This window comes from Panicum virgatum, chromosome 9N, assembly GCF_016808335.1.
Source record: "Panicum virgatum strain AP13 chromosome 9N, P.virgatum_v5, whole genome shotgun sequence".
Classification (NCBI taxonomy): Eukaryota; Viridiplantae; Streptophyta; class Magnoliopsida; order Poales; family Poaceae; genus Panicum; species Panicum virgatum.
Window position 1 is genome coordinate 61,534,662 of NC_053153.1, and position 71,718 is coordinate 61,606,379.

The window sequence follows — 71,718 nt, forward strand, 5'->3', positions numbered from 1 at the left end:
CGAGTAGTTACACCTTTAGTTATGCTTCCAAGGATGTTGTCCACCGGATGATCCTATTGGAAACTATGATGTACTCTTAGATGAGGGATTTGCGTTTGTTGTTGAACTTGTTGAGCCTCTTCTTCAACTTGAGGTTGATCTTGATGATCGAATGGTGATTCTTGACCCATATCCCGGACACTCCGATCCTCTTTCCGGTTGGACCGGATTTGAGACCCAGAGTCTCCGGCTTGATTTCCGGAGTTTCCGGAATGCGCGGCGGAATGTGTTCTTGATGCACTTGGAATCACCATCTCATCCTCATCTTGATCTTCTTGTTCTGGAGACTTTATCTCTCCAATGGCTAGCTTCTTGATTGCCTTACTTGATGATTCCTCCAATCCTACAACATCATCAACTTGCTCTTCTTGAGAGCCATTAGATTCATCAAATGTCACGTGACACGCAATCTCAACGCAATTGGAGGCTTTGTTAAAGACGCGATAGCCGTGAGCATTTGAGGCATAACCAAGAAGAAAACCTTCGTCTACTTTAGGAGCAAACTTAGAGCTTTTGTTTTTCTTATTTAGAATGAAACACTTACTCCCGAAGACCCTAAAGTAGGATACGTTGGGCTTTTTACCAAGAAGAAGTTCATACGCCATCTTGTTCAAGATCTTGTGGAGGTAGAGGCGGTTGATTGCATGACACGCCGTATTGATTGCTTCCGCCCAAAATTGATCCGAGATCTTGTATTCATCAAGCATTGTTCTTGCGGCTTCTATGAGAGTTCTATTCTTCCTCTCAATAATTCCATTTTGTTGAGGTGTGTATGGTACCGAGAACTCATGACCAATTCCTTCTGCATCAAGATACTCTTCTAGGTTGGTGTTCTTGAATTCGGTGCCATTGTCATTTCTTACTTTTTTGATCTTGGTTTCAAACTCGTTTTGGGCTCTTTTTGCAAATTTCTTGAATGTTTTTTGTACTACACTTTTGTCATACAAAAAGAATACCCAAGTGAAATGAGAATAATCATCAACAATGACAAAACCGTATTTGTTACCACCAATGCTTATATAAGCCACCGGCCCGAAGAGATCCATATGGAGGAGTTCAAATGGCTTGAGGGTGGCGACGATACTCTTTGATGGATGTGGAACACCAACTTGTTTTTCCGCTTGGCAAGCACTACACACACGATCTTTCTTAAAGGAAACATTTGTTAGTCCTAGGATGTGATCCCCCTTTAGAAGCTTGTTGAGATTTCTCATCCCAATGTGAGCTAGTCGGCGATGCCATAACCAACTCAAGCTAGACTTTGCCACCAAACATGTGTCAAGTTGAGTTTTCTCTTGTGAAAAGTCCACAAGGTATAGCTTTCCCTTGAGCACACCCTTGAAAGCAACGGAGTCATCACTTCTTCTAATGACGGACACACCCTCATTAGTAAAAAGACAATTGAAGCCCGAGTCACAAAGTTGTGAAATGGACAACAAATTGTACCCAAGTGTGTCGACTAAAAGCACCCTTGAGAGATTGAATTATAAGTTTAGAGTAATGTTACCGGTTCCAAGCACTTTTCCTCTTTCATTACCGGCAAATGTGATGTAGTGATCACCACTTGATTTTGTCAAAAATTCAAACATACTCTTTTCTCCGGTCATATGATTTGTACATCCACTATCGATCACCCAAGTTGATCCACCGGAGGAGTATCCCTACAAAATAAAGTTACTCTTTTCTTTTAGGTACCCAACAATACTTGGGTCCTTGAATGTTAGTCACAAGCACCTTGGGCACCCACACACAAATCTTTACTTTAGTGTTAAAAGTGCGGTGACCAACAAACTTAGCAACCACTTTACCACAGTGGTTTCTAGTCAACACAAAATCCGCATAAAAGGATACATGTGATGTCGGTTCTTGTGTTTGTGACTTGCTTGAATTCTTGAACTTGTCTTGCTTTGATGAGGATGCAACAATCTTGGCACCTTCATCACATGTAGTTCCTCTCTTGATGAACTTGACATAACTTGATGATTGATTCTTCTTTTCTCCCTTGCGAATGGGAGTAGTCATGTTCACAAGACCTCCATTGGCCCCCAATGCGGCAGTCTTGTTGTTCTTGACATATAGAATGGATTATGGAATGCCTTGCTCATTCTTCCCAAGGCCTTTGCCTTTCTCAAATCCAAACTTGCTCATGTATCTTGAGCCAAATCCCTTGGTATGCTTCTCAAACTCACCTACCCTTGAGTCGGGATTTGCTTTGGATGATTGCTCACTTGGATCTTGTAGCAATTTGGTAAGCCTACTAATTTCTTTCTTCATGGCATTAATCTCAACATGGTTAATAGCACAAGTTTGAATATCAACATTATAACAACGTGCACAACAATTGCTAGTTGATGGAGTGAATGAACTAGATTTCTCACTAGCTTTTGAGAAGATCTCAAGAGTAGTGTTGTGCTCAACCTCAAGTGCCTTGTGAATGGCTTGTAAGCTTGTAAAGCTTTCTTGAAGTTTTACATTTTCACTTCTCAAGTTAACATTGGTGTCCTCTACCAAGGAGTATTTCTTGGTTAAGTAATTCACTTTTTCTTTTTCATTAGTGAGCAACTCTCTTACCTCAAGAAGAATGTTATCATTGGTCTTGAGAGAGTCCTTAATTCTCTTGTTCTCCTTCCTTTCATAGGCAAGGTCCTTGTCAAGAGTCTTAGTGGTTTCTCTCTCAAGCCTAAGCAACTCCTCTTGAGATTCAAGAGTTTTTCTAACTCATCCACTTTCATCATTAGTTTCATTATTTTAGTTGCACCCTTTTTACCATATTGGCTAATTAAACTAGCAACTTCATCTTCCTCATCTAATTCATCATCCAATGAGTTGGGAGAATTTACCTTCACATTCTTGGCCATAAGACATATGATTGGATCTTGATCCTCATCATCGGTGAGATCTTCAAATATTGTTGTGGAATAATGAGGAGAGGCCTTGAATGCCATAGTAGCAACATCTTCATTCTCGGATTCACTTTCTTCTTGAGAATCCCATTCTTGACCAAGGTGAGCTTCACCGGCTTGTTTCTTGTATCTTGGTCTTTTTTTTCTTGGAAGAGCCTTCTTTGTCATCTTTGTCCTTTTTCTTCTCTTCCGGACAATCTGCAATGAAATGTCCAAGTTTCTTGCATCCAAAACAAGGCTCATACTTGCCCTTGTTCTTGCCATAGTTGCGGAAGTTGCCCTTTGTAAGAATCACCGGGGTGTCCGACCCTAGAGGGGGAGGGGGTGAATAGGGTCGCTAATCGCTTTTTAACCTAGGGCTCAAACTACTTGCATAAGATAAACCTAACACGTCCTATACATGCTAGTTATGACTAAGGTTTATCTTTGTGACTCTCTACTTACCCAAAATTCGATTCATGCCACCACAACTCCATGAATTTGGGTTTCATGTTCAAAATCATGCCACTCAATGGCATGGATTTCAACATGAAATCCAATTTCAAGAAGTTGTAGTGGCATGGATCCAACTGACCCAAATACTTGCAACCTATAGCCAATCTTAAACAAACTAACTAGGAAAGTAAAGGCACGTAAGATAAAGTAAATGCGGAAACGTAGTATGGTAAGTAAAGAGGTAAGTGCAAGAGGGATGCAAACTCCCGAGTAGATACGGTCATGTAATGTGGGTCGGCACAAACGCCTACGTCCACGGGACACCGAGGCTCTTCCGATCACCGTCTTGCACTATGCCACCAAGGCGATGCCGGCAAGTAAAGGCAAGTGCCCACAAGACACTGAGTCTCGTGCACCGCCACCGTCTCTCTCGGTCACTCAGCCGAAATCCACTACGGAGCTTCTCCACCAAGGAGGGTGTCGGTGTCCCGACCCAGGGGCCTGGATCCCAACTAGTAAATGTTGCGTGTTTCCTCGTCCCAGATGATGTTGCAAGAGGCAACACAGTAACACACGGTTTATCCTGGTTCCGACCGTGGGGCCGTACGTCCAGCAAAGGGGGTGTGCGAGGGCACTGTATTATATTGCACCCAAAGGGCTTGTAGTAGGGGATACAAGCAATGCGAGAGAGGGAGGGAAGCTCCCAGGTCTCTGCTAGATGGGGAGTCGGGTATGGCGATGATCGTGAATGTAGGTGACCATAGTAGCTGAGGCCTAGAAGCGTCTGAGCGTCCTCAGAGAGCCAGAGAGAGAGAGAGAGAGAGAGCCCCCCTAAAGGAAGTCCGCCTCCTCCTTTTATAGTCACAAGGAGGGGCGGCGCACATGAGTGGGGGCATGGAAGTCGTCGTTTCCCCCCGAATCGCGGGGTACAGTGACCGAATACTGTAGGAAGTTCACTGCGGGGCATGGCGTCAGGCATGGCAGTCATCCTGGATATCGTCCTTGGTCCTGTGTAGATCGCGCCAGCGTCCTGTCAGCCCCTGCATGCGAGGCATGTGGTGGTCCCGGACCCCTCTGGACAAAGTACCGGTGTGCGCCCTAAGGAGGTCCGGGGGTTGCGTGGAGGTTCCGGACCTCTCGAGGGGGGAGGTCCGGGACTTCAGCTGCATGTGCTGAGCATTCTTCGAGGGGTACGTGGCATCGCCGGGCCCTTTCCCAAGCAGGAGGCGGGTCCGGGGCCATGCGTATGATGAGGTGGAGTCCGTTCAACCGGAGTTGGCAGAACAGTAATGGGGACTATGCTGAGCGCGTTTTGTCCCGCATCACAAGTTCCACAGTGCTGCCACAGCGTCCGGGATGGCGGCGCAGTGACCGAAGTCGGCGGATGGGACTCCGGTCGCAGCCATCATGAGGAATGGCAGTCTGACACCGTCTGTCCTGGGCGCCGTGGAGGAGTGGTCGGCTTTTAATTCCCCCGTACGGCGAGCGGTTGAGCGGCGGGGCCATTTGTCCTTTATGCCGAGGGGTGGCCTCGAGCGAGGCGGTGATGAGTCGCATGCTCGAGGGTAGGTTCGCTACCCTCGAGCGAGGCGGAGATGCGTTGCTTGCTCGAGGGTAGTTCCGCTACCCTCGAGCGAGGCGGAGATGTGGGTCGCAGTCGAGAGGTCTCGACGGGAGCCCTCGAACGAGGCGGAAACCACCCCTCGGTCCGAGGGGAGCGTGGATGGGCCGCACCGTGTCGGTGGGCCATGCGTTTGGGCTTCTTTAAGTCCTTTCCTTTATTTTGGATTGGAAGGAGGCCGTGGGCCTTCGTGGGCCCAGTTGCCTTAACATGTGTTTGCGTTTTAAAGCGATATTAGTACCCCAATTAGGGCGTTCCTAATCGTGGTACCCGACAGTAGCCCCCGAGGCTTTGGTCGAGTCAAAGGATTCGGCCAAAGGGTGATTCGGCGATTTCCCCCTTGACGTGATGAGTCAAATGCCGCGCACCCGTCAGACGCGCCTAAGCGCCAGTCCGGCGGATGTGACAACACGCCGGTCGGGGTAGTGAGCCCGCGGGGGGAGTACTTCGAGGCGCGCGCCTCTTTGTTTGTTTGTTTCAAGGACAAGACGTGTCCGCGCGCTGAGGGGGGCTAGGGCGACAATGGCGCCCGTTGCTTGGCAGCTGGCACTTTCGTCGCACTGTCCCACACTCAGGGCCTTGGCCCTGCCTTCCCTGGTTGCCTAGCGGCGCGCCGTTCGAGGGCAGTCGGCCTGAGCCGATGCTGCACCGCTTAGCGTCCAGGGGCTCAGCCCCGCTTTATTTCGTTCGGTTGCGTCTGCGATCCAGCTCGTGGAGTGCCGCGCCGTCACGGGCGATCCAAGCCTCCGCTCTTCGACACGCTTGAAGCTTGGTGCCTGACGCAGCTATAAATAGGGGTCGTGGGGTTCCCTTTCCTCTCCAACCTCCCAGCTCTGTCTTCTAGCATTGCCCAAGTCTCAATGTTTTCCTTTGCCTTTTGTGGCCGGCCCCCAGATGGGGTGGCCTGGCTTTTTTAGGCTTTGGTGCTAGAAGAATGCTTGCGAGCGGTGGGGGAAGACCGGAGTGGGCGTGCGCACCATCCCTCAGCTTAAGTGGGATTCGTAGGAGTGCATTGGGCCCGTGGGGTCCTGCTCCTGCGATGTCCCCTAGCCTGAAGGGGGATGGAGACGCCTAACCATGGCGTTAGTGCCAGGTTGGGTGGCTGTTCTTCGCATCGTCCCCCCGGCAACAAGGTTGCTCTCGGGAAGACGGTGCGGAGGGCGCTGTCCGCCAACTCGACCCCCCGCGTGGTCTTTGGTGGAGGAGACGCTAGAAGAAAGCTTGCGAGGAGAGCATCCCGCTGGACCCGTGCGGCCTGGGGGCTGCTCCTCGCATCCCTAGCAGCCTGGCCGTTGCTTCAGCCAGGGGCTCGGTGCCTTTCTTCGTCACTCGCTCCCCCCAAGACAGGGAAAATTGCCACGTAGGTGGCAATGTGTTTGTATCTTGCGACGGGTTCGCGCCGGTAACCCTTTGTAATCTTTATTTGCATTGAGCAATAAAGTCTCTTTTCCCCTCCACGGGGAGGATGACCGAGGGTATAGGGATGTACAGAGAGTTACGACCCTCGAATATGTGTGAAGTTTCCTTCGCGGGGGCGCGTCAGCGCACCCGCGGGTGTAGCCCCCGAGGCCTTGGAGGAGTGTTTGTACTCGTCCATGGGCTATAAACGTTGCACCGCTGGGTTGCCTCACTGGGGTGGCCATCCAGCATCTTTTTTCAGCTGGTAACGGCACTCTTTCAGCCGCCTTCGGCATTCTCCATGCTGGTACAACAACCCGGCGTTCAACTTAATCATCAGGGGAGCGTACGTTAACAGCGAGGGATTTGGTTATGCACGTGGAGCTTCACAATTGACGGTCGTCGAATTGTTTGAGGGTGCGGTCTGAACCGTGGTGTGTGATGAGCCCCCGAGCCTAGGCCCTTGTGAAGGCGTTCAGGGGAACCCTCGACTTTGATTACGATCCTCGTCGCCCTTGCGCAGGGAGGAGGGGTGAAGCGCACCACGCTACCCATGCCCGGGCCGCGAGCTATGGCTGCTTCGGTGAGCTGTTAGCAGGTTGTTCAAGTGGACGTCCGTGCCCTGTTCGATAAGGGTCGGCTCGTGGTCCATAGACACGTCACATAAAGCACTTGCGAAAGTTCGCTAGGCGGGGCTCGGACACATTCGATAGGGTCCAAGGGCTCGATGCTCTCCCTCGATGGGAACCCACTTCTAGGCACCCTCGACTGGCCTTGAACACTACGTAGGATGTCTCGAACTCTGCGTTCGAGGGTAGCTTGTATGGCACATCCATGCAGTCCCTGACTCTAGCGATCTGGCGCGCCTGTCGAACCCCCCGACTGGCCAGGCTTCGAACCCCTGATCAGTAAGGCCTCGGAATGCGATTCCTTCGAGGGTAGAGAGACCTGGGAGGGAATATTCCATCATGATTCGAGAATGACGCGGAGTCACGAGTCATGCGCGCGGGTCTTCCACTGGTGGTGGACGACGTGACCCGATTCGTGCGGTACGGTGCGGGCGCGCCTTTTCAGGCGGCAGCCTCGGGCAGACAAAGTGGCGTGGGCGGCGGCTGACGGATGGGATAGCGCAACAGTCACGCTCGCCCGCCGGTTACCGTGCCGCAGTTATTGCTGCGTGCGTGCGTGGGAGACTCCGCGATCGTGGGGCCCAGCCGTCAGCGACAGCGAAATCTACCGCATTCAATGTAGTAGATTCGGGCTGTGGCTGCGGCTCCGCCCATCACGGTGAATAAAAACGAAGAGAAAGGGGGTGTTTGGGCTCACCTGGCCATTTGCCGTCATCCTACTTCGCCTTCTCCGCCTCCCCTGCATCCTGAGCCTTAGCCATTTCGGAGCCTCCACTCCCGCATTCCCCCTCGACTCGCAGAGATGTCAGACATCCAGGAGCCTCTGCCGTGGGGGAAGTCCTCCGCCACCGTGGCGGTTCTGGAGCAGCTGGTCGCCAACCGGCTGCTACCGCGGATCTCCGACTCGGGGGGCGCCGGCGTGGATTTCCCCGCACCCGGACGAGACCGAGCCGAAGCCCCCGGAAGGCTACATCGTGAGCTTCGTACGCCTCCATGAGCAAGGCTTCGGCATCCCCGTCAGCAGGTTTATGTGGGCGTTGTGCGACTACTATGGAGCGGCGCTGCACAACTTCAGCCCCAATTCCATCTCGCAGGTGGCGGTCTTCGTCGCTGTCTGCGAGGGGTACCTCGGGATAGAGGTACACTGGGATCTCTGGATCCACCTGTTCCGCGGCGAAATCTTCGTCGAGAGCGTGCGGGGCCAACCGAGGCGATTTGCCCGAGCTGGTGGCCTGACGTTCCACGTGCGCCACTCCCGGAAGAACCTCTACATCCCGAGCAGGATGACGACGAACAACGCCGGGTGGAGCCGAGGGTGGTTCTACCTTCGGAACTACCGTGGCGCGCTCCCGGCGTTCACCAACAGAGTTTTCCAGGAGCGACCGCCGAAGTGGGACTGGGGGGTGTCGCCCCCAGCGCAACAAGACAAGCTCGAAGTCCTCACTGACGCGCTGGCGCATCTGGCGAGGAAGGGGTTGACGGCAGCGGCCGTCATCGCAAACTTCCACCGGCAGAGGGTGATCCCTCTCGTGGAAAGGGCCCTGCCGATCTTCGAGCTCACCCCCGAGAGCCAGGTTGAGGGCTCGAGGACGTCGTACAAGCTGCTTTCCCGCACCACCGCTGCCCGGAGAGCAAAGTATGCGGTGGCGGAGTTCCCCCGCGATCTCGAGGATCTTTGGAGAATCAAGATGCGCCCCGAGACGGGATACATTTCGCTGGTAAGTTTTGATTTCGAATCCTGCTGTGTCTTGTGTAGCCCCTTTTCCTGACTCGAACTCGGGCATGCTTTGCAGGGGTTGAGGTGTGGCACCTCGAAGCCCCCGATCTTGGAAGAACGCCAAATCAACCGCCTCCACGCAGAGAAGATGAAAAGGCGAAAGGATGCGGCGGAGGCAAAGGTCGAGAGGAAGAGGAAGAGGAAAGCGAAGCATGACAAGGCGTGCAAGCTTGCTCGCGTGGAGGGGAAGCCGCGGCCCGCCGCGCCTGAGTCCTCGGAGGAGGACGTGGAGGAGGCCTCGGGTGCTAAGGACCACGCTATGGGGAGCGACGGGGCAGCAGCGGGCGCGAGCCCCCCGCCGACCTACCAGTGGGAGGATGACGAGGTCGAGCCGGTGCCACCGGAAGAAACAAGGGCCGTGGCAGAGCCATCGGTGCGTCCGTCCCTCGAGGGTGTGGAGCGGGAGTCGTCCCCTCCGGCAGCCGGTGAGGAGACGCCCGCGCCCCAGGTGCTGATCCGTGGCGACGAGGCTGCGGCGGGCGCGGAGTCGTCCATGCTGGCAGCCTCGAGTCACCAGGCCGACACGAGGGGGGAGCCCTCGGGGCAGTCTTCGAGGGGCGGCACGGTGCCGTGGGCCCGAAGAAGCGCCACGAGGAAGCGGAGCATGAGTGCTCGATCCGGGTAAGTAAACTTTGGATTTTGTTTCTGTTGCGACTTTAGTCGATTTTTTGATCCCGTTGTTCTCAACCTCTGTTCCTCGATTTCCAGCCCCGGGGCCGTCGCCAAGGATGCGGTGCAGCTTGCCCCAGCTAAGGCCCTCAAGACCGGGGTGCGCAGCACACCGCACATGGCGGTGCAGCCCCTGCCTGCCGTTGACCTCGAGGCAGCGGCCGCGAAGCTACGGGAGGCCATGGCTCAAGGGGCCCAGGCGGCCCAGCAAGCTTGGGCACAGGAGGAGGAGGGCGACGCCGGCCAGAGCGGTGCTGAAGCAGCCGCTCAGGCTGACGACGCCGAGGAGGCCGGCCGGGGCGGTGCAGATGGCGCCGCCCGGGCGGACGTCGAAGTTGAGGCTGGTCAGGGCGGCGCGGCCAGCGCCGGCCGACCGGATACAGGAGGAGAAACTAGCAAGAGGGCACAGGAGCGCCCCGCCGACCATGTGGAGGAGGAGACCCTCGTCCTCGAGCCCGTGAGGGTTGAGGTCGAGGGCGTCGCAGAGGAGGAGACGGCGCAAGGGGCGCCGGGGGTGGAAGAAGCCACCGTCTCGGAGCCTACCGAGGCCCGGGACGAGGGTACCGTCGCGGCGGTGCCTCCGCCAATGGCGCAAGGGAGCGTGGTGGCAGTGGTGGAGCTGTCGGACAGCAGCGAGGAGTACGGGGACTCGGTGGATATCGATCCCGCTGCTGCGGCAAGTGCCACCGCACACATCGCCGAGTTCGCATCGGCCGGCGCAGATGTGCTCGAGGCAGGGACGTCTGAGGGGCCTCATCACGGGGCAATCATCCCGTCCGGGCTCCCCTCAGAGTTTCTCCGCAAGGAACAAGAGGAGGAGGAGGTCTGGAACGCGCAGGTCAACGTCGGTCGCGAGATCTTGCAAGCCCTCGACCGCGCCTTCCAGCTCCATCAGAATATGGATTACCAGGTCAGCCAGGTAAATACTTCCCCCTGAAAATTGTTTGGATTCGGTTTGACTTTAACGTGTCTTCACCCACGCCCTCCCACTTGCAGCGGCTGAGGGAAATCTCGCGCGAAAAGAGCGCCGAGATGACCCGGCTGTACTCCCAGATGAGCCAGCTCGGGTAGCACAACGCCGAGCTGGTGCTCAAGAACATCGAAGCCAACACGAGAATGGCGGATCTGGGAGCGCGTTAGCAGGCACTGGAGGAGGATCTGGCGCGGGTTACCGGTGAGTGGGATGTCCAGAGGGCCGCGGCAGAGCAGAAGGCTCGGGAGGCCGAGGCGCAAGCTGCCGAGCTGCAACACCTCCGGACGGCGCTCGAGGAGAAGGCTCGGGAAGCCGAGGCGCAGAGTGCCGAGCTACAGCGCCTCAGGACATCACTCGAGCGGCAAAAGACCGAGCTCCTCCACAAGGAGGTGGCCATGGTCGCGCTCACCAGGACCCTCCGGGAAATGGGCGGGGCCCTCGAGGAGAAGGAGGTGGCCCTCCAGAACGTGGGGACCGCCCTTAAGGAGAAGGAAGACTCCTTGTCCTCGCTCGAAGAGGCCGCCCGAACCCAGAGAAGGAGGTGCAGAGGAGCATCATGGGTAAGTACCTTCGAGTTTTTGCTGATTTGTTTCTTTTTGTAGCTTACGCTGATTTCCTTTGCTCAGAGCTGAAGCAGAAGGTGGCGGATGAGTCCGCGGCGAAGGAAGCAGTCCACACCGCGCTCACGGCGGCACAGGCGGAATTTGCTGAGCTGGAGCAAACCGCCATGAGCGTGTGTCAAGGGCTCGAGGGAGAGGGTGGCGTCTCGGGCAGTTCGGTGATCAGCCGCCTGCGCGCTCTAGGCGGTTGGATTGCCGAACATGCCAAGAGCACCTTCCGCCTCGGGGTCCTGCGGGCCCTCGCCGTGGCCTCGACACACTACCTCATGGATCTCCAGAGGGTGTCGTCGGGGTACGTCATTCCCGATGATGCTGATGCGGACGCCTCGTCGGCCATCATGGACGAAGCTGACGCAGCCGCGGAGGAGTTCGCCACAGTCCTCGCCGAGAAGCTCGAAGCCGACATCCCTCCCATTGCTGAATTCGACGCCACTGAAGACCCGCAAGGGGGGGATGGTAGCCTGTAGGGAAACTGGGCTTCGAAGCCCATGTAATAGATTAGTGTTTATCATAGTCACACTTTGTAAATCGTATCTTATGGATATAAGAAATTCGTTTTTGTTAAATCGACTGTGTGGCCCATCGAGGCCTTGTGCGTTCGAGCCTATGTTTCTTTACTTTATTTCCGTGTTCTTGTATGCGACTTAGATAAACGTCTGCAAGGAATTTTGCATTCATAAGCAACGTAGGCGTAGGGTGGTGAGGGGGGTTCCGTATCCCGGAGGCGTAGGTGGCCCCACGACTCGGCCGGCCCCATACCGTAGTTGCTTACGCCTTGCGTCCGTTTTTTCCAAGGATACGAGAAGCTTAGAGGCGAGACGGAAATATTTCGAAAAACATTGGCGATTTTTTGGGGACGTTCGGGGGTTCCCCCCTAGTAGCCCCCGAGGGAGGCTCGACTTTGCCGAGGGTAAAGCCGAGCGTACCTCAGTGTTAGTGCGCATCCGAGCCCTCGAGGGTCCGGAAGGTTCCCAAAAAATAAACAAGTAAAGCGTACTTCTTTATTATTTCGGGAAATTGAAAATGCGAGTACAAATGATGTACAAATAGCTTGGAATGCTAAGGATAGAAGCGACGTAGCTGTTGTATGTTCCAAGCGTTGGTGAGGACTTCACCTTTGTCGTTTGCCAGCTTGTACGTGCCGGGTTTGAGCACCTCGGCGATTATGTGCGGTCCTTCCCATGGCGGTGAGAACTTGTGGCGGCCCCTGTTGTCCTGTCGAAGCCTGAGCACCAAGTCCCCTTTGCTGAGGTCTCGGCGCCAGACCCTCTGCGCTTGATACCTTCGTAGGGACTGCTGGTAGCGCGCAGAGTGTAGGAGTGCCACGTCTCTAGCCTCGTCCACTTAATCCAGCAAGTCTTCGCGAGCTCACTGGCTCTGCTGCTCTTGGTATGCCATGAGCCTCGGCGAGCCGTATTCCAGGTCCGTGGGGAGTATGGGCTCGGCGTCATAGACGAGAAATAACGGGGTGAAGCCCGTGGCTCTGCTTGGGGTCGTCCTCAGGCTCCAAATGACCGAGGGTAGCTCCGTGAGCCATCTTCGGCCAAATTTGTTCAGCTTGTTGAAGATTCTTGGCTTCAGTCCTTGGAGGATCATGCCGTTGGCACGCTCCACTTGCCCGTTCGTCTATGGGTGCGCCACAGCCGACCAGTCCACACGTATGTGGAAACTGTCGCAGAATGCCAAGAACTTCTTGCCTGTGAACTGGGTGCCGTTGTCGGTGATGATCGAGTTCGGGACCCCGAACTTGAAGACAATGTCGGTGAAAAATAGAACTGCTTGCTCGGACTTGATCTTGCCGATGGGTCGAGCCTCAATCCACTTGGAGAATTTGTCAACCACTACCAGCAAGTGGGTGAAGCCCCCGGGCGTCTTTTGCAGTGGACCGACGAGGTCCAGTCCCCACACGGCAAACGGCCATGTGATGGGGATGGTCTACAGAGCATGGGCCCGGAGGTGTATCTTTCGAGCGTAGAACTGGCAACCCTCGCAGGTCCGCACGACATCGGTGGCGTTGGCGACCGCAGTGGGCCAATAGAAACCTTGCCGAAACGCGTTACCCACGAGGGTGCGCGGTGCGGTGTGATGGCCGCAGATGCCGGCATGGATGTAGCGGATCAGCTCCTTGCCCTCGGGGACGGCGATGCATCGCTGCATAACGCCCGAGGGACTGCGCTTGTACAGCACGTTGTCGATTAGGGTGAAGGACTTGGCCCGCCTGGCGAGGCGCCGCGCCTGAGCACGGTTCGAGGGTAGGACCACTCGAATCATCCAGTCAAGGTACTAGACGCGCCAATCTTGCGAAGTGGGGGCCTCGTCGACTTCCATTGCTTCGGCCTCGTCCGCGGAGGTGGTCCCGAAGTCAATGTCCATGGGTTCGGCCTCATCCGCCGAGGGGTTCCCGCCGGTGGTCCCGGCGGACGAGGGGCCTGGCTCCGCCGGATCCATGAATTCGACGGAGGGTTTGGCGATGTCGCGAGCGAAGATATTCGGGGGGACGGTGGTCCGCCCCGAAGCGATTTTGGCCAGTTCGTCTGCATCCTCATTGTACTTGTGCGGGACATGGTTGAGTTCTAGGCCATCGAACTTGTCTTCGAGGCGGCGCACTGCTTTGCAGTATGCCTCCATCTTCGGGTCATGGTAGCTGGACTCCTTCATCACTTGGTCGACGACGAATTGACGGTCACCGCGCACGTCGAGGCGCTTGACGCCGAGCTCGACGGCGATGCGGAGGCCACTGAGGAGGGCCTCGTACTCTACCATATTGTTAGAAGCGGGGAAATGCAAGCGTATCATGTACCGCATGTGTTCTCCGAGGGGTGAGATGAAGAGGAGGCCGGCACTGGCGCCGGTTTTCATCACCGATCCGTCGAAGTACACAGTCCAGCATTCTCCCTGGCTATCTCTCCCAAGGGGAAAGACGAGACTACGGTGACAGGATGGGCCTCGAAGTAGTGGCGCAGCTTGCGCCGAGCCAAAACCACTGTGTAGAGCAGCTTCTGAATCTGCGAATAGCATGTCTTAGTTTCAGACAACACCTCGCTGATGTAGTACACCGGCCGTTGGATGGGCAGAGCATGGCCCTCCTCTTGTCTTTCGACCACGATCACCGCGCTGACTACTTGGGTCGTCGCAGCTACGTACAGGTAGAGGGGCTCGCCGTCCATAGGTGGTGTGAGAATGGGGGCGCGAGTGAGCGACGCCTTCAGCCTTTCGAAGGCTTCTTGGGCTTCGGGGGTCCACGTGAAGCGCTCGTTTTTCCTCAAGAGTCGATACAGGGGTAAGCCTTTCTCGCCGAGGCGCGAGATGAATCGGCTGAGGGACGCTAGGCATCCCATGACTCTCTGTACCCCCTTTAGGTCTCGGATCGGTCCCATCCGAGTGATGGCCGAGACATTTTCAGGGTTGGGCTCGATGCCCCGCTGGGAGATAATGATACCCAAGAGCATGCCTCGAGGCACCCCGAACACGCACTTCTCGGGGTTCAGTTTTACCGCTTTGGCCCGTAGGCAATCAAATGCGATCCTGAGATCGGCAACCAGGTCGTCCGCCTTCCAGGATTTGACAACGATGTCATCGACATATGCTTCTACGTTGCGGCCAAGATGATCCCCGAAGACGTGGAGCATACACCGCTGATATGTCGCTCCGGCGTTTCTGAGGCCAAAGGGCATTGTAACGTAGCAGTACATGCCGAAATGTGTGATGAAAGAAGTCGCGAGCTGGTCGGACTCTTTCATCTTGATTTGGTGGTAACCGGAGTAAGCATCAAGAAAGGATAAGAGTTCACACCCCGCAGTAGAATCTACGATCTGATCAATTTGTGGCAAAGGAAAAGGAACCTTCGGACATGTTTTATTTAAACTAGTGTAGTCTACACACATCCTCCAGTTACCATTCTTTTTCTTCACTAATACAGGATTAGCTAGCCACTCGGGATGGAATACCTCCTTGATGAAGTCGGCCGCCAGAAGTTTCTGCAACTCCTCGCCGATCGCCCGGCGCTTGAGCTCGTCGAAGCGGCGCAGGCGCTGCTTCACCGGCTTGGAGTTGGGTCGGATATCAAGGGAGTTCTCGGCGACCTCCCTCGGTATGCCAGGCATGTCCAAGGGGCTCCACGCAAAGATGTCTACATTGGCGCATAGGAAATCGACGAGCACCACTTCCTATTTGCCGTCGAGGGTGGCGCCGATCTGTAACGCCTTGTCGTCGGGGTGGTTCGGGTCAAGGGGCGCCTTCTTGATACCCTCAGTGGGTTCGAAGCTCCCGGCGTGTCAGTGCGTGGAGTCCAAGGCCTCGCTTGCCATTTTGTCGAGGGTGGCTGCGAGGGCCTCGTCCTCCGAGCGCTCAATGCACTCAACGTCGCACTCGTAGGCGTGCTCGAACGAAGAGCCGATGGTGATGACGCCCTTTGGACCCGGCATCTTCAGCTTGAGGTAGGTGTAGTTGGGGACGGCCATGAACTTGGCATAGCAAGCACGGCCAAGTTTGACATGATAGGATCGCCGGAACCCTACCACCTCAAAGGTGAGTACTTCCTTGCGGAAGTTAGCTGCCGTGCGAAAGCAGATAGGCAGATCGATCTGGCCGAGGGGTTGGACTCGCTTCCCCGGCGCAATGCCATGGAATGGCGACTTGCTGGGGCGAAGCTTGTCCAGTCCGATCCCCATGAGCTCCAAGGTGTGGGCGTACATGATGTTGAGGTTGCTGCCTCCGTCCATGAGCACCTTGGAGAAGCGGGTGTTGCCGATGATGGGGTCGACAACGAGCGGATACCGTCCCGGATGCGGGACGTAGTCGGGGTGGTCCTCGCGGCCAAAGGTGATGGTATCCTTCGACCGATCGAGGTAGGATGGCGTGGCTTTGGTGACGGAGAAGACTTCCCGGCGCTCACGCTTGCGCTGCCGAGAAGTCATGTTCGTCATTGCTCCTTCAAAGATGAAGAAGGCGTTCTCCACTGGGGGAACTCGTCATCTCCACCTTTGTCGTCAGCATCCTTCTTCTTGTCTTCGTCATGATACGCGACGCGGTTGTAGTATTTCTTGAGCATTTCGCACTGCTCGAGGGTATGATTGACCGGGCCCTTGTGGTAAGGGCACGACTTCTTAAGCATGTCGTCGAACTGGCCACCACCGCCTCGAGGGGGGCCTCGAGGTCCTTTGCGGTCTGGGGCGGCAGTGAAGGCCTCCTCGGAGTCCTCTGCCCGCCCCGACCCGCGCTGGTTCGGTGGGACCGGCCTCTTTCCCTTCCTCCCCCGCTTCTGTTTCTTGGTGGGGGTGTTGAACTTGGGGTTGCTGCCCTCCGCGGACGCATTGTCCTTGCGCTTGCTCGACTTGTCATCGAAGATGGCACCAACAGCCTCCTCACTGGCAGCGTAGTTGGTTGCGGCGTCGAACAGCTCATTGGTGTTGGTGGGTCGGCTTCTCGCAAGCTCGTGCACCAGGTTCCTGCACGTCGTACCCTCGAGGAAGGCGTTGATGACCTCGATGTGGGTGACGCTGGGGAGCTCGATGCATCGCTTGGAGAAGCACCGCACGTAGTCGCGCAGGGACTCGTTGGGCTTCTGACGACACCCATTGAGGTCCCAGGAGTTCCTAGGGCGCACGTATGTGCCCTGGAAATTGCCCACGAAGATCTGGACCAAGTCGGCCCAATTGTGGATCTGGTCCGCGGGCAAGTGCTCGAGCCACGTTCGTGTGGCTTCAGCAAGGTGAAGAGGAAGGTTGCGGATGATGACCGCGTCCTCCACCGCACCGCCTAGCTGGCACGCTAGGCGGTAGTCGTTGAGCCAGACTGCGGGATTAGTCTCGCCCGAGTACTTGACGAGGGTGTTGGGTTGTCGAAAGCGCGGGGGAAAAGAAGCGGTCCGAATCTCCCGGCTAAACACCCGGGTGCCCGGAGGCTCCGGTGACTCACCCCTGTCGTGATCGGGGTCGAAGCGTCCACCCCGTCGAGGGGTGTATCTCCTGCCGTTGATGATGTAGCGGGCGTCGCCGTCGCCGGCATGCCCGCGCGTGTCACGAATTCGCTCCCTTACGGGAACTCTCCCGATGCGCTCGTGCACCGAGGGTGCCTTCGCACCGGGCGCTATGGCTGCCTTGCCCTTCCCTGCTGGTGGTGTGTGCACAGAAACCTCATGGTCCTGGTGCGCAGTCCCATCAGGCTACTCTGGGGCTTTCGAGCGCATACGAGATGCAGAACTCTCGCCCTGCTGCACGGCAGCTTGCTCGATGAGCTCCTGTGCCTCGCGGTGCAGGTTGCGACCCGAAGGCGTCGATGGCTCGGGCATGTCTTGGAGTAGATAGGCCGCAGCAACGAGCTTTTCGCCGGCCGTCTTCAGTTCTGGAGGTTTGTCGACATTGTCGTCGGCCAGGATGCGCTCTCGGGCAACACGTCCCGCCGCCTGGGCATGTGAACCACGCGTGGTACGTTGCTGCTCGAGTGCGGTGCGCAGCTCCTGGTTCTGCCGATGTTGCTCGTCAAGCTTGGCTTGAAGCTCCTTGAGCTGCGCTAGCTGTGCTTGCCTAGCCGCCGAGCTTGACAAAGAAGACGGGGCTGCAGGCGGCACCACCAGTTGGTTTGCCTGCGCATCCGCCCCGCCCTCCCCGTCGTTGCTCGGGGCGTTGTCGTTTTGCTCGTCCGCGAGGTCAGCCATGAAACACTCCCGGGCGGGATCATAATCCCCCTCGTTGGAGTCCTCAGAGCAGGTGAGGCAATAGGCCGTCGCGAGTTGGAACGAGTGGAATGCGTCGGGGTCGCGGATCTCGGAATAGTTCTCGGCCTCCTCGGCCGCAAAGTTGTTCATGAAGAAGTTGACGTCGTCGGCGATCGAGCTCGCCGTCTCGGGGTAGGATTCGTCGGGAGACGATGCGATGAGGTTGCAGACCGACAGAAGATGATGGCCCGGCAGATCCTCATACTCGGTGAAGTTAGTGCTGATTGAAGAGGCATAGGTGCGGGCAGCAGTGTTACGCATCCCAAAGGGGAAGGGCGAAGGCGAGGTCGAGCCCCCCCTGGGAGACACTGGTGCCATAGCAGGTGACGGTGCCGGCGCAGATGACGCCGAGGCACGTGATGACAAAACGGTGGCTCCGTTGGCCATGATGTTGAGTTGCGACATGCCAGCCTCGACCCACGTGGGGGAGCTGTGGTGTGCCGCGCGACCCCGCTCCGCGCGTGCTTGTCGCGAACGCTGACCCGAGCGCCTGTTGTGCCGGGTTGATGAAGTTGGGTGATGGGGTTGCGTCTGGGCGAGAGAAGCCGCATGAGGTAACCATTGCCGGTCGCTCTGAACTCGAGACTCCCGAACCAGATCACAAATCCCGTTGGGAGCGGTTCCGAAACACCCAAAGGGTATGGGTTGGATCTGCTCGCCATCCCTGGAGATCAAATGGGAAAAAGAGAGAAAATGTCATGCAGTTCCCCTACCTGGCACGCCAACTGTCGGTGTCCCGACCCAGGGGCCTGGATTCCAACTAGTAAATGCTGCGTGTTTCCTCGTCCCAGATGATGATGCAAGAGGCAACACAGTAACGCACGGTTTATCCTGGTTCCGGCAGCTGGGCCGTATATCCAGCAAAGGGGGTGTGCGAGGGCACTGTATTATCTTGCACCCGAGAGAGGGAGGGAAGCTCCCAGGTCTCTGCTAGATGGGGAGTCGGGTATGGCGATGATCGTGAATGTAGGTGACCGTAGTAGCTGAGGCCCAGAAGCATCTGAGCGTCCTCAGAGAGCCAGAGAGAGAGAGCCCCCCTAAAGGAAGCCCGGCTCCTCCTTTTATAGTCACAAGGAGGGGCGGCGCACATGAGTGGGGGCATGGAAGTTGTCGTTTCCCCTCGAATCGTGGGGTACAGTGACCGAATACTGTAGGAAGTTCATTGCGGGGCATGGCGTCAGGCGTGGCAGTCATCCTGGATATCGTCCTTTCTCCTGCGTAGATCGCGCCGGCGTCCTGTCAGCCCCTGTAGGCGAGGCACGCGGCGGTCCTGGACCCCTCTGGACAAAGTACCGGTGTGCACCCTAAGGAGGTCCGGGGGTCGCGTGGAGGTTCCGGACCTCTCGAGTGGGGAGGTCCGGGACTTCAGCTGCATGTGCTGAGCATTGTTCGAGGGGTACGTGGCATCGCCGGGCCCTTTCCCAAGCAGGAGGCGGGTCCGCGGCCATGCGTATGATGAGGTGGAGTCCGGTCAACCGGAGTTGGTAGAACAGTAACGGGGACTGTGCTAAGCGCGTTTTGTCCCGCGTCACAGGTTCCACAGTGCCTTCACAGCGTCCGGGATGGCGGAGCAGTGACCGAAGTCGGCGGATGGGACTCCGGTCGCAGCCATCATGAGGAATGGCGGTCTGACACCGTCTGTCCTGGGCGCCGTGGAGGAGTGGTCGGCTTTTAATTCCCCCGTACGGCGAGCGGTTGAGCGGCGGGGCCGTTTGTTCTTTATGCCGAGGGGTGGCCTCGAGCGAGGTGGAGATGAGTCGCATGCTCGAGGATAGGTTCGCTACCCTCGAGCGAGGCAGAAATGCGTTGCTTGCTTGAGGGTAGTTCCGCTACCCTCGAGCGAGGCGGAGATGTGGGGCGCAGTCGAGAGGTCTCGACGGGAGCCCTCGAACGAGGCGGAAACCACCCCTTGGTCCGAGGGGAGCGTGGATGGGCCGCACCATGTCGGTGGGCCATGCGTTTGGGCTTCTTTGAGTCCTTTCCTTTCTTTCGAATTGGAAGGAGGTAGTGGGCCTTCGTGGGCCCAGTTGCCTTAACATGTGTTTGTGTTTTAAAGCGATATTAGTACCCCGATTAGGGCGTCCCTAATCGTGGTACCCGACAGAGGGGGTCTCCTCTTCCCCCGCACAAAGTGTCGTTGCCACTCCATATCAAGTCGGAGGGTCACACGACGGATCACAAGGATTGCTTGCCGCAGCAAGACTTCTCTCAAGGGAGCTCTCGCAAGAACTAATCCCTATTACAAGCACTAAGAACTCTCACAAGTGTGCTTAAGCCTATATGATGTACAATGAAGCTCTAAGGTGGTTCGAGATGATCTTTGGCTCTTGTATACTTCCTTGGTCTCCAGCAAACTCAAATGACCCGGCCTTGGGGTATATATAGCCACACATCCAAAAGTAGCCATTGGGAAAGGCTGACGAAATCCCTTAACGCCGGTTAAACCGACGCTCCAGTTTTGTCATCAGCTGTTTAACCGGTGAATGCTTTTTTTCAGCAACTAGCCGTTACAGTCTTCCAACGGCTATTTGGTCAATCGACTGACGCTCTCAAAACTAACGTCGGTTTAACCGGTGAGTGCAAGCTCAGAAACCCCCCAAAAAATGGAGTCTCTGGCCAACTGCACCGAAGCTCACTTTTTCTTTATCGTCGGTTTAACCGGTGCCTCTGGGTCTGTCTTCACTTCAAGTCATTGCACCGACGAGTTGTCTTCAAGCATCGTTGGTTCATCCGGCGCAAAACCCTAGTCTCAGCTTTCTTGGTCCATTGCACCGATGAGTATAATTTGCCTAACATCGGTTTAACCGGTGATAGAAAATTGTCTCTGTCTTGTTCGTTTTGACTTGATTTCTTCACGGTCTCTTCAATTCTTGTCTCTTCGGGCCTAGCTACGGCTATCTTCTCTTTGTCATCACTTGAATCTAAAAGCCTGAGAATGATTATCTTAACAATCATATTAGTCCAAGTGTTGTGTTGTCTATATCAATCACCAAAACATTATATTGAAATATGGCATGAGAGGCCATTTTCGCTACACCCTTTCTAAAGACTCTTCTAAAGTTCTTGATAAACAATGTCATTTGCTCATCATCAAGCTCATCATCCTCTTCATGACTAGATTCTTCATTCTTGGATGATTGATTTGCTTTCTCGTTTCCCTTGGAGTTTGCTTGCAATGCTATGCCATTATTCTTTGCCGCTTGCTCTTGAAGCTCGGCCAAATCTTGATTTATCTTGACTCTTCTAAGTTGATCATGATGAGCTTCAATTCTTCCAAGAGCATTCTTGGTGGTGAAGTGCTTGAATCCATGTTCGACTCTTATCAAGCTAGGGAGAGTGACATCCCTAGCCATGTATACGGTCAAGAGCTTATCCACAATCTCACGATCACCCTATTTGTCACCACCAAGTGACTTTATTTGATTGGTGATCTTCTTCATCCGGTTGTACATTTCTTTGACACTTTCATCTTTTTTCATGGAGAAAAGACTCAATTCATCTACCAAAGTCTTGATTCTTGATTCATGGACCTTTCTTGAGCCTTGATGATTGACTTGGAGAGTGTCCCAAGCATCCTTGGCGGTTGGAGCATCCTCTTTCTTGTCAAACTCTTCCGGGCTCACGGATGTGTGGAGGATGTTCAAGGCTTGGAAATTTCTTTGTAGCACATATTATTGCAAAGGTGTTGGAGTCTCATCTTCATCCGGAATTTCACATCCAACTTCCACAGCTTTTCATAAATCCTTGTGAATTGCATTCAAGTATCCAAACATCTTGGTTTTCCATCGATTGTATCCGGTTCCATCAAAGAACAGAGGTTTTCCCATGTGAATGGATGCATCATGGTCACTAGGAAGTTGGAATGTGTAATCGTGAGACACACGGTGATACTCAACCTTTTTCTTATCTCTTGATGACTCACTCTTACTAGAATGGTGAAATGATCTTCTCTTGTGGTCGGAGTCCGAATCATCACTTGAGTCAATCACGATCTTAGAGCTAGATTTCTTCTTCTTTTTGCTTTTCAATCTTTGCTCCTTCTTCCAAGCTTTCCACTCTCTATATGACATCTCATCATCACTTGAGTCCGAGGTGTCACCAACCTTCCTGTCTTTCTTTTTGTTGCCCTTTGAGCCGCTTGACTCATCTTGTTTTTCATTTTTAGTTTTGCCATCATCTTGCTTGTTCTTGTCCTTGTCATCATCACCCGTGATGGAGGACATTCTGAAGAAGGCACCAACACCACGCACTTGATTCAGTGTCGTATGACACATTCCAAGTGTGGGGGAGATTGGTAATCACCCCATGATAAGATCCATCCGTACCAAGGTTGGTACTAGCCTACTCTTTGAAAGAAGAATAAAAAAAGAGAGATGTAGAAAAAGAAGAAAAAAAAGAGTGAGTGAAAAAAAGGAGAAAAGAAAGAGAGAGAAAACAAATAAGAAAGAGAGAAAAAGAAAGAGGGTATATATAAAAAGGGGAGTGAGAAAGGAAGGGAATGAGAGTGAGCTAGCTAGCTCTACACATATCAAAGGTTGTCTTGTGTGCGCGCCTTCAAGCTATGGCATTACACTTCAGTAGAAAAACATTTCGCCACCTGGCTCCACCCAACCTTCCTCTTGCGTGCTTGCACGGCCTTGCCATAACTCTCATCCGCTGCCAGCTTTTGCATAGCGTCGCTAGCAGCCCCAACGCATACGCAAAGCAAGAGGAATGCTCCTATTATGATCCGGGGCTTTGCTACTCCACCCCATTTGGCACATGCTCTTATGTAAAGAAAGGAGACATACCTTGCACCTCCAATCCTAAAGTATTGTGCCAACGGATCATGCCACCAAGGTCTATGGTTTTCTACACACTAGATGTGTGTACAACCGAGCCTTGTTATTCGCCTGAGTTGGGATGGACTGAGTACTCTCCTCCGTTTCAAGCCCACATCAAATGGAGGAATCATCAACAACCACGTGCGACCATGCCAGCATTGCAGCAACTCCAAGACTTCCATCCATACACGCTGCTGGTAAGTACACTCAGGTATGTGCCAAAGTAAGTCAATGTTCATCAATCCTTCACTCATATTTGTCTCCTTTTGAACATAGCTTGATCTTTCAAATGTATGCAACCTTTGCCTATTTTTTGGTATGCTCTGGTTTTGGCCTAGTGCTTGGGATGTTTAATCAAATGAGACTTCATGTCAAATTTGATTAATGATCCATCAGAGTTCATACTTTCATAGGCATTGCATGTATATATATTGTGGACTAACCCCTGCAGGGAAGGCTTCAAATAGATAGGGAAGTCCTAAAGCTAAGTTCATACTGGAGGTGAATCAAGGCTTGAGATGCACTTCAAAAGAAAAAAAACGTTGCACAACGTACAAAGGAGGCACAAATCAGCTTTCAAGGAGCACTGTGAGTATTTTGCCAAAATGCCCCTTTACGTCCATGCAGTTTTATCCCAGCCTTGTTTGAGTTTTTCTAAAAAAATAAAAATAAAAATTGGTGAGCAGCAATAAATACACTTTGAAAAAAAAGAATATCACTCTCTTGAAAAAATGATGAAATAAAATAATGGCAAAACAATTTGGGATCCATGGCTTTTGAACCTCCAAATCTGATTTTCCTTAAAGGATGGATGTGAGCAACTAATCTCAAGGCAAAGATGAAATCCTTTCAAACTTCTTAAACATGCCTCTAATATTTGTTGTCCACTAACCTTTTGCATGGAATAAAAAGGAAACGACTAAGGAGTAGCATGCAGCAACCAAATACTCATACAACACTCCCTACCTCCATGGAGGACAGGTGCACGAGGAACTAAGCAGAACAAAGTGCAAAGCTTTGCTTCATAAAGCTTATCTATTGCATTATTGTTCATGCTTGGTAAGTTCTTTCAGGTATGTAATCCCATAACTCATGCATCCTCATGTCATGCTTTCACCCTGCTAAGTTACCCGTCACACCTTGCTTTGCCATGAAAAAAAAATGATAGAATCAATAAAAAATAAAATAACTAAAAAAACAAAATAAAAGAAGTTTAGTTTTTTTTCAAATTCAATAAAAGTTTAGACTCCCCGGTGTTTACAACCAGCAGAGTCCTTGCTTGTTTCCACCTTTGTTTTGATGAATAAAAGCAGGTACAAGAATAGGTGTGGGGGAGACCTCTCAAAAGCACAAGGAGCAAACTCACTTGAGATCTCTCCCCCAACATCACGCACGACACCGACAGACCAGCTCCAAGCAACATGCCCAAGACAGGACCTAGCAGGCCAACTAAAGGGTCGGCCGGGCCCCCAAGGCCCGCCGAACTCATAAGGAGGCCTGTACAGCTCTTCTTCATCCATCATGCTAGTTTGCATCCTAAACTCACACCTCCCTGTTCAAATAAATTTTGATATGAAATTTTCAACTCCAAATCACAATGCAAAGAAGGGCCTTGCACTCCATGCGCTTTCATGAATAAACATGCATACTCTTTATTCCTTGCATTCTCTCTAGTTCTTGTGAACAATCATTATCATAGGGAACCCATGCTATCTAAGTAATTGACGAATGTGATATGATTGGATGAATGGAACCATGCTCTTCCTTGCAAAGTACATGGGATTTCTTTTCAAAAAAAAAGAAGCACAATGGCTTGTCTCCTTAAATTACAAATTCCTACCAAGGCCAAAGTTATATTTTCATGATCAAACCCTCATATGCAGTTTGACTTTGCTTTGCATTTTGTCAAATTCATTGACCCTTGCTAGAGACTTGGCATACTCTCTTGATCAAGATCACGTACACGTCCACTCACATGCTATACTTCTACACTAGAAGATAGCAATCATTTCCATCCACTCACAAAATAAAACTCCAAGTCTATCATGTCTCTCTCGCCAAGATTATCATCAAGGATATGGGCTATACAAAAAGAAATAAAAGATGCATACCCAAAGAAGGTATGCCACATGCCCAGAAGGCATGACAATGAAAAAAAAGAGAGAAAAGATGCATACCCAAAGAAGGTATGCCACATGTCCACAAGACATGTCAAAAAAAAGAGAAGAAAAAAAAATATATATAGCCCATGTCCAAGAAAAAAAATACAAAGAGAGAGATAGATCATCCAATGGAGTTCATCCACTATCCACCAAAAATATTTCACACACTTGCACCTTTTGATCAGGTTGTATGACTCGTTTCTGCTTGGATCTTGTTTTTGACTTAGCAACATAAGCAAAGCAAACGTGCCTCTTTGCCCCTACCCTGAGCTCCACATAAGCCTAATTAGACGGTAGGAGAAAAGAAGGCAACAACTTTGCCTTGGTGAGGTTCTGAAACAAAAAGAGAGATTCAAGAGAATAATTTGAGGAGCAAGACTATGCTTTTGTTTTCAAAAATAAAACCCAAGTTTCTGAGCAGAAAGAGCTAGGAACCTGAATTCTGCTTCGTTCTATTCTTCAATTACCCAAGAAAGCATGGTAGACACTCAAAAGTTCACAAGAATTGGAAGAAGATTGGAATAACTTGTATGCAGGTTATGTTCAAGGAGTGGCATCCACCTTAGTCCTTCAAACTTTACTCGAGGACGAGCAAAGGGCTAAGTGTGGGGGTGTTGTTGACGGTCCTTAAGTGCTAAAATTAACCATCAACTCCTGCAGCTTTTCAGGATATTTAATCACCAAACTTAGATATAGGGCTTATAACTAATTAATTCCATGAGTTTTGGTGAATTGTCATCTGCAGCCACCCACATCTGCAAAGCAGGAAAAACACAGGAGAACACATGATAAAATGCACAAAATACTGCTACCCAGAAATGCCACTTACAAGGAGGGCCCACAAATCAGAGGAAATGGGCGCGCCACGCAAGATGCACCTGAGGATAAGGCTCAGGGCCCACCTGTCAGCCTACCAGAGGAAGCAGAGCCGAAGAACCTGCACCTGGGGGTCGGCCGACCCCCAGGTTCGGCCGAACCTAGACAAGCGTATGTCTAGGTGCAGCTCGACGTGGAGTAGCCCTTACTCATCCTTATCCTGGGAAGATAATGTTTCCATATTAGAAGAGGATCAAGGGGGGAATATGCCTAGGATATCCACTCCCCCAAGGCACCTCCACCACTATATAAAGGGCCTCTCCCCTCCCCCTCACATTCATTTATTCACTCCATTCATTCATTCAACCCATTCATTCATTCCAACCATTCATCCATCCATCACACTTGAGGAGGAGTAGAGTAGAGGGGCTTCATCTTTGTATCCTTAGCCTAGGGAGTGTGTGAGGAAGGAGTTCGGAGAAGAGCCGGACTTGTCGGCGTCTCTTTGGCCCTATACCTCTATGGATACGGTACACTTGGAGTACATATCCGGGTTCTTCTATTTGGTGAGTTCTAGTAAAGTTATTCTTTTGTTATCATTCGTTCGTGGGTTCATCGTCCGTTCTCCGAGTACTCTAGAAGAGGGCCCCTGATAAAGACGGGATAACCCTGCGCAACTCTAGAGTAGTAGTCGAAGGCATAGGCGTGGTGTCTAGACGGCAGGTGGTGACAGCCCTGTCCGTCCGCTACGGAGACAGTCTGCGTGGTTAGTGCACTCCCCCCCCCCCCCCCCGCCTGGGTATGCCATAGAGCGATACTGGAGGTCCCTGGCAGACTAGGGTCAGACCGGTGCCTAAAGTGAGCGAGTGGAAATATTAGTGTATCTTGCCTTGAACCCATCCTTAGATCAGAACCACACTACCCTAAGGTCTCTCTATCTCTTATGTTCTTCAAGGTAATCTAGTTAGAAGACAGTTACACACCCGTTCCTCGTGGAAAATACGATACCCTGAATACTCCCGGGTGAAGTGCTACAACGGTATTTCCGTGCGCTTGCGGATTTCTCTGTAAGAGTTAAGAAATACCAATAGGCACGATGTTTTTTAACGAGGTTCGGCGATGTGCCTGCATCCTCGGGGCACGACTATGGGCGCTCCTCCCCATAAACAGTAGCTACACCGGCATCCGGGCACCACCGCAGCAACGTCACCGCCCACACCAGCCGCTAAGTCGTCTCATGGTTACAAGGTAGTGCCTTCATATTTATGGGCCCAAGGGATACAAAGTACAACTCAAACTCTATTCATAACCTACCATATTATAACTCAACTCCAGTCGTAACAGAAATGTACACATATTCGACACATATCCAACAGGCAATATTACAATTCCAATTTAGTAAGTGAATCATGCTAGCTTTCTAGGTGAGGATGTATTATTATACTTCTCTGAGTGGGATGTTCTTATATATGACATACGGACGAAAACCTTAATGGTAAATCTGTTTAGTTCATTGCAAGCAGTTTGGTCATGCTAGATGACTATGTAATTATTACAAGCTGATATATTTGCATGCATGTTGAAAATGTGCATAAAACCGACCAAGTTATAAGATGCAAAATGAAAAACCAACAGTGTAAAAGTAGCAGTTTATTACCATCATCCACATTTCCTCGAAAGGCCAATTGTACCAAAACTGAATTAGATAATGATACAAAATTGAATTAGATAATGATATTACTTGGGTCTCGAGAAATGGACAAGGACCTCATTTCAATGGTCAGAAGGAATATAAAAAACAGGAGTAAACAACAACAAAGCATTCAAGCAAGTTGATCAAGGCTAAAATAAAATTCAGGACAATTCACAACTCAGTGAAAAACTAATCAAACAATTAAATCTGTATACTGCAATGCAACTCTTCCTAGGTAGGGGGCATAGGGCAGAATCATGCATTACTTCAGTCGTCACATACCAAAGGGGAAAAAATACTGTACATTTTGGCATACCTCTATGTGTCTAGAATTTTCAGCATCCTCAGCATCCTATAGTTCCTTGGATAGCATCATAATGTCCTCATGAAAACAGGTCTATGACTACATCCTCAGCGTCCCTAAGGTTTATAATGAGATACAGATGATGTCAAAGCACCGCCACTGTCCTCATCTTGTGCCACTGCTCGGTTACTGCACTGAAAAGGACGAGATGATACTGGTCTATGACTATACGGACCGCGGAAGTTTGTTTCAGAACCTTGGTACCCAGAAGCCACCACTTGTTAGAATAAACCACGCCATGGTGTGGCCTGGCGTGTCATGCATGCGTGCGTTCAGGTTAAGTCAAGTTTGTTAGCTTGTGTGAGTCATTCTGTAGGTTAGCAAGTCATCTGGTGCACGAGTTCGTGCTCGTGTAGGGGGCCACTGAGTTCATGTCAGGCTAGAACGGTGGTGTGGCCGTGTTCTAGGTGTCGTAGTAGGTTCAGTCAGTTTGCGCGTGTGTGTGCTCGCGTCTTGCGTCTGGAGTCGAAGTCCAGCATCATGGCGTGCAGCACGTGCTGTTTGTTTGGCAGGAGATGCAGTTGCAGGGAGGACCGAGTCTTTCAGGAGTGTGGCGTCCGCGGTGGGATGCAGCATGCACAACGGGGCGCAGTCTAGCTGGAGACCGATTCCCGTGGAGAGCAATGGCTCGGCGAGGAGTTCGCGTTCGTGCGCATGGCGATCAGCTTCGTGGCTGCGTGGGTTGTGTGCTGCCATGGCTATAAAGCCGGATGTAACCCCTGTGCTTGGTTTGAGCCTGTTCGAGTCCTTTGTTCAGTAAAGCAGCCAACATACAGGCCGTGTGCGTGGCCGGGGCGTTCGTCGCCTTTCTTCTTGTGTGCACTGGTCATCTTAGCTTGTACTGTACATCTTCTACCTCGCGTTCGTGTGCGTGAGTGAGTGATCCTAGGACTAGATTCAAACATTTGGTATCAGAGCTGGGTCCGCAATCTCCTATGCCCGTGCACACTTGGGTGGTGTAGGCCCGAAGCCCAGTGGATCGTGGGTGTGAGGCTCGTGTGTGCTCGTGTGTCAGTCCGGTCAGTGGTAGACATGCGGGTGTGAGGCCCATATGTGCTCGTGTGTGGAGCCGGTCACTGGTGGACTGTGGTGTGGGTCCAGTCAGTGCTAAGGGGCACCAATGTGTGAGGGGGAGATTGTTGGGATTAGTCCCACATTGGTTGTGGGGGGAGAGTTGAACCAATATAAAAGTGGGGGGAGTCTCTCACCTCTTGGGCTAGCTTTTGGGGTGTAGCAAGACTTCCTCCGAATGTGCGCCCGGTTGGGCCAACTCTCCTGGTTTTGGGCTAACATTTGATATTCAGAGCCAGGTGATGAAGATCGGCGACTCCCCGAAGGGTGATGGCAGCATCTCGCCGTGTGCGGTCGTGGTGGAGTGTGTCACCGCCTTCACGGGGGAGGTTCCGAAGTTGTCGAAGGTAAATTACCAAGAGTGGGCGCTCGAGATGCAGGTCCACTTAGAGGGCATGGAGATTTGGGAAGCGGTGGAGACGGGTTGCGCCGACCGTGGCAAAGGATCAACGGGAGCTGGGCATCATCCTCCGGGGGGGTGCCGCCGGAGATGAAGTCCGGCCTCGCAGCGAAGAAGGACGTGAAGGAGGCGTGGGACGCGGTGAAGAAGATGCATGCCGGCGACGACCGTATGAAGGCCGCGAGCATTCGGCACCTCATGCGGCAGTTCGACAACTTGGCGTTCCGCGATGGCGAGAGCGTCGGCGACTTCGCCATGCGCATCAATGGGCTCATCACTAGCCTGCGCGAGCTCAGCGAGAAGATTGAGGACAGTCGCGTCGTGAAGAAGGTGCTGCGCGTCGTCCCCAGGAGGCTGAAGCAGTGCGCGGTGGTGATCGAGATGCTCGGCGACCTCAACAACATGTCGATCAGGAGCTCGTCGGGCGGATTCAAGTTTAGGAGGACGCCGACGCCGAGGATCGCGAGGTGACCAACGGGGGCAACGCAAGGCAGCTGCTCCTCACGGAGGCGCAGTGGGAGGCGCGTCGACGTCAACGCCACGACGAGGAGCGGGCATGACGTGCCGGTGGCGAGAAGGGTGCTGGCCGTAGCGGTGGCCGCGACGGCGATGACGACGACGGGGAGAGCAGCGTCAGCTCGGGTGCAGAGAGGCGCCGACACAGCTCCAGCAAGGGCAAGTGCTTCAACTGTGGCGTTCGTGGCCACTTCTCGAGGGAGTGCCCCAAGCCAAGGAAGGAGGAGGTGTTGCTCGCCAACGGTGACGATGAGGCGACGCTCTTGTAGGTCGGGACGACGGCAGTGTCGTGGTTTAGGGGGAGATTGTTAGAATAAACCACGCCATGGTGTGGCCTGGCGTGTCATGCATGCGTGGGTTCATGTTAAGTCAAGTTTGTTAGCTTGAGTGAGTCGTTCTGTAGGTTAGCAAGTCATCTGGTGCACGAGTTCATGCTTGTGTAGGGGGCCAGTGAGTTCCTGTTAGGCTAGAACGGTGGTGTGGCTGTGTTCTAGGTGTCGTAGTAGGTTCAGTCAGTTGGCCCGTGTGTGTGCTCGCGTCTTGCGTCCGGAGTCGAAGTCCAGCATCATGGCGTGCAGCACGTGTTGTTCGTTTGGCAGGCGATGCAGTTGCAGGGAGGATCGAGTCTTTCGGGAGTGTGTCCGCGGCGGGATGCAACATGCACAACGGGGCGCAGTCAAGCTAGAGACCGATTCCCGTGGAGAGCAACGGCTCGGCGAGGATTTCGTGTTCGTGCGCATGGCGATCAGCTTCGTGGCTGCGTGGGTTGTGTGCTGCCATGGCTATAAAAGCTGGATGTAACCCGTGCGCTTGGTTTGAGCCTTCTGTTCGAGTCTTTTGTTCAGTAAAGCAGCCAACATACAGGCCGTGTGTGCGGCCGGGGCGTTCGTCACCATTCTTCTTGTGTGCACTGTTCATCTTAGCTTGTTCTGTACATCTTCTACCTCGCGTTCGTTCGTGTGCGTGAGGGAGTGATCCTAGGAGACTAGGTTCCAACACCCCTTACCTGGAAGCAGCGTATAGAGATCTGCATCGCTGTAGCTCGTGGCCTGCACTACCTTCACGAACTACAGATCATCCATGGTGACGTGAAATCGTTGAACATCCTGCTGAATGAGAAATGTGTTGCCAAGATTACAGATCTCTCTCTTTCCATGTCTGGGCCATCAAGAGAAGATACGACAGGGCTCCGCGGAACTGTAGGTTACATCGATCCTGAGTACTATATGACCTGTCGGATCTCTGAGAAATCTGATGTCTATTCTTTTGGGGTTGTGTTGTTCGAAGCATGGGCGAAGCTAGAGCTAAATCGAGGAGGTGTTTTGTCCATAATTTTGCTATTAGCTCTCTAATTTATAAGATAAAAATTTAATAATTAATATTGTGTTTTTATTTCGGTGTGGGTGCCCGGACACCCCTAGAGCCAATGTAGCTCCGCCCATGGCTCCTCTGTGCTCGGCGTGCTGTTGATTACGAACTCCCAGACGAACAAAAAGCGTTGTCATGTTGGGCATTCCGATGTAAGGAGGTTGGCAATCTTGATCAGATCATTGACCCATACCTAATGGGAAGAACTAACCCGTGGAGTCTCGACAAGTTCGCCGAAACTGTTGAGAAGTGTGTTGCTCTTCATGGCATGGACCGTCCGTCCATGGCTGATGTGGTTTCGGACTTGGAGTGCGCTCTTCAGTTGCAGGTGAGTGCAGAGGCGAGTGGAGGACTAGCTAGTGGTAGCATGCCCAACGACGCCATGGATTAGGGGGTTGTGGCTGGTATGGGTTGCGATGACTTGGCACTAGCAGCGCCTTCTCGCACCTTCTAGAATTAACCCACGTGGAAGCGGGCTTCATAATCTCATTACCTCAATTAGCATGTTCCCACGAGTTTGTGCTGTTAATGCTCTCGCAGGTTTGCAAGATTGTGTATTATATTTCTGTACCACTATGTACTCTGTATTCTGTCTTGCTTAATGTTTTCCAACGTGCTGTTGTACTGGCGGTCTCAAATTTTTCTTGTGATAATTAATTTATTACTGCCAGTATTGCTTAGCCACTAGCTTCCTTTTCTTTTTACTTTACAAGAGAAAGGTAACTAGCGATTTCACCAGCACCCTTTTGCTTGAGGTTGAGGGAGCCTTAATTAAATCTTAAATTGCTTATCAATACGGGCCCAAATATTGACGACTCCTAAGCCTTTGCTCAAATGACATAAGCTAGCGAGGGGAAAAAAATCCAAGTAACAAGTTGCAGTTATTAACATCTATGGAGAAAAAATCTTGTAGGAATGTAGGATGTGCTTTTATCAACTAACCTTATTAATATATCTACTGATTTTATTTTGCTATGTGACCCCAGTGAAGAGTTTGCATTTGTTTCTTGCACCTTTTCAGATTTATCTTGATTGGACTGCACCAGAGTCCAATCAAAGACTGCATTAATATATCTTTAATTAAATCAGATACGATTAATAAATAGCTAATTTTGAATTTATTATATTAAAAAAATTAGGACATGACAAAGAGTCCATGCCCAAATACAATTAGTAAATAGCTTAATTAGAAATTAAAAAATAATAAAATTATGGCTTAACCAAAGAGTCCACGTTGAATAAATTACTAAATAGGAAAATTTAGAATTATAAAAATTTAAAAATTAAAATTAGCACTCGACAAAAAACTAATATTAGCCAAATAGCTAAATTAAAAATTAAAAGTGTAAAATTCTATTATATTATTAAGGGAGTGTTAAAAATCCACCACGTTCGTCGAAAGGGTCTAGTAATTTCTACGTTAATCTAAAAAAGAGAAGAATTTGCACCGTTGGATTTTATGAAAATCTAGGTTCAAAGTAACTCAAGAGTTTATATCAATTATGATTAATAAATAGCTAATTTCGAATTTAAAACTTAAGAAAATTTGGACAGGATAGAGAGTCCATGCCGAATATGATTAGTAAATAGCTTATTTTGGAATTTAAAAATAAGGGAATTAGGACTTAACCAAAGAGTTCATGTTGAATACAATTACTAAATAGGTAAATTCAAAATTATAAATTAAGAAAATTAGCATTATTACTTGACAAAAATTAATATCGGCCAAATAACTAAATTAAAAATAAAAGTATAAAATCTATTATATTATTAAGAGAGTGTTAAAAGAAGCAATCACGCTCATCGAGAGAGTCTAGAAATTCCAACGTTAATCTAAAAAAGAGAAGAATTTGCACCGTTGGATTCTGCGAAGATCTAACGGTTCAAAGTAACTCAAGAGTCAATATCAAATACGATTAATAAATAGATAATTTAGAATTTAAAAATTAAGAAAAATTAGGACATGACAAAGAGTCCATGCCGAATACGACTAGTAAATAGCTTCAGAATTAAAAAATAAGAAAATTAGGACTTAACCAAAGAGTACATGTTGAATACAATTACTAAATAGGCAAATTTAGAATTATAAAATTTAAAAAATTAGCATTAGCACTCGGCAAAAAAAATCAAATAGCTAAATTAAAAATCAAAAGTATAAAAAAATTGGCATCAAAGTTGACTAACAAATATATAAATGCAAGAACTAGAATATAAAAAAATTATTGTTGATGTGTGTAGTGATTAAGAAGCATATCAAGAAGGAAAATAGCTAAATAAATAGTATAGGTCAAATGCAATAATAAAAACCAAAATTTGAGTTCCATGCCAAATAAAGTTAATAAATACTCCAACTTAATGAAGATCTAAATAATATTTGTGTATAGGATTTACACTATTCAATTTAATAAAGATCTAATAGGCTAAATTGGCCAAAAGAGTCCATGTCCAATTTAATGAAGATGCAATATTCTAAACTACCTAAAAGTATTTGTATCCAATTAAAGTTAAATACAGAGTCCGCTAACATAAAAAATTATGTTATCATCTATGTCTCGCATTAACCTTCCTTAAAGATGCAAAAAAATATGATAGTAGCATAAACGTGACAACGCGACCATAGTTGTATTGTATCTATACTATAGAAAGAGATAATTTCTTTGAAAAATCTTCAGAACGCCCTGCACTACAGCGCGACCATAGTATAAGCTTTGCTTGAGATTCCGAATCACAACTTTTTGAGTCTCAAGAAGGTCCTGCGGTACATGCAGTTGCATGAAGCACACTGGATTCTACTCAAAATTATTGCCGAACTCAATCAATCCATTTCTTATGGAGCAACCAAACGTCAAGATAGGGATGAAAAAAATAATGACGATGCGCAAAGTTTCAGATATTGCAATCTATTGCAACACCATCAACACCTTATGATTGTCAACGTGGGCCAATGAATACGCAGACCAATCAATGTGAGAGAAATATCTGCTAAATAACCAATGCTATCTCCAAACAAGGATTATCATCGTAAATGTTGCATATTCCTGAACAACTTCAGTTATACAATCTACTCTGATGGTGGTCAATGAAGATTCATGATTTTGTGGGCATACAAATAGTTCCATACAAATAATCATCGCTGAGATAAAGAGTAAAGCACCGAAACCTAAGAAATAATTTTGACTGCTATTAGCTCAATCTAAATAGATGCATGGGGAAAAATCTGGGACTTAATCGTGTGAGGAATCAAATAGCATAAATAATTCTTAATATTTTTATCCCTGTCTAATCTTCTATAAGTACATGAAAAAACACTAGCACAGAACACAAATGTGATCTATACCTCTAAAGAAGTATAAAGAAAGAGAATAGAAAAGGATAAAGAAGCAACAAGGTTGAACAGGTAAGGAAAGTATAAAAAGGAGAATAGAAAAGGAAGGCAGGCATAAATGTTGCATATTCCTGAACAACTTCAGTTGTACAAACTAATCTGATGGTGGTCAACGAAGATTCACCATTTTGTGGGCATATAAATAGTTCTATACAAGTAATAATCACTACGATAAAGAGTAAAGCACCAAAATCTATAAATAAATGTGACTATTTATTAGCTCAATCCAAATAGATGCATGGGAAAAACCAGAAACTTAGTCGTTTGAGGAATCAAATAGCAAAAATAATTCTTAACATTATTATTCCTGTCTAATATTTTATAAGTATATGAAAAAAAGACTAGGCACCGAATATAATTGTGATCTATACCTCTATAAGTATAGAGAAAAAGAAGAGAAAAGGATAAAGAAGCAATAAGATTGAATGGGTAAAGAAAGTAGAAAAAGAGTAGGAAAAGAAGGCATGCGCCGCGGCGAAGGTGGCTGCGGGCGGCGGCGTGGCTCCGGCACGACGAGGTCCTCATCGAACACGCGCACTACAGATGTTCGACGAAACGCCTGAACAGTACATCGTCGAGGTCAGTCCGACCTTTCCGGGTCGGACGCGTGAGAAACGAACTTTCCGACTCCCGCCACGGGAGCCCACACCACGTTGGCACTACACAGGGGTTGACTTATTGACCCGGAATAGTCTTCCCTTTCTGCACCGTAGCGTATACGCTCCACTCCAACTCTGTAATAGACTAATATATACTGAATCCACCCATAGCAGCTTGGTGCTTCCTTGTTCTACACCGGAGGGGGAGGGATTCGTGCTTGGAGCCCGCAAATCCACCCGTGACAGGTATGTTGTGGGCGTCCATTCTTATTACTAGCAGCTATCTATCCCTTTGCAATTTTATAATCTTTTAGAGATTCTTACCCGGCTAAAAAAATTCTCCGGATACAAGCAAGGCTGCAACTCTGCTGAGCTATCAAATTTCCCTCCTCCCCTCTTTGGGGAAACATGGACGGACAAGAAAATTGCCCCTGCTACCTTCTTGCATGCTTTATAAATCTTTATTTAGGCATAGATATAAATTAATAGTAAGCTACCTTAGATTCATACTAGCAAATATGTTCGTATGTTACTATGGTCGAAAGCCCCCGTGCGGATCATGATTGATTTTTTTTCTATGATGGGTTTCCTTTAACTGCGTTTTCATGTTCTCACTGTATTAGAGTCCATCTAGATTATAATAATAGTAGCGTTGTTGTTCGGATCCACCCATCTGTAATGATGTTGGACCAAACTAAAATTTCTAATGAAAACGTTACGTGCTTTAAGAAAGGTAAGATTCTACTCTTTGTTGTAAACTAAAACATCTTCTCATGTACTCCCTCCGCCCCAAAATAATTGCAATTCTAGAGTTCAAAATTTGCCCCACAAAAATGTTAACTTTGTCCCACCTACCACAAAAGACAAGCCAGTTTTCGGAAGATTCTCACAAAACACAACTAACACCTCATTCACTCACCACAAAAGACAAAGGGTATTTTGATAATTTTACACCTACCATTGGTTTGCGTATTTGGTCCTAAAATTGTATTTATTTTAGGACGGAGGGAGTACATAGTAGGTACCACTATTAACCCCAACATCTAGAATTCTGGATAGATTCTCTGATTGTTTGTCGGGGACGTATCTGGTGGAAACCGCCACGTTGATGAAAACCCGTGCAAACCATTAAAAAAATCATCTAAATCCACCAAAATAATTACACATGTAGATGATATGATGATACAAAACTTTATAAAATATTTTGTCCAAACTCGACTTTGTTTGTGAGATATAAAATTTTATTATTTTTATATCTCACAAACGAAGTCGAGTTTGGACAAGATATTTTATATGATTGTGTATCATCATATCATCTATATGTGCGATTTTTTTGGTGAATTTAGACGACTTTTTTACTGTGGTTTGCACGAGTTTTCACGAAAACTATGGTTTCTATCAGATATATTCCCTTGTTTGTCAAGCTTCAGCCCGTCGTAAGGCACAGGATTTACCCAGATTAATTGCTATATTAGTCCAATTTTGTCTTGAACCAATCAAAATTAAGCCAGCAATGTCACGCTGTCATTATCTTACTATTACTAATTGATATGAACCACCTAGAATCCTAAGTGAACACTCTAAAAAAATAAAGAAATTCTATAAATTCTCACAAAAATAAAAAACATCCAGCCATCAATCCAACAACACTAATTATAATAACCATCGGATCTGTTATCTTTTTTAATAAATTACTCACCTCTGCCATTACAAAAATAGACTAAATTAACCCCTTAAACATGTATCTAAATTGCCCACATCTGCCATTATAAAAAATCTAAAGTAACCCCCTAATCTTTGTGTAAATTAACCACCCATGCCATTATAAAAATAATACAAATACCTCCCTAAATTTGTATATAAATTATCCAATTATATCATTATATTACAAGTTAAAATACTCATAAATATAAATCTAAATTATATAATTATATAATTATAATAAAATATTAAAGTGCACCAATATAAAATTCTAAATTGTTATTTCTATCATTATTAATATATTATTTATATAAAAATACCACCCATGATATATGTCACCATATATTCATGTATGATGGAAGAGATAAGAATACCAATTTACAAATAAATAATTTAACTAAACATATATCGAATACATATAGAGGTGTGACGTAAAATGAAATCTATTGTAACTAGATAATGATAAATAAATGATATATATATATATTAGAATATGTGTTAGAATATTTAATAGATGTAAAGAACGTGAGTTAATTAGTGTCCTTATTCTTATATTAGTTCTAATTAGCCCGTGCGGGAGCACGGGTTGATAGACTAGTTGTTTCTAATAAAAGGCACACCATGTAACATAATGAAATGACACATTTGATCACAACACCATGTAAGAATTAAATGTTGCAGCATGTCTATTAAACAGTGTCATGAAACCATGCATAGAGAGATGTAGGTTCATTTTATTGTAATCCTAACATGGCAGTTTCAGTAATAGCGTAATGAAACTGTGCACTGAGACTGCCTTAGAACAAAGAAAAAAACCATGACGATGAAGGTTCTGATTTTTGCTGCATCCATCATCTTCTATGGTTATCTAGTGTTTTACTTAAGGTTAATTGTAATATATATGAACTTCACCGCTTTCACAGGAGTTCTCCACAAACAACACCATGGAATTTATCCAAGAAGGTGATAGATCTAAATGGATGGCGCATAGTAATCATAGCATAACATGCTTCACTAGAGGGGACATAGACAGAATGACCAACAACTATCGAACTTGTCTTGGAAGAGGGGCCTTTGGAGAAGTATACGAAGGGGTTCTTGAGGATGGAAGCATGGTTGCAGTGAAAAGGTTTATCCACAATGTGAAAGAAAACTTCGCTAAAGAGCTGATCGTCCATCGTGAAATCAACCACAAGAACGTAGTGAGGCTCATTGGTTGCTGTGAGGAGGAAAATGCCCTTATGCTGGTCACTGAGTATGTCGCTAATGGAAATCTAAGTGATATTCTTCACGATGACAACCTTCCCATCCCTTTGGATGTAAGACTTACGATCGCCATTGAGTGTGCTGAGGCGTTGGCGTACATGCATTCTCACATGTACACTCAGGTTATCCATGGCGACGTCAAGCCTGGTAACATACTCTTAGATAGCAACTTCCATGCAAAATTGTCAGACTTTGGAATATCAAGACTAGCCAACACGGATAAGACACTGCACACCGAGAATGTCATAGGAAGCATAGGTTACATGGATCCTCTGTTTGCTTTGGATGGGCGTCTCACTGTGAAGTATGATGTTTATAGCTTTGGAGTTGTTCTCCTTGAGCTGATGGCCAGGAAAAAGGCAACAACAGTAGTTGACAACGTCAACATTGTTTATGCATTTACTAGTGCTCTTGAAAGGGGGTCCGGGGGTGTGAGATGGATGTTTGATGCTGAAATTGCAAGCAAGGATAATATGAAGGTTGTTGAAGGGGTTGCAAAGATAGCAGGTGAATGCCTAACGATGGAAAGGGAGAAACGTCCTGAGATGATTGACGTGGTGGAACGTCTTAGGGTGCTACGACAGAAAGCTTCACGTCAGGATCAGGCATCGCAACACTCAGGTCTGTTCTCTTGGGCTAGGAGGAACAAGACAGCACCTCCAGCTTCAGCGAACATCCCAGCCAATATTTTGCCGTCAGGTGTGTCTCTGTCAGTTCTTGTTTGCAGATATAAAGGCTGCGACAGACAACTTTGATGAGTCACTCCATGTTGGTGCTGGTGAATATAGTAACGTGTACCGTGGCATGATTTATGGGGCAGGAACCAAGTGGCTATCAAGCGTTTGCGTTTGGAGCAGTCTTGGACCAATAAAAAAATATTATTAAACTAAATAAAAAAGTATGAATTATCATGTTTTTAATGCATTTTTAGCAAAGGTTTAGCTGGCCTAAAAATTCAAGGAATTTTGAATTCTACCCATTATTAAAAAATTTTAATTCGAATTCCTTTATGTCTAATTTAGCACATCTAGCCAAAATAGATTCCTTGTCTCTTGTGCTATCTCCCAGCAAAATATCACGATTTTTAGACAATATTAACTATACTTTCTCTATTATTTAATTGAGAGAGGTGTAAAATCCTAGAAATTCGGAAATTATACTGTAGTAAACCACCTCGAGGCAGAGATTCTGGAGTCATCAAATGTCCGAAAGTTCACCTTCAGTGAGCTGAAAGGCTCCACAAGGAACTTCAGATTGGACAGCGTGCTCGGGGAGGGAGGCTTTGGCTCGGTGTACAAGGGATGGATGGATGAGCGCACGCTTGCACCTGTGAAACCGGGCACTGGGATGATTGTCGCGGTGAAGAGGCTCAAGCTCGACAGCTTCCGAGTGCACAGAGAATGGGTGGTTGGTGCCCCCCACCAACTCCTATTGCATTTGTTCGACTCGAAGGTTGTTTTAATTTGTGTCTGCAATAACTTTGTAGGCTGTGGTAAATTACCTAGGGCAGTTGTCCCACCCTAATCTTGTGAAACTTATTGGGTACTGCTGGGAGGATGAAGAACGGCTTCTTGTGTTTGAGTACATGCCAAGAGGGAGCTTGGAGCATCATCTTTTCAGGAGTAAGCTCTCAAGTTTTCTTTTGTGAAGTCCTTCATTCTTGGATTCTTGCGAATAAGGACTGAATGCTATGATATTACAGGAGGGTCGCACTTCCAACCGCTCCCATGGAACTTACGGATGAAGGTTGCACTTGAGGCGGCCAGAGGCCTTGGTTTCCTGCACGGCGACCAGGCTAAAGTTATCTACCGTGATTTCAAGACCTCCAATATTCTTCTCGACTCGGTCTGTATGCAAATCATTCACTATAAAATATGTGCAGGTCAATTGAACTTTGATCTAAAGATATTTAATTCTTATTTGACTTTTTACAGGAGTACAATGCAAAATTGTCTGATTTCGGTTTGGCAAAAGATGGTCCAAGTGGTTATACAGGTTATATCCCTACTATTCTGGGGACGACCTACATGGGGATACACGGATATGCTGCCCCTGAATATATTGCAACAGGTAATCTTTGCAGCATGATATGCCAGCCAGTAATACGTCATATTGGTTTGCTGTTGTTTCGACACTTTATAATTACTATGCTGAGAAAGTGGGTAAATGAAACATTGGTGTTTCATCATAACTCATTCCTTTTTAGTTTTTTTTTATTTCATCAATCCTCATTCTCTTTTTCATTATTTCTCCATTTCTCTGTAGTTGAGAAAAGAAATATTTTGCAAGACAAGGATACTGATTTTGTGCATGCAATTTCTGTTAGATTCATTTATTCAATTTTATATGGCATGATCCTGCATTGTGCTTAGACGCCCCTTTTGTTTAAAGCAACTCATTTATCAATTGCAATTTGGGGAACATAAAATAATTTGTGTCAGCAAAGAACGCAGCATGTTGATGTACAGTCCCTTGATTGGCATTTGTTGTCTTGTGCATGTGCTGCTTACGATTTAAAAACTCAAGGAATTAAGTGTATGATGTATGGCATCCTGTAAATGGGGGAAACATTGAAGCATCACGTTATGCTACTTGAAAGGCACTTTGAACTGTGCAGTGCCTTTGATTAGTCCAAAAAAATGCAACTACATTCTCCAGCTGGTTCCATGCATGAACTACCATGAAATCAGAAGTTACGGTACAAGTCAAGTCAACACACAAATTGTGATTACTCGACTGCATGCAAGTTGCAATTGTTCTTTAACCTACAAATTTGCGCACATGATCTAATGGTTTAAGTCAACATGGCTTGCATATGTATAATTGATGGCAACGTCTATTGTTTACCCTCATGATGCACAGGCCATTTGACCGCGAAGTGTGATGTGTACAGCTACGGTGTTGTTCTTCTGGAGTTGCTGTCTGGGCAGCGTGCTCTGGACAAGAACCGCCCACCTGGCCAGCACATGCTGGTGGAGTGGGCTAGGCCTTACATCACCAACAAGCAGAGGGTGTTCCGTTTCTTGGACTCGCAGTTGGGTTCCCAGTATTGCCTTCCTGCGGCGCAGAAGACCGCAGCCCTAGCACTGCAATGCTTGTCGATGGACCCACGATGCAGGCCTGGCATGGATCAGGTTGTGACCTTGTTAGAAGGCCTTCAAGACACCAAGAGTGCATTGAAATCTGGCAAGTAGGAGAATTGCTAGTTACGGTTGTCCTTGCCTCTTTGAAGGATCGTCGTCTTGTAGGACTCCAATGGAGTAAAACGGTGAACGGATGAGGGATTTCAGGGGCAACTAGCTTCTGAAGAGTGTATAATATTAATATATCTTGCTTTGTGTATAGCTACCTGCTTCGTTGGTGCAACTTTTTCTCTACATATGTATATTTTAGCAGTCCACTTGTGTTGTATCTAAGTTAAAAAAATAGTTCTTTTTGTTGGGTCCAGCTGCATTTTCTTCAGATTCTTGAACTGCTTTGCTGCAGAATCGTCACTGCAAATTGCCTGCAAAGCAAACAATATCTACCAATACTGTGCTACTAAAAACTAAAAAAACATAAGCAAGGCTAGTATTATTATTTTAATTTCAATAAACATGTACTTTTATTGCTTCAGAGAACATATAACATGAATGGATAGCAGAGAAACAAAGACAACCGTATTCTCTGGTTCGTCCACAAATTACAACCAGAAGGAACTCCGGCAAAACCGTAAAAGTAGCTCAATACTAACATATCTGTGACATGGATTGTAGGACAGGTTCTACAGGCGTTTAGGTTTCCAGGAGATTGCAACAAAAGCTTCTAAAGCATCGAGTACATCACAGCAAATTGAGATAAGCCGTGATGAGTTCAACATGACAGACTGTGCAACTAATAACACCTAAAATCTCCGGCCACTGGAACTATAAGCACGACCGCCAGGGTATTGGCTACGGTGTTCAAAACCAGGACCCCGACCTCTGCCGCCACCATGGAACTCTGGGTAATCTGGTCTATCAGTGAAAGATTCATACTGGCCATGGCCAGAAGCATAACCCCGATGAGCTTCTCCATAAGCACCTCCAGCTGCAGCGGCAGGTGTTGCTGCTACTGCTGGATGATAACCATGCTGCTCGCCAGGCAAAGCTGTTGGGTGATAACCATGTCGCTCCCCAGCCACAGAGTTATTGGCATAATGGCTCATGCTGGCCTGCTGGTATTGCTGCTGGCGTGCCAAAGATTCCTTACGCAGGAATTCATCTCTATAGTTTGCTTGCCGAGCCCGAAGTGCTAATAGTTTCTCCTGGTACTGCGTATTTATCTCCTTCAATCTCTGCAAAGAGACATAGGAAGCATGAAACGGTGGTTGTCTTGGTTTCAAATAACACATATAACTACCAATAAACAGAATGCAACAGCAACAACAGATAGTTCAATCAAATATAGCAGCTCCAGATTCCAGAGTGCTGTAAGGGTCACCACATTATACTAAATCCATGTGGCGATATCCATTTTCCACGGTTCACTAGTTGAATATTAGAAATGCATATGATTATCAAGCATACAGTGTTTTTAAGAAAACATGGAATTTGAGTTCACGCGCACCCAACACCTTCAGTTAGCTGATTCATCCATTATTATAGAAACAAATCCAAGCATGAAGATCCCTTGAATCGCAATAATAGGGTAAGCCAATGAATATATGGACAACCATATGAAGGGGCAATGTTAGAATAATTGCGCGGAAGCGATAACCCCAAAAACACAAAACCAAATCACAAGATTACACGAACGAGAACGACACCGAGGCACGATATTTTTTAACGAGGTTCGGCGATATGCCTACATCCTCGGGGCATAACTACGGGCGCTCCTCCCCATAAACAGCAGCTACACCGGCATCCGGGCACCACCGCAGCAGCGCCGCCGCCCACACCAGCCGCTAAGTCGTCTCACGGTTACACGGTAGTGCCCTCATATTTATGGGCCCAAGAGATACAAAGTACGACTCAAACTCTATCCCTAACCTACCATAACTCAACTCCAGTCGTAACCGAACTGTACACATATTCGACACATATTCAACAAACTCCACCTTGGCGAATATGCACGCCACCTTGAAGCCGTCCATGCTCGAACCTCTGTGTACCGAACTTGAGTTGTCTCCCTTTGCTGCTCACTTAGAACAGACCGACAAGGCTGCTGCCACCTCGCCGGCCGTCGGAGAGAACAACCCCATAGTTGCATTGCCATCCATGACTCCACCTTCAACAACGCTTCCCTTCAGCTTGTATTGGTGTGCACATGATTTCTCACCAACCATGACCGTTGCCTCCATGCATGACTCTCAAGGTCTTCTTATCAGGCGCCGCCTGATACAGCCATCCTTCTTCATGCAAGATCCCAAGCGAAATCAGATTCGTCCGTAGCCCTGGTACATGCTTCACACCCTTCAGTAGCATCTCATATCCATCACACATCTTGAATTTGATATCACCCACTCCTATGATACGATAACCCGAATCATCTCCCAAGTGAGCAAAACCACAATCCTTCTCAATGTATGACGAGAACCACTCCTTGTTTGGTGTTGCATGGAACGAACTAGCTGAATCCAACAACCACGCTTCTTCACAAGACTTTTCACTTGACACTGTGAGAACATCACCATCGCTATCCGAGTCATCCAGCTTCTTGGCAATCACCACACTTGTGGTTCCTCCGCCCGTCTTCAGTTCCGAACACTCAGCCTTTTTATGTCCCCATCCCTTGCACTTATAGCACTGCGGTCCCTTCTTCTTGTTGTTGCCCTTCTTATCTTCATCACTCTGATCCCTCCTGACCATAAGTACTCCCAGAAGACTCTTCATGTGAATTATTCTTCCTCCTCTGCTCATGAGAAAGCAAAGCAGAAACAACATCATCCACTTGCACCTTCTTCTTGCCATACGTCAGCGTAGTAACCAAGTGATCATAAGAGTCTGGCAATGAACACAGAAGAACAATCGCCATGTCTTCATCCTCAATCTTCACGTCGACCTTCCCTAGATCAGCAACTAATTGATTTAAGACATTCACATGCTCAGCAAGATCTGACCCCTCTTGCATCTTCAACCCATACAGCTTTTGCTTCAGATACAACTTTCTGGTCAAAGTCTTGGACATAAACTTCTCGGCCAACTTGTCCCAAATCTTCTTAGGCGAGCTTTCATCCATGACATGGTACATGATCTGATCAGCGAGACACAACCTCATCGTTGCACATACTTGCGCCTGCATCTCCTCCCACTTATCATCCATCTACCTTCGCCGGCTTCTTCTCGCCGAGGGCCATCGAGATACCCTGCTGAGCCAATAGGTTCTTCACTCTCGTCTGCCACAGCCCGAAGTTTCCGGTGCCATCGAACCTCGCCACCTCAAACTTGGAAGCCATCGACACCATCTGCCTGTTACCACAGATCGCCGAAAAATCAATAACACAGGTGTACTGTACACACCACGTCGTGTGATCCCCTTCCTCACGTCCCGCCACGGACGCCGCACGATGCTGCAGCACCCACCTCCTACGTGTGCTGTGCTGACCTCCTCGTGCAGTCGCCGCCGTGTACTCCTACACAGCCACGCCGCTCGCAAGCCTTGTCGACCTCCTTGCCGTCGCACACGATAACGCCGACCCGTCTTCGAAGTCCGAACGCCGCCCGTTGTTCGCCTGTGCACCGCCGCAAGCTTCGGTTTCCACGAACAGCTTCTATTGCCTTCTGATGCAATCTTTGCGTCTGCTCTGTTTGTTTTATGGAGACTTGATCACCGCATCCAAATAAAATTGGATTCCTGCAGCAGTCCGTTACCTATTCATATTATGTAGGCCTTCCTTTTTTTTTCTTTCCCGTGATGCACATGTCCACCAATTAGCTTGCCATGCATTGTGGGCCCACCCCGTGGCCTATTCCTTCACGGAGTCAGAGTCCCAACGTCATGCACCCGTGAAATCGCCATGCACCATGGGATCCAGCCGTGACCTATTTCTTCATGAAGTCGGAGTCCAAAACCTGATCGGACTCTTGCACCAAAGAGCCTACCCAATAGCACGTCACCACTATAAACAAGCCTCACGCAAGGTAAGTTTGACCGAGCAAAAATAATTCCACATGCATGCATACGTATGCACTTCTAGCTCTACCTGCCAACGCCTCCTGAGTCCTGATTCTCACGGTGCACATGCTCACTGTGGCCCACGCGTGCACGTCTAGGGATGCAAGCGGGGCGGGTCGCGGCTGCCCGCACCGTGTCCGCACGAGCCGCGAGTGAAATCGCGGGCATAAGCGGTCGCCCGCATAGCGCCGCTTGCCTTTTGCGGGCTTTGCGGCTGCCCGCGTGTGTCCGCCACCAGCTCCTTCGCCGAGAGCGGAGCGGACCATGTCAAGGGTTCAGACCGCGGCTGAGGCCGTTGGCGGCGGCGCGGCGCTGCCGCCAGGGCGGCTGGCGGAGGCAGGTTGAGGTCTTGGCGACCATCCAGGACGCTCGGGTGACAATGCAAGGGGTCAGGAAGAACGTCCTGCCGGTCTGCAAGAAAATCAACAAGAACGGGTTCACTGCTTCGTAGAAGAAATTGTGGAAACTGATTAGTGCATCTCCCACCATGATTAACCAAGGAATTCTCATGTCAACAACACAAACGAATCCACTCACCAGGAAGGTCAAGCCGTCGCTCGAACCCGGCAGGCACCAAGACCTTCAGGTCGACCACCTCGTCCTCCGCGGCGCCGCTGCGGCCGCAGCTGCTCAGAAGATCCATCGTGACGATCTCCAGCCCGCCCTTCTTCCCCGCCTCGCCGCAGAGCAGCCTGGCCACACAGAGCTCACGTCCGTCCCATCCAAATGTGGGCCTCCTAGTTTCCTTGCCGGCGGGCGCGAGGGTAGAGAAGCTCGCACCTCGCGCGCGGTGCCTTGCCAGCGGGGACGAGATTGCTCTTGGCGCAACGATTGGAGAGATTGTCGCCCCGAGAAGTCGAGAACGTTGAAGCGCGTCGGAAGGGACAGGATGCGGGGTTGCGGGCTTGCGGCGCCGCTGGGCACCGCGAGCAGAGCCGCGTGGTCCGCTTCAGCGACGCGGGTTTGCGGCGCGGGCTGAGCCGGCGGGTTCGCGGCAAAGCCCGCCCTGCTTGCAACTCTATGCACGTCCGAGCCAATGCCTGTGCCGTAGCCGAGCCAGGTGCCGTGCACGCCGCCGGTTGAACCTCCGCGTAATCTTCATTGCTGCTCGCTGTCGCCGGCACATATTACTTCAGATCATCATGAATCCCATGAACAAGCCATCTCCGTCAACACGTCAAGTCCATCATGGCTATTGCCACCATCGTTGCTGCTCCACCTTGAGTCTGCAACGACCATTCCGATCATGATCGACCACCTGTCAATCTGATTGCGAGTCGAAGCCGCCGTCTTCGTCCACGACGTCTTCCGGCCACACCGTCGAACTTGGCCGTCACATATGACTGGCCCCTATCGAACAGCAGCCTGCAGCCGCTATCAACCCGATCTCCACGTCTGGATGCATCCTTGTTGATTGCAGCTCATTGGACGGTTCGAGCCACCCGCCCGAAGTGTCCAACACCACCGATCGAGTCGTCGATCGCCGCCATGCTCCACCTTGCGCCCTGTCCCTCCTGGACACCCAGTGCGACCTTGCACGGTGTGCAACATGTGAGAGGATCTGAAGATGCCTAGAGGTGGGTGAATAGGCTAAATCTGGAATTTAAACACTTAAAATCTGATCAGAAACAGGTGACCCGGATTGTCCGGGACTGGGGTCCGGATACTCCGGGAAGTCCGGACTATCCGGATGTGAAACCCGGACTATCCGGGTCACAGTGCAACGTGCACGAAAATAGCTGAATGAAGTGTGTAACTTGAATCAAACAAAATAGAGGTTACCAAGAGGTGCTTCTAAGATAGTTCTACCAGATGAGCTAGACAAGAACCATGTAATCGAGTAGATCGACCTCAAACCCTAACAAAGTTGACTTGCAAGCAAATATCAAGTAAACAAGTAAAGAGATAACAAAAGACACAAGATTTGTTTCCCAAAGTTTACACCCAAAGGTGCTACATCTCCATTGAGAAAGAGTTCAAGAGACAGTGCTCAAGAACCCCTATGCTCCTCACCCATGGGCGAGACCAACGCTCAAGCCCGAGGTCATTTACTATGGGTTCCTCGGAGAGGAATGAAGCTTACAAACTTCCCGTGGAGCTCACAATGCAGCTTGAACCCTCACGAGCACGCCTAGCCGTCTAGGAGCTCAAAGCTCCAAGAGTAATAGACTTGAATCTGCGGGCTCGACGAAGAACTAGTGCTCAAGGGTTGGAATGGATGCTCACTAGCTCGAATCTTTTCTCTTGCAAGTCTCTCACTTGAATCCCTCAAGAAATCTCTCAAGAATCAAAGGGAGGGAGTGAGAGGACTTGTTCTAGGGTTAGGAGCAGTTCTGGTTCGAAAATGAGCAAGAGAGAGAGAGAGTGAGGGGGTAAGGGGGGTATTTATACCCCACACTCAGGAAACTAGCCATTGGCTAAAAGGTACCCAGATACTCCAGGTAAAGTGTCCGGATACTCCGGACACTCGGACTATCCGGGCTGTAGTCCGGACAATCCGGACCCAGCACGGTGTCTCACTCAAGGCTGCTTCTCTCTTGATTTTTTTTCTTTTTGTGTGATAAAGATCTCTCATAGGTTTTATTTAGGTTCCTTGAGCACTAGAACTCGGTCACAACCTTTGAATTGACGTCCCCCTTAATAGTACGACATTCCTAAACTCAATTCAAAAATAAAAAATCTAATTCTAGAGTTTATCTCCAACACCGCTTTTCATTTCTTTTTTGAGGGGCGTACTTCATCACATTCAAGCGTTTATCCAACCGTAGCTCCTACACGCATGCTCAATCAACACATTAAGCGTACATGGTTTTGTCGTCAAACACCAAAACCCACTTAGGGGCCTAGATTCCTTTCATTCCCCCCCTTTTTGGTGATTGATGACAACACCATGTACTCCATTTGATAATCAAAACAAATATAACTCAATTATATAAAGAGCTTCCCCTAGAAGTATGCCATTGAATTTGAATTTCAAATTTGACTTCACAAACGTCAAATGATGGCAAAAAGATACTCCCTCCATTCAATTTTGATAGATATATTTCCATATGACACAATGACCAAGGGCACCACAAGTGTGCTTATCAATCTAATAAATGTCACAGACTTTTTTGTTGGTCCTCCAATGTTTTAACTAGGAACTCTTTGTAACTAGTGCTATTTATTGCCAATACCCATGCTAATAGTAAATATAGCTATCATTTTTGAACATTTAAGTTTTTGAAATATAGCTATCAAAAGTGAATAGAGGGAGTACAACACAAGTCGCTCTTTATATAAAAATTCAGTGGGGTGAGTGTGTGTGCACTAAAGAATCGATCGTGAATGCATATGACAAGCCATGCACACAAAAAGGTGTGTTTGCACCCTGAGGTCCGGACTATCCGGACCAAACAGTGCAAACACAAACAACATTTCATCATTTCAAATTCTATGAATCACACTATCACATATTTGCCTTAAAACATAATAGATAGACAATCTAATCCACATAATAGCACACATTGCATAAGATTTTCAAGCCACAAAGTCCTTACATGATAGATAGATAAAGATCGATCTCAAAGTTCTCAAAGTTCACAACTAAACCAACTAGAGTACCAAGTGCCACACACACGATAGATAAAGTCTTACAATCCGATACAAGCGCGAAGTGCTAAATGGATACGTGATAAATGGATACATGATCTTTTCACTCACCCTTTGTCAATAAGCGCCAAAAAGGGAATGAAAAACACGTGAAGCATCATTGGCGTCGGGAACGTCGTCGGAGGTGTCATCGTCGTCGTCGTCGGAGTCGCGATGCTCGTGGTAGCCTTGTGGCTCTTCTTCTTCGGTCTCCTCATCCTCATCAAATATCTCTTGACCGGCAGGAGGATGACGAGGAGCGTGAGCGGTGCGGCTGACCTGGTGGCGATGCTGGCGAGGAAGAGGTACAAAGGCTGGCTCGGGAGCAGCATCGGCGGCATCCCACTCGGCGATGGGATCGTCGAACTCTGGAAGCGGATCATGAGCGTCCATATGGAGGCTCATGTGAGCCTTGATGGCCTGAATGTCCCGGCGGTTCTCATTCACTTTAGAGGCAATAGTCTTGCACATGCAGAAGATGCTACGAAGCGCTCTCTTCATGAATGAATCAGTGCTGTCACGGTGAGGAATGCCCGAGTAGCTAGGTACAGCAGAAGAAGAAGGTCCAAAGTCACTCAATGTTTGCTTCATCCACAAGAGTTGTGCACAACAAGCACTGGCGGCGACATATTCGGCCTCCGCCGTCGACAAAGCAACCGAATTTTGTTTCATTGAGCTCCATGCTACCAAGGACCGACCAAGAAATTGTCAAATCCCCGAAGTACTCTTTCGTTCTACTTTACAACCGGCATAGTCCGAATCGGAATAGCCAAGTAGGTCAAAAGATGAGCCTTTGGGATACCACAAGCCAAGGTTAGGTGTGAAAACTAAATATCTCAAGATTCTTTTAACCTCCATCAAATGACATTCTTTCGGATTAGCTTGAAACCTTGCACACATGCACACACTAAGCATAATATTGGGCCTAGATGCACAAAGGTAAAGAAGAGATCCAATCATGGAGCGATATACCTTTTGATCCATGGCCTTTCCTTCTTCATTGAGATCAAGATGTCCTTGAGTAGACATTGGAGTTCTGATGGGCTTGGCATCTTCCATGTTAAACTTCTTTAGCATATCTTTAGTGTACTTTGTTTGACTAATGAAGGTGCCATCCTTGAGTTGCTTGATTTGAAATCCAAGGAAGAAGGTCAACTCGCCCATCATGGACATCTCGAATCTCTTTGTCATAATCCTACTAAAATCCTCGCACCAAGTTTGATTAGTGGAGCCAAATATAATGTCATCGACATATATTTGGCACACAAAAATATCTTGGGACAATTGCATAACTGCCCTTGTTTTGAGCTGTAACTGCACGTTTGCCCTTACTTTTTAAACTTTGCATGTTTGCCCCTGGTTTTCGAAATCGAAGGCGCCGTCTGCCCCTGTTTCTTAACACCGTAAGTAGGACTTCAATAATACTCTCAAAAAAATCGCAAAAAAAGAAAAAAGCAGAAAAGACTATACTACCCCTTATCCAAAAGACAAACTCCTCCCCTCCCAAAACCGTAGATGCTCCTCTATTTCCCGTGACCTGCGAGCGGAGGTAGGGTTTGGAGCGGTCGGCCGGCGGCCGGCGGCCGGGTGCGGGGACGCGGGTGGCGGGCCTCAGATCCGGGCGGCCCCAGTGGGTGCGAGGACGCGGCGCGCGGGTACCGGCGTTGAGCGGCTCCAGCGGCGGGCGGCTGCAGGGACGCGGCGAGCGAGCGGCGACCGGCGCGGCTGCTGGCGGGCGGGCACCGACCCGGCTCGGGGACGCGGCGACCGGTGCGGCTACAGGCGGGCAGGACCGACGCGGCTCGCGGATGCGGCGAGCGGGGACCGGCGCGGCTCGGGCTGCTCGGCGCTGCCGTGGCAGGCAGCCCGCGCGGCTGGCAGGCGTGAGCCGCGGGCGACTGCGGGGGCCGGCGCGGCGGCAGGCTGGCGGTGGGCGACCGGCGCTGCGTGCCTGCGAGCCAACCAGGAGACCGACGCGATGACCCGGCGACGATGGAACAGCTTGGGTAAGTTTCTTCAACTTCATCCTTTCTGCAGTAGACAAATTAGGTTGTTTCATTAGATCTTTAGGATGAACTAGCTTATAGAACAAGCTCTGGTTTGTCGGACAAATGACAATCACATAAAACTTGTTGTTATGGTTCGGGCACATTGGAGCTTGCCGGATGGGGGTCCAAAGACATATAGAAAGAGGGAAACATTGACTACAACTGTTGACCGCCATGACTATAGCTTGCTAAAGTTGGTAGATTTCATTGGTGAAAACTTTGTATGGGGTTCAAAGCAATACATTTCTTTGTGGCGGGCAGTGGAGGATGATTGTATTGAGATTACATCTGATGAACTACTGTCCGAGTGGTTTGAGCTCAACAAAGACAAGGGGGAAGTCCATATTGTTGGTCAAATCAATGACTTTGAAGGGCCATTGCAGTTCTCACCGACCAAGCACAGGCTTCACCCTAGTGTTCGGAACCTTCCGAGTACTGCACCTATTGATTTGGATCCTTTCATAGATCCAAGACAGTCTAGTCATTATACAAATGAGCTTACCAAAGTGCACAGGAAAGTCACAAATAATGTATTGAGTGATAGCAGCTATGACTCTGAATTGGCTGCATCTTCTAACTCTGAATTAGATGAATTTTCTGACTCTGAGTACTCTGACCCTGAGTATGAGCCTGATCTTGAGATAGTTGATGAAGATGACAATGATGATGTTCCTGATTGTTCTTATGATGTTAATGCTCCATGTGTTGATATTGGTTGTGTGTTTCGTGATGTGAATCAGTGCAAATCGGCGTTAACCCAACATGCAATCTTGAATGATTATGCTTTCCGTACTGCGAAGAAAGATAATGAGCGATATCGAGCTAAGTGTATGAGAGCTGATCAAGGCTGCAAGTGGACCTTTTTTGCCTCTACTAGCAAGAAATGTGTTGGATGCAAGGTATAGCAGTTCCTTTCTTTTGTTGGGCTGGTTTTCCATTAATTGTGATATTTTGTTACACTGTCATCTTAATTAGATGCTTATTTCCCTTGCAGGTTAAGACGAACGGTCCGAAGCACACATGCAGTTCGGTGAATCAGTGTGGTGACACAATGGCATCAAATAATTGGGTTGCTGAAAGGGTGGTTGAATTCTTGAAGGAGGACTCAACTTTGGGACCTACGGAGTTACAACGTAAGCTGAAGAACAAGTACGCACTAAAGGTTTCTTACAGCAAGGTTTTCAGGGGTAAGGAAAAGACTCTAGACATGATATTTGGTAAATGGGATGACAGTTATGACTTGCTTATGCTTTGAACATACCTGATGATGCATTTTTTTCTATCTCAAAACAAGTGATGATTCAAGTAATATTGGAGGAGGATCACGAACTGGGAGAGGGAGAGGTACAAGTTCATCACCTACTGAAACAACCAAGTAGGTCACTTTTTCACTTTTTCAGTATACTTTGAACAGGTTCATGCCCACATTCCACATTGGATATTTACTAATGCATTTTCACTTCATTTTTTTTGAAGTGATGGTGCCACTCATGTTAGAGGAGGAAGACCACCAACTGGGAGGGGAAGGGGTAGAGGCAGAGGAAGACCACCAACTGGGAGGGGGAGGGGTAGAGGTAGAGGTAGAGGTGCTTCAAGGCTTGCTGCTTTGCTTAATGTGTAGAAATGACCACTGCTTGGGATATGTAATAACTAGTCACTGATTTGTTGTGCATGTATGCCCTGGACATGTTCTTGGCATGTGCTGCCTTTATTTTGGTGTGCTTAGTTGTGATCGAGACATGAGAAACTTAATGTGGTTGCTGTCAACTCTTGCATTATGATGCAAATATTATGCTTATATATTATCTGGATCTCTCTTCATGTATTGTCTGCAAAGTTAAAAAATATTATGCTTATATATTGTCTGCAAATATTATGATTATATATTATCTGCAAAGTTAAAAAAATATGGGCAAATGTATAGTTACAGCTTAGAAGCTTTTAACAAGGGCAAACGTGCAGTTACAGCTCAAAATAAGGGCAATTATGCAATTGACATGTAGGTCATTTCTGTCTTTTCAGCTTGTACTTAACACCGTTAGCTCTCCTTCACGGAACAGGGGCAACTGTTGCCTTTAGATTCAAAAAACAGGGGCAAACATGCAAAGTTAAAAAAATAGGGGCAAACGTGCAGTTACAGCTCAAAATAAGGGCAGTTTTGCAATTGACCCAAATATCTTTATCAACTTTGCGAGTGAAAAGAGTAGGATCGGCTTTGCCTATCTCAAAGCCTTTCCTTAAGAGAAAGTCCTTAAGGCATTCATACCATGCTCTAGGAGCTTGCTTTAGCCCATAGAGCGACTTATGGAGCTTATAGACGTGGTTTGGAAACTTGGGGTCCTCAAAGCCCGGTGGTTGCTCCACATATACCAATTCGGAGATCGGTCCATTGAGAAACGCGCTTTTCACATCCATTTGATATAGCTTGAAATCATGGTGAGTAGCATAGGCAAGTAATATACGAATTGACTCAAGCCTAGCTACGGGAGCATAAGTTTCACCGAAATCCAAACCTTCAATTTGCGTGAATCCTTGAGCAACCAACCTAGCCTTGTTTCTTGTTACCACGCCATTTTCATCTTGCTTGTTTCGAAAGACCCACTTGGTTCCTATGACATTTTGTTTGGGTCTTTCTACTAAGGACCAGACTTCATTCCGAGTGAAGTTGTTCAACTCCTCTTGCATGGCCATCACCCAATCCAGATCATCCAAGGCTTCATCTACCTTTAGTGGTTCCAAGGAAGAAATAAATAAGTAATGTTCACAAAAGGTAGCCAAACGAGAACGAGTGGTTACACCTTTAGTTATGCTTCCAAGGATGTTGTCCACCGGATGATCCTTTTGGATACTATGATGTACTCTTGGATGAGGGATTTGCGTTTGTTGTTGAACTTGTTGAGCCTCTTCTTCAACTTGAGGTTGATCTAGATGATCGAATGGTGATTCTTGACCCATATCCCAGATACTTCGATCCTCTTTCCGGTTGGACCGGATTTGAGACCTGGAGTCTCCGGCTTGATTTCCAGAGTTTCCGGAATGCGCGGCTGTTGGCTCTCCTTAAGTACCCATTTTATCCCTTGTTTATCCTTGATAATGGCATGAATTTAATATCAAAATCACTAACTGTCCTAACCCCGGCATAATTATTGGTCATTTTCACATTTGCACATATATTTTGGAGGAACTTTGTTTTTGCAGATTTTTGGCCTATTTTGGAGCATGAAATGACGAGGCCCGTGATCGAGCGCTAACACGGAGAAAGATGAAGGCCAAAGCCCAAAGGAAGGACCAAAGCCCATGTTGATTCGAAGCCCATTCATGCACATCCATCCTCCAAGAGATCCCAAAGGACCAAGCCCACAAAGATGAGATCAAGATACTTCGGGATTAAGCAAAGCAAATGAAGATTTAAGGAAGGATTCTCTATCCTATCCTTTCCTCGAAGATATCTCCAAGATAACGACGTCCAAAGGGGTGCAATCGTGAAGGACATAAACTCTAGAAGATGCGAGGAGTCTGCACGCGAAAGATGAGACCGAGGCGGGCCCGAAAGAGGGTAGGCCGGCCGGCCTAGGCCCATGAGCCGGCTGGCCTAGCCCGTTTCCGAGGCTGTTCGGCCTCCCCTTCGACCGGTGGCTTCCTCGGTTCATAAATAGCTCACACCTTATTCAACTCGCGGCATCCATCCACCCAGAACTCGACGAAAACCTAGGGCCAACACCGAAGGAGGCTAACGGCCGCCGCGAGTCTTCGAGGGTACCTAGGAGATGGCTTAGGCCACCCCTAGCCACCATGGCCTCCCTGCGAGGTTGTGCCATGGTGGAGTTCGGTAGTCATCCCCAACATTTGTCGGGTTATGTACACACACGATGGTGATATCAATCTACTCTTTATTCTAGTTGTCTCGACTTTGGTCTATTTCAATGCACGCTTTCTTTCTCATATGTGATGCATCCATATGTTCATAGTAAGATTAGATTTATTCGTGGTGATTAGTCTATATCTTGCGGATATGTTGAGGTAGCATGTTTTAGCTAGTTGGTTGATTACCCCGGTGTGGTGATAGCATGGCGGAGGGAAAAGTTCTAGCGACGACATGATGTGGAATAGGATCGATGGTGAGTACCATGGGAGTCGTTGCACGGCCACCAAGATGAGGAGCTTTGAGTAAGAGCACTTGTTGGGCGCTTGGGGTAAAGCTTTGGGAAACCTTAGGTGTCAACACGCACCTCGCACCGGCGACCTTGGGAAAGTAGGCCGCTTGCAAGCCGCCTTTCTGAGAGATGATTCCGTGTACCTTTAGTTGAGATGCAATCTATGTTTTGATCACCTTTTTTACTAGAACCGTACCTAGAGACGATAGGCCCTAGCTCCTTGGTTGTGTTATCTCATCTACAGTTGTGGGTGTGATGAACACTTATGCTTCATTCATATCTATCAAGTGTTCAGTTTATATGCAATCTATGCTTCATGTTAGGATAGATCCGTTAGATTAGATGTAAAACCTTAGGTAGTTCTTTGTCGATCCAAGGATTGATAAACCTTGGGGGAGTACTCTAAGGGAAAAGCTACCACGATCCGTGCGCTTGCGGTACATAAATTGGGGCGCTAAGGAGCGTCAACAGCGGCGGAATGTGTTCTTGATGCACTTGGAATCACCATCTCATCCTCATCTTGATCTTCTTGTTCTTGAGGATTTATCTCTCCAATGGCTAGCTTCTTGATTGCCTTGCTTTATGATTCCTCCAATCCTACAACATCATCAACTTGCTCTCCTTGAGAGCCATTAGATTCATCAAATGTCACATCACACGCAATCACAACGCAATCGGAGATTTTATTAAAGACGCGATAGCCGTGAGCATTTTAGGCATAACCAAGAAGAAAACCTTCATCTACTTTAGGAGCAAACTTAGAGCTTTTATTTTTCTTATTTAGAATGAAACACTTACTCCCGAAGACCCTAAAGTAGGATACGTTGGGCTTTTTACCAAGAAGAAGTTCATATGCCATCTTGTTCAAAATCTTGTGGAGGTAGAGATGGTTGATTGCATGACACGCCGTATTGATTGCTTCCGCCCAAAATTGATCCGAGATCTTGTATTCATCAAGCATTGTTCTTGCGGCTTCTATGAGAGTTCTATTCTTCCTCTCAACAATTCCATTTTGTTGAGGTGTGTATGGTACCGAGAACTCAAGACCAATTCCTTCTTCATCAAGATACTCTTCTAGGTTGGTGTTCTTGAATTCGGTTCCATTGTCACTTCTTACTTTCTCGATCTTGGTTTCAAACTCGTTTTGGGCTCTTTTTGCAAATTTCTTGAATGTTTCTTGTACTACACTTTTGTCATGCAAAAAGAATACCCAAGTGAAATGAGAATAATCATCAATAATGACAAAACCGTATTTGTTACCACCAATGCTTATATAAGCCACCGGCCTGAAGAGATCCATATGGAGGAGTTCAAATGGCTTGAGGGTGGTGACGATACTCTTTGATGGATGTGGAACACCAACTTGTTTTCCCACTTGGCAAGCACTACACACACGATCTTTCTCAAAGGAAACATTTGTTAGTCCTAGGATGTGATCCCCCTTTAGAAGCTTGTTGAGATTTCTCATCCCAACATGAGCTAGTCGGCGATGCCATAACCAACTCAAGCTAGACTTTGCCACCAAACATGTGTCAAGTTGAGATTTCTCTTGTGAAAAGTCCACAAGGTATAGCTTTCCCTTGAGCACACCCTTAAAAGCAACGGAGTCATCGCTTCTTCTAATGACGGACACACCCTCATTAGTAAAAAGACAATTGAAGCCCGAGTCATAAAGTTGTGAAATGGACAATAAATTGTACCCAAGTGTATCGACTAAAAGCACCCTTGAGAGATTGAATTATAAGTTTAGAGTAATGTTACCGGTTCCAAGCACTTTTCCTCTTTCATTACCGGCAAATGTGATGTAGTGATCACCACTTGACTTTGTCAAAGATTCAAACATACTCTTTTCTCCGGTCATATGATTTGTACATCCACTATCGATCACCCAAGTTGATCCACCGGAGGAGTATCCCTACAAAATAAAGTTACTCTTTTCTTTTAGGTACCCAACAATACTTGGGTCCTTGAATGTTAGTCACAAGCACCTTGGGCACCCACACACAACTCTTTACTTTAGTGTTAAAAGTGCGGTGACCAACAAACTTAGCAACCACTTTACCACGGTGGTTTCTAGTCAACACAAAATCCGCATAAAAGGATACATGTGACGCCGGTTCTTGTGTTTGTGACTTGCTTGAATTCTTGAACTTGTCTTGCTTTGATGAGGATGCAACAATCTTGGCACCTTCATCACATGTAGTTCCTCTCTTGATGAACTTGACATGACTTGATGATTGATTCTTCTTTTCTCCCTTGCGAATGGGAGTAGTCATGTTTACAAGGCCTCCATTGGCCCCCAATGCGGCGGTCTTGTTGTTCTTGACATATGGAATGGATTGTGGAATGCCTTGCTCATTTTTCCCAAGGCTTTTGCCTTTCTCAAATCCAAACTTGCTCATGTATCTTGAGCCAAATCCCTTGGTATGCTTCTAAAACTCACCTACCCTTGAGTCGGGATTTGCTTTGGATGATTGCTCACTTGGATCTTGTAACAATTTGGTGAGCCTACTAATTTACTTCTTCATGGCATTCATCTCAACATGGTTAATAGCACAAGTTTGAATATCAACATTATAATAACGTGCACAACCATTGCTAGTTGATGGAGTGAATGAACTAGATTTCTCACTAGCTTTTGAGAAGCTCTCAAGATTAGTGTTGTGCTCAACCTCAAGTGCCTTGTGAATTGCTTGTAAGCTTGTAAAGCTTTCTTGAAGTTTTACATTTTCACTTCTCAAGTTAGCATTGGTGTCCTCTACCAAGGAGTATTTATTGGTTAAGTCATTCACTTTTTGTTTTTCACTAGTGAGCAACTCTCTTACCTCAAGAAGAATGTTATCATTGGTCTTGAGAGAGTTCTTAATTCTCTTGTTCTCCTTCCTTTCATAGGCAAGGTCCTTGTCAAGAGTCTTAGTGGTTTCTCTCTCAAGCCTAAGCAACTCCTCTTGAGATTCAAGAGTTTCTTCTAACTCATCCACTTTCATCATTAGTTTCATTATTTTAGTTGCACCCTTTTTACCATATTGGCTAATTAAACTAGCAACTTCATCTTCCTCATCCGATGAGTTTGGAGAATTTACCTTCACATTCTTGGCCATAAGACATATGATTGGATCTTGATCCTCATCATCGGTGAGATCTTCAAATAGTGTTGTGGAATAATGAGGAGAGGCCTTGACTGCCATAGTAGCAACATCTTCATTCTCGGATTCACTTTCTTCTTGAGAATCCCATTCTTGACCAAGGTGAGCTTCACCGGCTTGTTTCTTGTATCTTGGTCTTTTTTTTTGGAAGAGCCTTCTTTGTCATCTTTGTCCTTTTTCTTCTCTTTCGGACAATCTGCAATGAAATGTCCAAGTTTCTTGCATCCAAAACAAGGCTTGTTAGATCTTCTTCTTGGCTCATACTTGCCCTTGTTCTTGCCATAGTTGCGGAAGTTGCCCTTTCTAAAGACTCTTCTAAAGTTCTTGATAAACAATGCCATTTGCTCATCATCAAGATCATCATCCTCTTCATGACTAGATTCTTCATTCTTGGATGATTGATTTGCTTTCTCTTTGCCCTGGGAGCTTGCTTGCAATGCTATGCCATTGTTCTTTGCTGCTTGCTCTTGAAGCTCGGCCAAATCTTGATTTATCTTGACTCTTCTAAGTTGATCATGATGAGCTTCAATTCTTCCAAGAACATTCTCGGCGGAGAAGTGCTTGAATCCACATTCGGCTCTTATCATGCTAGGTAGAGTGACATCCCTAGCCATGTATACGGTCAAGAGCTTGTCCACAATCTCACGATCACCCCATTTGTCACCACCAAGTGACTTTATTTGATTGGTGATCTTCTTCATCCGGTTGTACATTTCTTTGACACTTTCATCCTTTTTCATGGAGAAAAGACTCAATTCATCTTCCAAAGTCTTGATTCTTAATTCACGGACCTTTCTTGAGCCTTGATGATTGACTTGGAGAGTGTCCCAAGCATCCTTGGCGGTTGGAGCATCCTCTATCTTGTCAAACTCTTCCGGGCTCACGGATGTGTGGAGGATGTTCAAGGCTTGGAAATTTCTTTGTAGCACATATTATTGCAAAGGTGTTAGAGTCTCATCTTCATCCGAAATTTCACATCCAACTTCCACAACTTTTCATAAATCCTTGTGAATTGCATTAAAGTATCCAAACATCTTGGTTTTCCATTGATTGTATCTGGTTCCATCAAAGAACAAAGGTTTTCCCATGTGAATAGATGCACCATGATCTCTAGGAAGTTGGAATGTGAAATCGTGAGACACACGGTGATACTCAACCTTTTTCTTATCTCTTGATGACTCACTCTTACTAGAATGGTGAAATGATCTTCTCTTGTGGTCGGAATCCGAATCATCACTTGAGTCAATCACGATCTTAGAGCTAGATTTCTTCTTCTTTTTTGCTTTTCAATCTTTGCTCCTTCTTCCAAGCTTTCCACTCTCTATATGACATCTCATCATCACTTGAGTCTGAGGTGTCATCAACCTTCTTGTCTTTCTTTTTTTTGCCCTTTGAGCTGCTTGACTCATCTTGTTTTTCATTCTTAGTTTTGCCAGCATCTTGCTTGTTCTTGTCCTTGTCATCATCACCCGTCGGAATGACGGGACTCTCAGGAGAGTGATCACTCGACATCTTCTCTTAATCTCCAAGTGATTAAGCTCAACACGGAGATCCCCGCTCTGATACCAATTGAGAGGATCTGAAGATGCCTAGAGGGGGGGTGAATAGGCTAAATCTGAAATTTAAACACTTAAAATCTGATCAGAAATAGGTGACCCGGATTGTCCGGGACTGGGGTCCGGATACTCCGGGAAGTCCGGACTATCCGGATGTGAAACCCGGACTATCCGGGTCACAGTGCAACATGCACGAAAATAGCTGAATGAAGTGTGTAACTTGAATCAAACGAAATAGAGGTTATCAGGAGGTGCTTCTAAGATAGTTCTACCCGATGAGCTAGACAAGAACCATGTAATCGAGTAGATCAACCTCAAACCCTAACAAAGTTGACTTGCAAGTAAATATCAAGTAAACAAGTAAAGAGATAACAAAAGACACAAGATTTGTTTCCCAAAGTTCACACCCGAAGGTGCTACGTCTCCGTTGAGGAAGAGTTCAAGAGACGATGCTCAAGAACTCCTACGCTCCTCACCCAAGGGCGAGACCAATGCTCAAGCCCGAGGTCACTTACTATGGGTTCCTCGGAGAGGAATGAAGCTTACAAACTGCCCGTGGAGCTCACAATGCAGCTTGAGCACTCACGAGCACGCATAGCCGTCTAGGAGCTCAAAGCTCCAAGAGTAATAGACTTGAATCCGCGGGCTCGACGAAGAACTAGTGCTCAAGGGTTAGAATGGATGCTCACTAGCTCGAATCTCTTCTCTTGCAAGTCTCTCACTTGAATCCCTTAAGAAATCTCTCAAGAATCAAAGAGAGGGAGTGAGAGGACTTGTTCTAGGGTTAGGAGCAGTTCTGGTTCGAAAATGAGCAAGAGAGAGAGAGTGAGGGGGTAAGAGGAGTATTTATACCCCACACTCAGGAAACTAGCCATTGGCTAAAAGGTACCCGGATACTCCGAGTAAAGTGTCCGGATACTTCGGACACCTGGACTATCCGGGCTGTACTCCGGACAATCCGGACCCAGCACGGTGTCTCACTCAAGGCTGCTTCTCTCTTGATTTTTATTCTTTTTGTGTGACAAAGATCTCTCATAGGTTTTATTTAGGTTCCTTGAGCACTAGAACTCGGTCACAACCTTTGAATCGACGTCCCCCCTTAATAGTAAGGCATTCCTAAACTCAATTCAAAAATCAAAAATCTAATTCTAGAGTTTATCTCCAACACCGCTTTTCATTTCCTTTTTGAGGGGCGTACTTCATCACTTTCAAGCATTTATCCAACCGTAGCTCCTGCACACATGCTCAATCAACACATTAAGCGTACATGGTTTTGTCGTCAAATACCAAAACCCACTTAGGGGCCTAGATTCCTTTCAACATGCCCATCGCACATCCTCGTGGATCTTTTCCCTGGATCTGGCTCTGGTACTGTTGACGGTCCTTAAGTGCTAAAATTAACCGTCAACTCCTACAACTTTTCAGGATATTTAATCACCAAACTTAGATATAGGGCTTATAACTAATTAATTCCATGAGTTTTGGTGAATTGTCATATGCAGGCACCCACATCTGCAAAGCAGGGAAAACACAGGAGAACACACGATAAAATGCAGAAAATACTGCTACCCAGAAATGTCACTTACAAGGAGGGCCCACAAATCCGAGGAAACGGGCGCGCCACGCAAGATGCACCTGAGGATAAGGCTCAGGGCCCACCTGTCAGCCTACTAGAGGAAGCAGAGCCGAAGAACCTGCACCTGGGGGTCGGCCAACCCCCAAGTTCGGCCGAACCTGGACAAGCGTATGTCCAAGTGCAGCTCGACGTGGAGTAGCCCCTACTCATCCTTATCCCAGAGAGATAATGTTTCCATATTAGAAGAGGATCAAGGGGGGAATATGCCTAGGATCTCCACTCCCCCAAGGCACCTCCACCACTATATAAAGGGCCTCTCTCCTCCCCCTCGCGTTCATTCATTCATTCAACCCATTCATTCATTCCCACCATTCATCCATCCATCACACTTGAGGAGGAGTAGAGTAGAGAGGCTTCATCTTTGTATCCTTAGTCTAGGGAGTGTGTGAGGAAGGAGTTCGGAGAAGAGCCGGACTTGTCGGCGTCTCTTCGGCCCTGTACCTCTACGGATACGGTACATTTGGAGTACATATCCGGATTCTTCTATTTGGTGAGTTCTAGTAAAGTTATTCTTTTGTTATCATTCGTTCGCGGGTTCATCGTCCATTCTCGTAGCAGATACTCTAGAAGAGGGCCCCTAATAAAGATGGGATAACCCTACGCAACTCTAGAGTAGTAGTCGAAGGCATAGGCATGGTGTCTGGGCCTTAGATTACCTTTGTTTGTCTCGTACTCAGCTGGTATTGTGGGGTAGATGGCAGGTGGTGACAGCCCTGTCCGTCCGCTACGGAGACAATCTGCGTGGTTAGTGCACTCCCCCCCCCCCCCCCCGCCTGGGTACGACATAGAGTGATACTGGAGGTCCCTGGTAGACCAGGGTGGGGTGCCTGAAGTGAGCGAGTGGAAACATTAGTGTATCTTCCCTTGAACCCATCCTTAGATCAGAACCACACTACCCTAAGGTCTCTCTATCTCTTATGTTCTTCAAGGTAATCTAGTTAGAAGACAGTTACACACCCGTTCCTCGTGGAAAATATGATACCCTAAATACTCCCGGGTGAAGTGATACAATGGTATTTCCGTGCGCTTGCGGATTTCTCTGTAAGAGTTAAGAAATACCAACAAGCATTTCTGGCGCCGTTGCCGGGGATCGGTTGCCGTAGTTGTCTTCGAACCTAGTTGCCCGTGTGTCTTTTCTTTTACCTTTTCTTTTCTTTTATCCTTTCTTTTATTTTATCCTTATACCATGTCATCCTCTTCTATCCACCAACTCTCTACCTCCGAGGATGAGTTCTCAGAGCCATCAACCTCTCCGAGGCATTTCACGACTTCTGGCCATGAACTCCATCCTCGCATCATTGCTATGGTTCGGGCACAAACATTCTCTGGTTTAGAAACCGAAGATCCCAACCTTCATTTGCAAGTGTTTGAGGAACTGTGTTTGTGCTTGGTAATACCAGGCATATCACAGGAAACCTTGAGGTGGAAGTTGTTCCCTTTCTCTCTCGTGGGGAAGGCGGAACAATGGTACACTCACAACGTGAGGGGTACGATCGATGATTGGGAAGAGCTCCGAGATAACTTTTGTCTCTCGTTCTCTTCTGCATCCCATATAGCCTCTCTTCGAAGTGAAATCCTTGCATTTGAACAAGTGGAGAAGGAGACCGTAGGTGCAGCATGGGCTAGATTCTCACGCCTTTTAGCTTCAAGCCAAGACTGGTCTATACCCGATGATGTAGCCTTGCACATCTTTTACATGGGTTTAGACATGGACTCAGCCGACGATCTCGATATCGCCGCTGGAGGTTCGTTTACTCATCGATCTCCAATAGAAGGAAGAGAAATCCTAGATCGCATCTTAAGAAAGTCTTCTCTTCCCTCCTACCCTTGCGAGCCCCAGCACGAGTCCAAGCTGCACCATGAGATCCCCTCATTAGCCGAATCCAGCCCTTCACCTCCTACATCCCTAGATTCGTCTATTGAGCCCTCTCCCGAACCACGAGCATCGAAGGAAGAAGAAATTTAACCTTCGAAGTTATCTTCCCAACTCGAGGATTATCTTTATGAAATCCTTACAAACACCTCGAGTTACCTTAGTGATAGGAGACCTACGGCATCCCTTTCTTCTCCTAGAAAATCCATGAACGAGGAATGGTTGGAGGGAATGAAATGCTCTTCTGAAGCATTTCGAATTAGCTCACCCACCACGACCATTTCTTGTTCAATAAGAGGAACTGCCGTAGAAGCCCTTCATGACCCCACTGCCGAGGCCTACATCATGTCCGAATTTCTCGCAGAAACCTTCGTAGGAAGCATGCCTTTAGACCCGACCGACAGGCTCTTTCAAAGTCCATCAGGACTATTCTTTGAATGTCGAGGGATCGCACGGGCAGTGCCAGTCAAGATAGACAAAATCGAGGTTTGCTTAGACTTCCACGTCTACCCGATCGTCGATTTTGATCTTCTTCTAGGCTCCCATTTAGAAAACCTTCTCTAAGAAAAATCAGCGCAAGGGAGCCTCAATCATGATTCCGGGGAAACTGCTCCTATCTCTTGCCTGGAAATTCCAATGGTGGATCATCATGACGACCACAACCTATTCGAAGAGATAATGCTTGCATCACCATTGATCTCTCCAAACATTGCTTCTCCTCCTGATCCTCTCAATGAAGCACTTCTCGAGGAAAACACCATGGAGGAATGGTCAAATAGAATAATAGGCTTTTCCGAAGTAGTTTGGGTTGAGTCACCCTCCATAATCATTCCATGTTCCATATGAGGAATCACCGTAGAAGCCCAGCTTATCCCCAACATGGAGGGTAATATCATGCCATGGCTCTTGGGTAGTGTTTCGCTAGCGCCATCCGGCAAACTCTTAGAAAGTTGTCCCTTTGGACACATTCTTGAGTGCCGAGGAGTTGCAAGTGTCGTGCCAATTACTATAGACAAAATCGAGGTCAACCTTGACTTTCACATCTTTGATGTCCTCGATTTGGATCTTCTCATAGGCTTCCCTCTGGACAACCTTCATCATACAGCTCTAGGGAGCCTACATGAGCATCTTAGGAAAACGACTTTCGCCATACCTTGCTTAGAAAATCCCTTGGCGAAGCCTTTTCCCAAGCATAACCATCTCGAGATGATGGTGCAAACCTCATCATCCTCGATCAAGTTCAAGCCTTGTCCCACTAGCCCACATCGTGCTGTTCTTGATCAAGATCGAGAAACAACCTTGATCTTCCACGATGAACCTCTCGCGATAGAAAACCGTTGGGCTAGGGAATCTAGTGAGGCACTGTCTCTGGAGTGCGAAGAAAAAAGATTCCAGAGACGGGCATGGTAGCTTCATCCTTGAAACACCACCACCATGCTCTTTTAGCACCCCTCCAGAGTCAGCCGCTTGTTGCACCACGAATGCTTTCGTGAGCTGTAACCTCCTTGCTCTCTCTAGAAAAATGTTTAGAAGGATGGTTGTAGACACCTTTGTTTATCATAAGCATTGTAAATTTCGTGTTTGCACTATCACACTAACCCTGCAGCTTAAGCACAATCGACGGATAGTGGTGAAGATGGGGGCTACACCACCATTTGATAGTTGCAGGAAGAAGCCCCATGGTCAAGCTCATGACCGTAAACGAAGCGCTGCCGGGAGACAGCCCGGATTATCAAAAAGAAAAAAAGAGTATATATATATAAATATTCCTTATTTATAATAAGCATGAACATGTTTTCAGTTTAGTATGCACCTTCGGGTATTCTTGGCCCTAACCATTGCAGGTTAAGATTAAGAAAGACAGGGGACATACGATAGCCGAAAACATGGGGACTACATCAACACTTTGGTACACCTGCGATGGAGGACATTTTGAAGAAGGCACCAACACCGCGCACTTGATTCAGTATCGTATGCCACATTCCAAGTGTGGGGGAGATTGGTAATCACCCCGCGATAAGATCCATCCGTACCAAGGTTGGTACTAGCCTACTCTTTGAAAGAAAAATAAAAAAAGAGAGATGTAGAAAAAGAAGAAAAAAAGAGTGAGTGAAAAAAAGGAGAAAAGAAAGAGAGAAAAAAATAAGAAAGAGCGAAAAAGAAAGAGGGTATATATAAAAAAGGGGAGTGAGAAAGGAAGGGAATGAGAGTGAGCCAGCTAGCTCTACACACATCAAAGGCTGTCTTGTGTGCACGCCTTCAAGCTGTGGCATTACACTTCAGTAGAAAAACATTTTGCCACCTGGCTCCTCCCAACCTTGCTCTTTCGCGCTTGCACAGCCTTGCCATAACTCTCATCCGCTGCCAGCTTTTGCATAGCGTCGCTAGCAGCCCCAACGCATACGCAAAGCAAGAGGAATGCTCCTCTTATGATCCGGGGCTTTGCTACTCCACCCCATTTGGCACATGCTCTTATGTAAAGAAAGGAGACATACCTTGCACCTCCAATCCTAAAGTATTGTGCCAATGGATCGTGCCACCAAGGTCTATGGTTTTCTACACACTAGATGTGTGTACAACCGAGCCTTGTTATTCGCCTGAGTTGGGATGGACTGAGTACTCTCCTCCGTTTCAAGCCCACATCAAATGGAGGAATCGTCAACAACCACGTGCGACCATGCCAGCATTGTAGCAACTCCAAGACTTCCATCCATACACGCTGCTGGTAAGTACACTCAGGTATGTGCCAAAGTAAGTCAATGTTCATCAATTCTTCACTCATATTTATCTCCTTTTGAACATAGCTTGATCTTTCAAATGTATGCAACCTTTGCCTATTTTTTGGTATGATCTGGTTTTGGCCTAGTGCTTGGGATGTTTAATCAAATGAGACTTCGTGTCAAATTTGATTAATGATCCATCAGAGTTCATACTTTCATAGGCATTGGATGTATATATATTGTGGACTAACCCCTGCAGGGAAGGCTTCAAATAGATAGGGAAGTCCTAAAGCTAAGTTCATACTGGAGGTGAATCAAGGCTTGAGATGCACTTCAAAAGAAAAAAAACGATGCACAACGTACAAAGGAGGCACAAATCAGCTTTCAAGGAGCACTGTGAGTATTTTGACAAAATGCCCCTTTACCTCCATGCAGTTTTATCCCAGCCTTGTTTGAGTTTTTCTAAAAAAATAAAAATAAAAATTGGTGAGCAGCAATAAATACCCTTTGAAAAAAAAGAATATCTCTCTCTTGAAAAATGATGAAATAAAATAATGGCAAAACAATTTGGGATCCATGGCTTTTGAACCTCCAAATCTGATTTTCCTTAAAGCATGGATGTGAGCAACTAATCTCAAGGCAAAGATGAAATCCTTTCAAACTTCTTAAACATGCCTCGAGTATTTGTTGTCCACTAACCTTTTGCAGGGAATAAAAAGGAAACGACTAAGGAGTAGCATGCAGCAACCAAATACTCATACAACACTCCCTACCTCCATGGAGGACAAGTGCACAAGGAACTAAGCAGAACAAAGTGCAAAGCTTTGCTTCATAAAGCTTATATATTGCATTATTGTTCATGCTAGGTAAGTTCTTTAAGGTATGTAATCCCATAACTCATGCATCCTCATGTCATGCTTTCACCCTGCTAAGTTACCTGTCACACCTTGCTTTGCCATGAAAAAAAAACCATAGAAGCAATAAAAAATAGAATAACTAAAAAAACAAAATAAAAGAAGTTTAGGTTTTTTTTCAAATTCAATAAAAGTTTAGACTCCCCGGTGTTTACAACCGGCAGAGTCCTTGCTTGTTTCCACCTTTGTTTTGTTGAATAAAAGCAGGTACCAGAATAAGTGTGGGGGAGATCTCTCAAAAGCACAAGGAGCAAACTCACTTGAGATCTCTCCCCCAACATCACGCACGACACCGACAGACCAGATCCAAGCAACATGCCCAAGACAGGACCTAGCAGGCCAACTAAAGGGTTGGCCGGGCCCCCAAGGCCCGCCGAACTCATAAGGAGGCCTGTACAACCCTTCTTCATCCATCATGCTAGTTTGCATCCTAAACTCACACCTCCCTGTTCAAATAAATTGTGATATAAAATTTTCAACTTCAAATCACAATGCAAAGAAGGGCCTTGCACTCCATGCGCTTTCATGAATAAACATGCATACTCTTTATTCCTTGCATTCTCTCTAGTTCTTGTGAACAATCATTATCATAGGGAACCCATGATATCTAAGTAATTGACGAATGTGATATGATTGGATGAATGGAACCATGCTCTTCCTTGCAAAGTACTTGGGATTTTTTTTCAAAAAAAAGAAGCACAATGGTTTGTCTCCTCAAATTACAAATTCCTACCAAGGCCAAAGTTATATTTTCATGATCAAACCCTCATATGCAGTTTGACTTTGCTTTGAGTTTTGTCAAATTCTTTGACCCTTGCTAGAGACTTGTCATACTCTCTTGATCAAGATCGCGTACACGTCCACTCACATGCTATACTTCTACACTGGAAGATAGCAATCATTTCCATCCACTCACAAAATAAAACTCCAAGTCTATCATGTCTCTCTCGCCAAGGTTATCATCAAGGATATGGGCTATACAAAAAGAAATAAAAGATGCATACCCAAAGAAGGTATGCCACATGCCCAGAAAGGCATGACAATGAAAAAAAAGAGAGAAAAGATGCATATCCAAAGAAGGTATGCCACATGTCCACAAGACATGTCAAAAAAAAGAGAAGAAATATATATATATATAGCTCATGTCCAAGAAAAAAATACAAAGAGAGAGATAGATCATCCAATGGAGTTCATCCACTATCCACCAAAAATATTTCACACACTTGCACCTCTTGATCAGGTTGTATAACTCGTTTCTGCTTGGATCTTGTTTTTGACTTAACAACATAAGAAAAGCAAACGTGCCTCTTTGCCCCTACCCTGAGCTCCACATAAGCCTAATTAGACGGTAGGAGAAAAGAAGGCAACAACTTTGCCTTGGTGAGGTTCTGAAACAAAAAGAGAGGTTCGAGAGAATAATTTGAGGAGCAAGACTATGCTTTTGTTTTCAAAAATAAAACCCAAGTTTCTAAGTAGGAAGAGCTAGGAACCTGAAGTCTGCTTTGTTCTGTTCTTCAATTACCCAAGAAAGCATGGTAGACACTCAAAAGTTCACAAGAATTGGAAGAAGCTTGGAATAACTTGTATGCAGGTTATGTTCAAGGAGTGGCATCCGCCTTAGTCCTTCAAACTTTACTCGAGGACGAGCAAAGGGCTAAGTGTGGGGGTGTTGTTGACGGTCCTTAAGTGCTAAAATTAACCGTCAACTCCTGCAGCTTTTCAGGATATTTAATCACCAAACTTAGATATAGGGCTTATAACTAAATAATTCCATGAGTTTTGGTGAATTGTCATCTGCAGGCACCCATATCTGCAAAGCAGGGAAAACACAGGAGAACACATGATAAAATGCACAAAATACTACTACCTAGAAATGCCACTTACAAGGAAGGCCCACAAATCAGAGGAAACAGATGCGCCACGCAAGATGCACCTGAGGATAAGGCTCAGGGCCCACCTGTCAGCCTACCAGAGGAAGCAGAGCCGAAGAACCTGCACTTGGGGGTCGGCCAACCCCCAGGTTCGGCCGAACCTGGACAAGCGTATGTCTAGGTGCAGCTCGACGTGGAGTAGCCCCTACTCATCCTTATCCCGGGGACATAATGTTTCCATATTAGAAGAGGATCAAGGGGGGAATATGCCTAGGATCTCCACTCCCCCAAGGCACCTCCACCACTATATAAAGGGCCTCTCTCCTCCCCCCTCACATTCATTCATTCATTCCATTCATTCATTTAACCCATTCATTCATTCCCACCATTCATCCATCCATCACACTTGAGGAGGAGTAGAGTAGAGGGGCTTCATCTTTGTATCCTTAGCCTAGGGAGTGTGTGAGGAAGGAGTTCGAAGAAGAGCCGGACATGTCGGCGTCTCTTCGGCCCTGTACCTCTACGGATACGGTACATTTGGAGTACATATCCGGGTTCTTCTATTTTGTGAGTTCTAGTAAAGTTATTCTGTTGTTATCATTCGTTCGCGGGTTCATCGTCCGTTCTCCGGATACTCTAGAAGAGGGCCCCTGATAAAGACGGGATAACCCTGCGGAACCTCTAGAGTAGTAGTCGAAGGCATAGGCATGGTGTCTGGGCCTTAGATTACCTTTGTTTGTCTCGTACTTAGCTGGTATTGTGGGGTAGACGGCAGGTGGTGACAGCCTTGTCCGTCCGCTACGGAGACAGTCTGCGTGGTTAGTGCACTCCCCCCCCCCCCCCCGCCTGGGTATGACATAGAGCGATACTGGAGGTCCCTGGCAGACCAGGGTCAGACCGGTGCCTGAAGTGAGCGAGTGGAAACATTAGTGTATCTTCCCTTGAACCCATCCTTAGATCAGAACCACACTACCCTAAGGTCTCTCTATCTCTTATGTTCTTCAAGGTAATCTAGTTAGAAGACAATTACACACCCGTTCCTCGTGGAAAATACGATACCCTGAATACTCCCGGGTGAAGTGCTACAACGGTATTTCCGTGCGCTTGCGGATTTCTCTGTAAGAGTTAAGAAATACCAACAGGTACCACTTGTTAGAATAATTGCGCAGAAGCGATAACCCCAAAAACACAAAATCAAATCACAAGATCACACGAACGAGAACGACACCGAGGCACGATGTTTTTTAACGAGGTTTGGCGATGTGCCTACATCCTCGGGGCATGACTACGGGCGCTCCTCCCCATAAACAGCAGCTACACCGGCATCTGGGCACCACCGTAGCAACGCTGCCGCCCACACCAGCCGCTAAGTCGTCTCATGTTTACACGGTAGTGCCTTCATATTTATGGGCCCAAGGGATACAAAGTACGACTCAAACTCTATCCCTAACCTACCATATTATAACTCAACTCCAGTCGTAACTGAACTCTACACATATTCGACACATATCCAACATGCAATATTACAATTCCAATTTAGTAAGTGAATCATGCTAGCTTTCTAGGTGAGGATGTATTATCATACTTCTCTGTGTGGGATGTTCTTATATATGACATACGGACGAAAACCTTAATGGTAAATCTGTTTAGTTCATTGCAAGCAGTTTGGTCATGCTAGATGACTATGTAATTATTACAAGCTGATATATTTGCATGCATGTTGAAAATGTGCATAAAACTGACCAAGTTATAAGATGCAAAATGAAAAACCAACAGTGTAAAAGTAGCAGTTTATTACCAGCATCCACATTTCCTCGAAAGGCCAATTGTACCAAAACTGAATTAGATAATTATACAAAATTGAATTAGATAATGATATTACTTGGGTCTCGAGAAATGGACAAGGACCTCATTTCAATGGTCAGAAGGAATATAAAAAACAGGAGTAAACAACAACAAAGCATTCAAGCAAGTTGATCAAGGCTAAAATAAAATTCAGGATAATTCACAACTCAATGAAAAACTAATCAAACAATTAAATCTGTATACTGCAATGCAACTCTTCCTAGGTAGGGGGCATAGGGCAGAATCATGCATTACTTCAGTCGTCACATACCAAAGGGGAAAAATACTGTACATTTTGGCATACCTCTATGTGTCTAGAATTTTCAGCATCCTCAGCATCCTGTAGTTCCTTGGATAGCATCATAATGTCCTCATGAAAACAGGTCTATGACTACATCCTCAGCGTCCCTAAGGTTTATAATGAGATACAGATGATGTCAAAGCACCGCCACTGTCCTCATCTTGTGCCACTGCTCGGTTACTGCACTGAAAAGGACGAGATGATACTGGTCTATGACTATACGGACCGCGGAAGTTTGTTTCAGAACCTTGGTACCCAGAAGCCACCACTTGTTAGAATAAACCACGCCATGGTGTGGCCTGGCGTGTCATGCATGCGTGCGTTCAGGTTAAGTCAAGTTTGTTAGCTTGTGTGAGTCATTCTGTAGGTTAGCAAGTCATCTGGTGCACGAGTTCGTGCTCGTGTAGGGGGCCACTGAGTTCATGTCAGGCTAGAACGGTGGTGTGGCCGTTGTTCTAGGTGTCGTAGTAGGTTCAGTCAGTTCGCGCTGTGTGTGTGCTCGCGTCTTGCGTCTGGAGTCGAAGTCCAGCATCATGGCGTTGCAGGCACGTGCTGTTTGTTTGGCAGGAGATGCAGTTGCAGGGAGGACCCGAGTCTTTCAGGAGTGTGGCGTCCGCGGTGGGATGCAGCATGCACAACGGGGCGTAGTCTAGCTGGACACCGATTCCCGTGGAGAGCAATGGCTCGGCGAGGAGTTCGCGTTCGTGCGCATGGCGATCAGCTTCGTGGCTGCGTGGGTTGTGTGCTGCCGTGGCTATAAAGCAGGATGTAACCCGTGTGCTTGGTTTGAGCCTGTTCGAGTCCTTTGTTCAGTAAAGCAGCCAACATACAGGCCGTGTGGCGGCCGGGGCGTTCGTCGCCTTCTTCTTTGTGTGCACTGGTCATCTTAGCTTGTACTGTACATCTTCTACCTCGCGTTCGTGTGCGTGAGTGAGTGATCCTAGGAC

At 47.6% G+C, this 71,718-nt stretch overlaps 2 protein-coding genes across 5 annotated transcripts; both read left to right on the top strand.

Moving 5' to 3' along the window:
- The first annotated feature begins 35,095 nt into the window (after positions 1–35,095).
- On the top strand, positions 35,096–41,369 carry LOC120693021 (probable serine/threonine-protein kinase PBL19). Of its 4 annotated transcripts, none has more exons than XM_039976427.1 (8): positions 35,096–35,222; positions 37,601–38,642; positions 39,109–39,350; positions 39,430–39,565; positions 39,646–39,664; positions 39,738–39,788; positions 39,878–40,013; positions 40,806–41,369. In XM_039976427.1, the coding sequence occupies exons 2-8, from the start codon at positions 37,622–37,624 to the stop codon at positions 40,812–40,814; spliced, it is 1,614 nt and encodes a 537-aa protein (XP_039832361.1). In that variant the 5' UTR covers positions 35,096–35,222; positions 37,601–37,621; the 3' UTR covers positions 40,815–41,369. The 4 variants fall into 4 exon arrangements, with proteins under 4 accessions (XP_039832361.1, XP_039832360.1, XP_039832359.1 ...); XM_039976426.1 differs by having other exon boundaries at positions 40,837–41,369; XM_039976425.1 differs by having other exon boundaries at positions 35,097–35,222; positions 39,646–39,788; positions 40,837–41,369.
- A 9,316-nt stretch (positions 41,370–50,685) lies between these two features.
- LOC120689216 lies at positions 50,686–52,010 on the top strand. The gene is made up of 3 exons (XM_039971529.1): positions 50,686–50,713; positions 51,017–51,654; positions 51,750–52,010. Exons 1-3 carry the CDS (start codon positions 50,686–50,688, stop codon positions 52,008–52,010), a joined length of 927 nt encoding a protein of 308 aa, XP_039827463.1.
- Positions 52,011–71,718: the final 19,708 nt, after the last annotated feature.

Coding starts and splice junctions, on each gene's coding strand:
- LOC120689216 (XM_039971529.1), top strand. CDS start 50,686: ATGACCCGGCGACGATGGAACAGCTTGG. Junction 50,714..51,016: donor GCGACGATGGAACAGCTTGG/GTAAGTTTCTTC, acceptor TGTGGCGGGCAG/TGGAGGATGATTGTATTGAG. Junction 51,655..51,749: donor AGAAATGTGTTGGATGCAAG/GTATAGCAGTTC, acceptor TTTCCCTTGCAG/GTTAAGACGAACGGTCCGAA.
- LOC120693021 (XM_039976424.1), top strand. CDS start 37,622: ATGGAATTTATCCAAGAAGGTGATAGATCTAAATGGATGGCGCATAGT. Junction 39,351..39,429: donor GAGTGCACAGAGAATGGGTG/GTTGGTGCCCCC, acceptor ATAACTTTGTAG/GCTGTGGTAAATTACCTAGG. Junction 39,566..39,645: donor GGAGCATCATCTTTTCAGGA/GTAAGCTCTCAA, acceptor ATGATATTACAG/GAGGGTCGCACTTCCAACCG.